This window comes from Lissotriton helveticus, chromosome 2_1 (assembly GCF_964261635.1).
Source record: "Lissotriton helveticus chromosome 2_1, aLisHel1.1, whole genome shotgun sequence".
In the NCBI taxonomy this organism is placed as follows: domain Eukaryota; kingdom Metazoa; phylum Chordata; class Amphibia; order Caudata; family Salamandridae; genus Lissotriton; species Lissotriton helveticus.
Window position 1 is genome coordinate 1,153,360,173 of NC_136059.1, and position 72,089 is coordinate 1,153,432,261.

The window sequence follows — 72,089 nt, forward strand, 5'->3', positions numbered from 1 at the left end:
TTTTGCACTGCAAAAGTTTTGCAACATGTGTTAAGGTGTCGGTAATCCAAAACTAGACGATATGAATTGTCTGGTTTGGAGACCGGAAACAAAGGATTGTTCATTTGTGAGGTGCAAGTTTCAATCACCCCCTGGTATTCTAGCTGATCTAGTATTTCATTTACCTGTTTTTTAGCTTCTTGCTTAATTGGGTACTGCCTTTGTGCAGTAGGTTGCGATTTTAACTGGATTTTGTGAGGAGGAGAATCCTCATCCCATCCTACATGATTTTTATATAAAGCAGGTGCTAAGGCCACTGCCCACTTTCTAGCAAGTGTGTATTTTTTATGAATCGGTATTTGATTCGAGAAGGCAGGCATAATTACTTCTTCGCCATGAGGGCACTCCCTGACAAACTCTGGTGGCCAGTCTTTTTCAGCTAGAAGGATGTCATAGCCTTTGGATAGGTTATCCCAAAATATTCCCCTTATTTTCCTAGTCTTATCTCCCTCTATACGTAATGTTATCTCGTATATCTTGTGGGGCTTGCTAACTCTGGTATCTGCAGTTTCCACTTGAAGATATTCATTCGTGTCCACTGTCTCCAGATGATTCATAAGGACTTTGCGAGCTATGCTCACCTCTGCTGCGCTGTCTAGCATTGTCTGAGCCCACTCTCCGTTTTTCAGTTGTGTCCTCAGTATTCTCGGCATTTTTAACTACCTTGATACTGGCTACCTTCTTTTTTGGAAATTGTGATTTCTTTTTAAGTTGAGCAGGTTCCTTGTCTTTGGACTTGGCGTGCTCTTCTGATCGTCCTCTTCTTTCCGATTTCTGCGAGGAATTCTGAAAAGATTGAGAGGGACGTGTATCAATGTCTTGATATCTATCAGGTTTTTTAATATTATCCCTATTTCTAAGGTTATATCTATTCCCAGAGGGTTCACTCTGGGGTGATCTTTGTCTCGGGTTTGGAGATTTCTCTCTTCGCCTAGGAGACCTTCCTCTGGACTGGAATTTCTTTTCTTTAGGATTGGATTGTTTGTTTCCATCCCAGTTCTTTTTTGGTGAATTATTATTATTAAAACATATTTTTTCTGGACTTGTAGTCAGTTGCGGTTTTACTGGTATTCCACCTAGACTATCTCTGCCTAGTTCTTCATAGGATTTTTCTATGATTCTGGCAATTTCAGCTGGTTGGTCTGCTATATCTGTCTCTTTTAACCTCTGGCGGATCGCCACGTTTGCTGCTTCACCTTTTATGTTGGCTAGTAATATAGCCGAGACCTGCTTGAAGTCTTTCAGTAATTTCATACCAAGAGTTAAAGCAGGTTCTGGACCGTATTCATCTTGAATTTGTTTTAGCACATCTGGTATTACCGAAATGGATGGAACACCGTGCGTTTTTGTGTAGATGGAAGCAAAGACTGTACCCCAAGTGTCACAGTCCTCAATGTGTGGTGCGATTCCCATTGGGAGACATATAGTCAGAATCCTGTGTTTTTCTAATGGGGTGGTGTCAGGAAACACCGCCTCTATTTGGGTGATTTTCTGTGCCAACCAGAATGGTATTTGTTCCCGTTTAGCTGGAACTTTACCTAGGCAGGATTGGATGTTCTGTGGTGTAATTTTATTTGTGTTCCCCTTGTGAGGGGTCAGCTGTGGTAGTTTAATCGCTGGCTGAATTGTTGAAGTCCGCATTACATACTGAACTAATTGTCTGTGAATTTTTAATAGTTGTTTTAGCTGTATTAACAGCTCTGCTGCAGGCATTCTTTCGATGTCTGGATGTGGTGTGTATCCGGCTAGGACCGGCCACGTTGCTCCTGGTCTTCCTAAAGGACCGAGCCTTGTAATGTGATTGTTATGTTTTAGGGCGCCATCAAATAAGAGCAAATGCTCTTGGAATTTGAGTGGTACTTCCACCTCCTCGAAAGGAGTGTACTCATTAGGAGGTTCCTCTACTTTGTAATAGTGGAAGTACTTTGTTACAGCATTTGCTGCTGGAAAATGTATCCATGTATAGTATACCTCTGTCTGCCGATATTCGTGTGCCTCAATTACGAATATGACTGTGCCACCTCTAGGTGTCAGTCCATTTTCTATAAGTTTTAAGGTTATAGATCTCCTTTTGGCGACCTGGATGAGTATTATATCCGGGTCTGCTGTTTGCATGGTAGCATCAGCATCTGCTATTTCAGTGGCTAATCTAATTGCCTCTCTTTCATCATCACTCTCTGCCATTTTACAGACAGGATGGTATTATGTTTGTTTGCAGATCAGGTTTCTTTATGGAAACAGAGATTAGATGCACAATATTCTGGAACTGTTTTATCCTTCAACGTTGACTAGACCAAGAACCATACATAGGAGTTCCCTCCTGCGAGGTTTTGGAGGATATAATAACCTTTCACCCACTCCAGACGTCTTTGGAGTATTTGGGAAAAGGGGTCTGAGTGAGAAAGCACGACTGAGTTACTCTAAATGTCTTACGTTAGTTTTATCGCCCTTTCCAAACGCGTTGGGCGCCATGTAGTGTAGCTCCTATTTTCCCAATAGGCTCTGCGCATTGGAATAGTACCTACAGCAGTAAAGGCCTAGACCAGACGTTAACTAGGTCTACTACTGTCGATACTAGACTTAATTTTTGGGTTTGCCAGCTAAGCTCAGAGTTCGCTAGAAACTTTCTCGAATGTTCAAGAGAGAATTACCTCCCCTGATTAGACAAGAAGGGATTTAGTTTCTGACAACCATAGAACATGACAACTTTGCTCTCCCCTAATCAAGAGTCAATCTCATGAGTCGTGTGAGCACAAGGCAATTATTTTACTCAGTCAGTACGTGCATTCTTAGTCTCATCAGAATGTAGAGAAAAGGAAGAGACGGGCGTGTTCAATAAAAAGGTGTTATTTATTGATCAGTCTCTTTTCTCGTACAAGAGAAATGGATCGATATTATTGCAATACTTATAGTTAAGTAAAGTGCATACATTAAAAGCAATAGTATAAAATAATACTGTAAAAACATTGATATGGTTTCTGAGCCATATGATGTTTTAAAATGATTAAAATATATTTACATACACATATACATTTGACTAAACGTACTCAACTGGTGTTTCTAAATACGCCTACCCCGTGTACCTGACCTAAGTCTAATGCGTGGGCGGGAATAGAAAGTTACAGTTTAAGTTAAGTTTGTTTTTGCCAAGTGAATAACTTAAGAATTCTCTAGGAGGGGTTATTCAGTTCTGTACCTGGAATTTAGGATGAATGAGGAATGGTGTTCCAGGGGTTGGGGGTCCTGTAGATATAGGCAGAGCCCTTTTAAAGATGTTTTATAAGCCACGGTGTTGGAGAAATGTGCCCAGTTCATTTTCCCCACTCCAGATCCCAGCCACATAGGTTAACATGGCAAGAAGTTATTAATTATTAATTCCCACCAGGAAAATCCCAAAAATATCATTCATGGACTCACTAGAATGGTATTGATAAATCCAACAATAGGCTATTGTTGAATGTATTCTAAAATGTACAGACAAGAAGTTATAAGACTTTCTTGTCTGTAAGCCAAAATACAGCCTTCCAGTGATCTGCCTGGTCAGCATTAAGTAGATCAGCCAGGCTGCTTTGATGAGGTGATAAGTAGCCCCTGGGGTGAAAGAGTCATTTTAGGATGAGACAGTTCTGCTGCACAGGAATCCCAGAGCAGGGGGGAGGGGTCGTAAACAATGATCTTCAAATGAAGGAGGAGACAGGCAGAAGAAACAAGCTTCATTTACACCCCTACCCTCTGAACCCAGCCAGATGGTAGCCTTAAGGAAGGAATGTGCAGTTGCCAGGGTGAAGGAGGCTATGGAGATGAGCCATCCTGGAGGTTGGTTTAGCCAGCTCTTGCCTCTCTGCTGAGACTTCAGCCATATTGAATTTTGGAGAAATAGTCTTTTCTGGGAGAGACCATTGTGCCACACTTTGGAGGAAAGGGTCATGCTTTGGGGTATTGTCCTGAACCTCACTGGACAGGAGTGCTCTCCTGTATGACCATCCTGGGTGACCCGGGGAAACACTGAATAAGCATCTGAGAGGGCAGTGTCTCTCATATCTGCTGCTTGAAACTAAAGGAAGAAGATGGGTCAATACTGGAAGTTTAATTTGCACCAACCAGGCCCTACACTCTGACTGACTGTGAATGCTACACAACCTGGAACAACAGCCCTGTGAATCAAACTTGCTTCATAAAGACTAAAGAGTGGACTTTCTGCAAGCTACAGGTTAACAGAGCTCACCTGGACCAGCACCACCAAGAATCACCAGTCTGGAGTACTACCAGTGGATTTGTAAGGGTTTTGTCCAAGGGGATTGTGGGAATTGAAGTGACAACATTTCAAGGACCATCTTGGAGGTTCCATACCCTTGGAGTAAGTTTTGGGCATTTTGGGACCCTCAAAGGAACTTCAGAAAGAAGTTCGAGAAGTTTGGAGCAACTTTGGAAAAAAGTTCTATAAGTGGACCGACTAGACCTTGCCAGGCAAGCCAGCAACCCTCAACTGCGGGCCAGCCTGCACTTCAGGTTTGTCCTGCTGAAAAGCTCTGGAGGCCAAACTTCCAGAGCTTGACCGGGAGCTGGTCAAAATCCAGGCTGCCGAACCCTCACCAAATCTGGCCTGGTGAAGAGCATCGAGGGACCCCGGGATAAAAATCTCCGTAAAAGTTTCTACGTCTGAACGTAGAAAAGGTGACCGGGGCCAACCATGAGTCAAGCCACCTACCTTCAACCGCGAGCCGGATTGGATCTCTGGTTTGTCCCGCTGTAAAACTCCAGAGGTCTGACTTCCATAAGTTTGGCCTGGAAGTCTTTGCAAGACAAACCAGCAAACCCTCGCCGAATCCAGACTGGCTGAGAGCTTCAAGAAACCCTGGGAAGAAAAGTTCCTGAAAAGTTTCTAAGTCAGAAGGTAAAAACTTTGACTAAGACTTACGACGAGGGGTAGCTGCACAGGGCTCCATTGTGATCAGCCTGAAACTTTGACTTTGTCCTGGTCTAGCACAACCAGATGCCCCACTAGGCGCTATAGGTGTATTTGTGCTATACAGTGCAAATTCTTTAAAAATGCATATCTCCAATGCCTTTGTGGTAACATTCTAGATTTTTTTTTTTTGCCTCATTTAACACTGGCTATGAGCAGCACAAACCTGCTGATACCTGTCTAGATCAATACCCTAAAAAGGTCAAATCCTGGATTTTGTCTTTTTGGCACCACTAACTACCCAACGAAAGGGGCTGTGGCTTGGAGCAAATGGTGGCACATGGCAGAGGTGGAGAAGACATGTCTTCAGCTCCCCAAACTGGGGCTCCCAAATCAGTGAAGAGAAGTGCTGTGCCTTGCGAGAGACCTGGGGACACATTAGGATGGCGGGCAGACTTTGCCCGCCCGCCATCCTTGTGGAAAACGGGACCGCCCGCGATCGGAGCGGTGGTCTCCCCATGCACATTATGATGCGCCCGACACACTGGCGGGTGCATCATGCATTTTTAACATTGCGGCGGGCGGTGTTTACACCAGCACCCGCCGCAATGTTAAAAATGCATGTTATGCATTTGCATACACAAAGCAGCAGGCACCGTGTGGTGCCTGCCGCATTGTGTATGCAAATGCAGGGGGGTACCACAGGTACCCCTCATGTCCACCCCCCACCTCGCCTTCACCATGGGCGCCTGCAACGGCCCCCAAAGTAAAGACCGCATGCCGTGGAAAAGCATCGGACCGCCCTCATCGTAATATGGTTGGCGGTGTCTCGCAGACACCGCCACCAGATAAAAGCACTTTTTCCGCCGTTCGCGAAGTCGACCGACGGAAATGCGGAGGACGGACTTTCCGCCCGCCGCGGACCCCCCAGCCATCCTAATGTGGCAGGGGGTCATTTTGTTGAGGATGGCGGGCGGATTGCCCCGGCGGGGGCAATCTGCCCGCCATCCTAATGGGCCCCCAGGTGTCTGAAGAGGTAAAAGGCATTATCTGCATTGAAGACTTCCTGAAGGAAAAGGCCAGGAGTGTGGTGAGTAAACCCTGCTTATATTGCAGACACCACAGGGCTCCCAGATGTGTGATGTGGAGGCCGACAACTCCCTCACCCCTTAGGAACTGAAATATGCATTGGGTAGAGGTGCAAGCTCAAAATAGATGACTCAGGCCTTGTTGATCCAATCGATAACATGAAATAACGCACCTGGGGCATGCACAAAAAGACCCAAACCTAGGACATTGTGGACACACTATAGAGGAGGTTTCTGGTGCAATACATTCACCACACATAAATCCTAATCCAAGGACTTGATACCACCTGGTCAATCTGGGAGAGAAACAAGAAACATTGGCCATTAGATGTGGGCAGTCAGGACTCTGAGGCGTGTATAGACATTGCCTGACAAGTGGTCTGAACCAAGACAGTGCAGCGAGTTTCAGCTATCCTGTGGCATGGTGGTATCAATTAACCAGAGCACCAGGCGTTAAGCACCACAGAATTTGTCCTGGCCCAGGCAGGGTAAAAGGATTGGTCTCAAATATAAAAACACACTTCCCAAGAGCTGTTGTTTGGACACACATAGAACATCTTGAGCAATGAATCTCCACTGATGCGCTGATTGTGCACCAGAAGACTGATTGATCAGTGAGAGTATAATCCCAACCACATATATTAGGTGGAAGTTAGCTAGGGAAAAGCACAAATGGGAACAACAAGGGAGGCTAAGGATATAGTGCCAATGATCAATGCTGCCATGACTGATATAGAGACCCCCATGCACTCTGAGACCCCACAAAATGCACTAAAATGTAGGGTATCGTAGAAAAACAGGACTATATCCCAGCTGCTACTAGCAACACCAGAGACACCCGGAGTCAAAAATCGATACTGTAGCAATCAACCAAAATGTTAGAATGGGTAGGCCACATGGAAAATATACTGAAAGTACAACCATCAACTGAAGACCTACGAAAACAGGTCCTAGATCTCAAAGAAAGGATCTGATACATTGAGTAAAGAGCAAAAGAAACTGAGGAACATGCCCGACGTAACGAGAGTAGGGAAGTGGACATGCCACAAGGCACTGGAGGCTTGGATATGGTGAATTTCATGGAACAATGGCTGGCCACACTGTAGTGCTAGAATTTATTTCAATATGTTATGCACTAGAACTGGCTCATAGAGTGCCAGCGAGGCATCCCTCCAGGGTACACTATTACTCGACTTTACAGAACTGGGAGAGCAGGGGGGCTGGCAGTTATACACAAAATGATATATACATTCTTCATGGAACCTTTCCATACCTCGGCCCACTGTGAAGCATTATACTCTTTTGTTTTTATTTTATATAGTGCAAACTAGACCTGAAGGTATCAGAGCACTTGCAATGAGCACCACTTGCAGTACGGACAGACACATTAATTTTTGTTAGACATGGTGGGATTACGTGATTTGCCCAGAATCACAGGATGTTGAGTGTCCCTGCCGAGACTCAAACCCAGTTCCACAGCTTCGAGGTCAACCGCCCTAGCCATTAGTCCACATCCTCTCCCCTTCTCTTTAAAACTATGGCCTACCAAATCGTTTACAGGGCTACTAATTTGCTCACCAAATACAACTCTATTTAGGCAGACAACATGACTCTTCTGGAGGACTTCAATGTCTATTTGGAAAATGGGATATGCAAGGACCCTCAGGCCTTCAAAGACATGATGACATGCTGTGGTTTTTCCCTAATAGTAAGGGCACCTACTCATGAAGCAGGCCATATTTTGGTTGGCATTTTCTCCAACGACCTTCGTCGTAGGGTCGATAACCTCCTTCTCTCATTCTGTCTGATCATTATGCTGCTCCCTTTGCTCTCATCTGGCCCTTTTCACAGGACTCTGTTCCTGGTGGAAATAAAAGGATCCTTAAATGAAATTGGAAAGGGCTTAATGAAGAATCTTTATCCCATGCCTTGAACAACTATAAGTGGATGGACTATGATGACACTGAATTTGAGGCCATAGAATGATCCTCTTGGCTTACTTCAGCCAATAATTCTTTGGCCCCATTGAAAGAAACCCATATGCAGAGGAAGAAACCCACTTCTCCGTGGTTTTCCGAGAGACTTAGATAAGCCTGTCGTTGTCAAGAATGAGCTTGGTGGAAGTGCTACAACTCTAATGAAAGGGCCAGCCATAAGGCCACATTGGCAGATTATAAAGTGGCCATTAGGCTAGAGAAATCTCTCTATAACAAGCTTGCATCAGCTAATTCATCAAGAGATCTCTTTACGCTAATTAATCTTGTATCTGCACCCTCAGTGTCCTCCATTATAGAGGGTTCCCAGGCCTTTTTCAGTCGCATGGCAAACATTTTTAACACCACAATTCTTGATACTTATAAAGACCTTGACTCTTGAACTCTGAGACTTCCACTCCCGCCCAGCTGGACCTTAAGCTGAGTTAGGTCCATTAGAGACTATGATTACCAGAGAAGGTCCTGTTGCTCTCCTGTCCAGTTTTACTCCTCTTACATACGAACTGACGGAGTCGTATCTCCTCAGCTTAAAATCATGTTCCCCACTTGAACCTTGTTTGCTCAAAGTTATACATCTGGGAGCTAATAGTATTGCTCCCCATCTTACTGCAATTTTGAACAAGGCTATCACTTTTGCCTAATACTACCAAATCTGTAAAAAAGCTTTTGTTAAACCTCTTCTGAAAAAGCCCAATCTGGACCCTTCTGATCTAAAAAACTATCAGCCGATATCCTTGCTGCCTGGGGTGGGGTTTGTTGTTGAAAATTGTTCTTACAAAGTTGATAGGGTTCATCAAGATTGGGCAAGTATGTCTAGCACAAAGTCTGATGGACATCACTAACTGGGAGGTTAAAACAGACCCTCCTGCTCATTAGGATAGAAAGGAAATGGTGAGAATGGAGGGTCCTATAACTAATGTTATAAAGACGAAGATCTTGACACACTACAGGTCTCTTACTTGGAATTTTGGAGGAATGAAAAAGGCTTAAGGAAGGAAGGGTTGGCACTACAGAAGTGGTGCACATGACATATTCTGTTTACAAACTGGATGAAATGGAAAGGGGTTCCTTTTCAGGTAGTTACATCAGAAGTACACAGAGGGGGGGGGCTTGTGATATTATGTGGAAGATTAGGCTATATACATCTAGTACTAGTTAACACATATGGTGCCAACTTAGACCATGCATCATTCTTTTAAGGCTTGACAAAGAGAATACCAGAAGTAGCACACAAACCCAAGGTTGACTCAGGGGACTTAAAATGTGTGTTAGATCTGGAATTAGGTAGGTCTCACTTCTCACCATACTCTGAAGTGGTGAGAACATTTTAATTATACTTGGGTAATTGGCACAATTTTGATAATTTAACGGAACAAAATGTATGCAAGACTGCTAACATTATGCCATTACACCACATGACGTAATTTATGGGAGACATTTTAATAGAAGATGCACCATTTGGGCAATTTTTGAATGTGAGAGGCACTTCAGGTAGATTTTTTTGCATGAGCCGACCGTTCCAGTCAGTGCTTTAAATGGGGGGAAATAGTGCAGGTACTCATTTAAATATGGCGAGTGGGCGGGGCTTGGGGGCAGGGCTTAGGGCAAGACATGCCATACGTATTGACTTCGATACTACTTGCAGCACATACCAAAACACATGAGCAATTGCTTTCAATAAACAAAGCAGGTTTGTTTACTCATTACACACAGCGAAAGCCAAATGCGGCGATATTTTAACATTTCCTTGTTTTGTAATATGTGCAACATCAATACTGTTAATTGCTGTTGCTTGGCACAATTCTATATATTCTAGAGTGACACAGAAAGAGACAAGCAGACATGCACACACAAAGCTTCACCCACCCCCCTGGATAATTGACCTGCACAATATGGAAGAGTGGAAAAGAGCAGCATTGTTACTGTACAAAGCTCTTCTCGATCAGCTTGTTGGAAACTTTAAAGGGTAAATGGGCAGCAGATATGGGTAAACCGACTATAAATAAAGCCTGGGGTATGATCCTCAGTTCAGCCAGTTCAGGTTCTGAAGGTTTCCACCCTTCAGAGGTGTTTGTAATTTCCTGCTTCCATGCCTTGCCTGCAGATTGTCAGGGGTCACGATGGACTAGTGTCAAACCCTTTGTCAGTGTGCTCAGGCAGAGCCTGTGTGATGTGCAAATGTAATAGGTGACAGTTGTCCCCATTAAATCAGAGATGACCCATCCTGCCAACACCTATTGCTCTTTGTCTTCTTAGTGTCTGGGAGCAATACACAATGACCAACTGCCAGCTACACCTAGTCATGTGACCCAGGGACAGGCTGCATGCACCAAATGTTTAGGACAAAACAAATGCCAACTTTCTAAAAGTGAAAACCATAAACAAGAAAACGAGTTACTTACCTGTAACTACGGTTATCCAGTATTGGTATCTTTCATAGATTCACATGCCTGAATCATTCCCCGTCGTCGAGGCGGGAGTCCCACGGTAAATAATATATATAATAGCAGTGCCTAAAATTTCTTGTAGTAGGCTGGAAAAGCCCAAAGGCCTAACTAGGCCTCAAAACTTAGCAGCCTATCTACATCATTATGTAAAAAGACCTGAAATAGTAGCCTCAGCCAATCAGCTGTCCTCACCCTCTAGAACCTTCCCAGCCCAGGCAGTTCTCCTCAGATTTTCCCAGCACAAGTGAGAATTAGTATCCATAGAAAGAACTGCCCTACCGGGGAGGAGGGTGGGTGCATGTGAATCTATGAAAGATACCAATACTGGATAACCGTAGTTACAGGTAAGTAACTCGTTTTCTTATCCAGTATTAGGGTATCTTTCATAGATTCACATGCCTGAATCAGAATAGCAAGCAGTAACATCATGTCTGTCGATAGAGGAAGGTGGGAGACAAAGAAAAAACATATATCTTATCCCCACTCAACCAGGAAGGTAATAGAGTACAAAACCTGTTTAACATAACATATGCATCAAAACCTTCAAAATATGACTGATAGGACAGCATTATAAATATGTAAACTTTAAAGCAGTATAAGAAAGACTATAAGCTATCCAACCTTAGTGAAGAAGATGCTGCAACACTGCATCACCAACAGCTGTGTCATCCTGAACCGCCGACTGCAGACAGTAATGTTCGGTAAAAGTGTGGACACTTTTCCAAGTAGCAGCTCGGCAAATGTTCTCCAGCGTCACTCCAGCGAAAAGGGCCGTAGATGTCGACACTGTTCTTGTGGAATGAGCTTTGACCTTCCTTGATAAAGGTCTGTTGGCCTTGTCATGACAGAAGGTAATTGTAGAAGACAACCACCTGGCAATAGTTGCTTTTGTGACAGCTTGACCGAAGGTGGTTCTTCCATAGGCAACAAAAAGTTGTGTAGATTTACGGATGTCTTTTGTTTTCTGCAGATAAAATTTCAAACACCTTTTCACATCCAGAGAATGTAAAACCCTCTCCGCAGGAGTTTTTGGATCCGGGAAAAAGGTTCTGAGTTTGACCGGTTGATTAATGTGGAATTGAGTTGGCACTTTAGGAATGAATTTTGGATTGGTCCTAAGCGTAACAAAGTCCTTAGAGAATTGCAGAAAAGGGTGAGTAATAGTGAATGCCTGTATTTCACTAACTCTGCGAGCAGAAGTAAGAGCCAACAGGATTGCAACTTTCCAAGTCAAAAACTTCAGTTCCGCTTTATGTATCGGTTCAAAAGGCCTTTTCAGAAGTTGGGAAAGAACAACATTAAGATCCCACTCCGGAGGAGGAGAACGAACTGGAGGGAAAGGCCGGAATAGTCCTTTAAGGAATTGTTTGATCAAAGAGGATGAACATAAGGATGGTTTGTTGGAATTCTTCCTGAATCTGGATATTGCTGCCAGATGCACTTTAATAGAAGAAAAGGCTAGACCTGACTTAGCCAATGACAGTAGGTATGGAAGGATGGCTTCAGGAGGAGCCTGAAGTGGATGAACCTCATTATCTCCACACCATGAACAGAACCTCTTCCACTTGAAACGATATGTTTTGATGGTACTTTGCGCACGTGCTTGCGACAATATCTCCCTGCAGTCCGAGGAGATGTTTAGGTCTTTGAACTCTAGGAAGTCAGGAGCCAAGTGTGCAAGTGCAGCGATTGAGGATCTGGATGATGGATTTGACCTCCCTCTCTTGTCAGCATCGACACTGTCGGTCTGAGCCGAAACTGAGGTTGTTGAGATAGTAGGAGAAGCTCCTGAAACCAAAATTGCCTTGGCCAACGTGGAGCAATGAGGATGAGAGTGCAGTGTTCCCTCTTCATCTTTTGCAGCACCCTGGGAATGAGCGGAATCGGAGGATAAGCGTACGCAAACATTCCGGTCCATCTCATCAGGAGGGCGTTTCCTCTTGACCCCCGTCCTGGGAATCTGCTGGCATAAAACAGGCACTTGCTGATGTGCTGTGTGGCAAACAAATCCAGCGTCGGCTTCCCCCAAAGCCGAAAAATTTTCTCTACTTGATGGTGTTCGAGTTCCCACTCGTGACAGCCCACAAACGTTCTGCTGAGACTGTCTGCTAGAGAGTTGCGAACCCCTTGTACATGCTCTGCCCTGAGGGATATGCCGTGACTTAGGGCCCATTCCCACATCTCCTGAGCTTGCAGTGACAGGGTAAGAGATTTCGTTCCTCCCTGTTTGTTTATGTAGAACATGCTGGTGGTATTGTCCGTACGCACCAGCACGGACGAATTCACAATCCTTGGTAGAAAAGCTTGTAGGGAAAGAAAAATGGCCCTTAGTTCCAAGATGTTGATGTGCATCTGTTGGTACTGATGAGACCATCTTCCCTGGATCCGAAGGTCCTGAAGGTGACCTCCCCAACCCTCCATGGACGCATCCGTAGTCAGGGTAAACTCCGGAATCTCTTGGAGAAAGGTGAGGCCCTGCGACAAGTTGTGTGCCTTTGACCACCAGAGAAGAGCCTGTTTCATTTTGACAGTGACTTTGATGCGGTCGTCGAATGATCCCTCGACCTGCTTCCACTGACGAAGTAACTCTTCCTGCAACGGTCTCATTCTGAGTCTTGCCATAGGAATGAGGTTGATCGCAGATGAACACATCCCCAGAAGGGAAGCATATATCCGAACTGAAAGTGTCTTTTTTGCGGATATCTGTTTTGCCAGTTTTACGAGCTTGTTTTGTCGCTCCTGTGTCAGGTATGCCTTGCACTGGCATGTGTCCAAGACTGCACCCAGAAAAGTCAATTGTTGACGAGGTTGGAGCTGAGATTTCTTTGAATTGAGGGTCAGTCCTAGATTCGAGAAAAGTGAAAGCGTTCTGCTGACCGCTTCCATTGTCGATTTTCTGGTTGGACCTTTTAACAGCCAGTCGTCGAGGTATGGGAACACCTGCATTCCCAGGGACCTCAACATTGCAGCCACTGGAGCCAGGCATTTGGTGAATATTCTGGGGGCCGAACGGGCGCACTTTGAACTGGAAATGGACGCCGGCCACTTGAAACCTTAGGAATTTGCGGTGGTTCGGGTGAATAGGGATGTGGAAATATGCTTCTTGCATATCCAGAGAAGCCAGAAAGTCCCCTTCGTTGAGACAATTCAGAATGTCCTTCAACGTCACCATGCGGAAACTCTGTTTCTTTAGATATTTGTTGAGTTTGCGCAGATCCAATATCGGACGCCACTCTTCCGAATTTTTCTCCACGAGGAAGAAGCGAGAATAAAACCCCATCCCTTTTTGAGAAGGAGGGACTCGTTCTATCGCATTCTTGCGTTGCATCTTTAAGGCTTCTTTGAAGAGTAAGCGCAGACGAGGGGGAGGGGGACCCCTGGGCGGCGTTGTTGGAGGCTTCTGCAAAAACTCCAAAGTGTGTCCCTTGCTGACCAAATCCAGGACCCACTGATCTGAAGTTATCTTCCGCCATTGGTGGTAAAAGGCGGAAATCTTGGCGCCCACGGGAAGGGAAAGGTGAGTGGCTGACATCCGGCAAAGCTCATTGGCGCTTGTTAGAATCTCGCCCTTGATTGCCTGAGCGTCGTTTCCCTCCTTGCCGAGAGAAAGAACCAGAGGCAGGCTGCCTGTAAAAAGATTGGTAATAGGGCTTGTTGTAGTTAGATTGATACTGTCGATTTTGTTGGTTGGAATAATTGCCTCTTGATGAGTAACCACGGCCTCTTGCTCCTCTAAAGGACCCCCTCTTGTATTGCAGGGTTCCAAGAGATTTCGCTGTATCGGTATCAGTTTTAATAGCCAATAAAGCGTCATCAATGTGCTTCCCAAACAATGACTCACCATCGAATGACATGTCCAAGATTTTGGTTTGGACCTCAGGTCTGAAAGTGGTTGCCTTGAGCCAACCTTGACGTCTAAGCACAATTGCTCCAGCCAATTGTCTAAAGTTGGTATTAGAAATGTCCAGGGCGCAATCAATAATTTCTGATGCCGCCCTTTCGCCTTCTTGCACAATTCTGCGCACCTCCATCTGTTGATCCTCCGGGATCAATTCAAGATATTCCGTGAGCTCAGACCACATTTGTCTATCATATCGAGCCAGGATAGCTAATGAATTAGCAGCCTTAATGGATGCTGCTGCATTTGCTGAAAACTTCTTTCCAATTGCATCAAGCCTTCTTCCCTCTTTGTCAGGTGGCGTTGAAATGGGAGCAGAAGGATTTTTGGACTTCTGCTGCGCAGCCTGAGAAATGACCGAATCCGGTCGAGGATGACCGATTAAACAAGCAGGAGTATCAGATGGTGCTCGATACTTTTTGTCTATCCTTGGCAAGACTGCCGGAATGGAAGCTGGAGTTTTCATTATGTTGAGACCTTCCTTCCATATATAATCAATAATAGGTATGGCCCTGACCACTCTCCGATATCCCTCTTTAAAGCCATGTAAAAAGCAGTCCGACTGCTCAACTGTGACAACTAACTCAAATCGATTAGCAGCTCTCTGCATAATATTGTGGAAACCCCCAATATCTTCAGGTGGAGAGTCTGAAGGACGGGGAGGAGGTGGAGAAGGCGTAGGGATGATATAATCCTCCCAAGGATCCACCGGGGTGTTATCCGGTAACTCTCCCTCTTCCCTGCTGTCTTCACCATCATCGGAAGAACTGTCTACAACTTGAGGAAGTGGAGCAGTATGTTGTTGTGGCGACAATGGAGGTCTTGGCGACGGAGGTCTTGGCACAGTAACTGGAACAGGTGACCCAGCGGGCGCACCTTCATTGGATGGAAATCTCTGGCGATAATCTGCCAACATTGCCTGCAAATCCTGTATTAAGGAGGTTGGTAAATGTGTCGTGTCCTCAGACCTAGGAGGTCTAGTATGAGGTGACTGATATGGTGTTGAATAAACGTCATGCATATATTGTTCTTGAACTTCCTCTTCATCATCCTCCTGATATTTAATATTTAATTGAGAAGGGTGACGGGCAATCCCAAAGGGACCATCATCCTCTTCCCCTTCATCTGACTCTTCTTGCATGTATGTCTCCAAAATGTGCGATGGCAAAAGTGGAGAAATATGGGAATAATCCTGCCTTTTATACGTTTTCATTTGAAAATGAGTGAATTGGATCTTTGCTGGAGGGGAACCATGCATTCGATGAGCAGAAGTCCCAGTAAACGGATTCTCCGTCGATGGTCCTGTCAATGTAAAAGATCTTGCCGTCGACGAGGCTGTCAATGGTATCGTCGTCGACGAGTCCTTCGTAGTCGGGACCGTCGATAATGTCTTCGTCGACGACGAGTCCTTCGTCGTCAGAACCGTCGATGATGTCGTCGACAGGTCCCTTGTCGTCGGGACCGTCGATGGTATCTTCGTCGACGAGTCCCTCGTCGCCGGGACCGTCGATGGTGTCTTCGCCGACGAGGCCTTCATCGTCGGGACCGTCGATGGTGTCTTCGTCGACGAGGCCTTCGTCGACGGGTCCGACGTTGGAGTTTTCGTCGACGAGTTCTTCGTCGACGAGACCGTCGATGATGTCTTCGTGGACGACGAGGCCGTTGATGGTGGCTTCGACGACGAGTCCTTTGGCGTCAATGGTTTCGTCGACGACGGCCTTGTGGTCGTCGACGGAGCAGTAGATTTAGTCGACGGGGCCTTCGTTGAGAAGGATTTCGACGACGGTAACTTGGATTTAAACAGCAATGGTGGTACAGACATCAAAGGTGACGTAATAGCTGAAGTGGTAACCATAGAAGTAGAAGAGGAGGTAGAAGTCCAAGTAGTAGTAGGTACAGACACCAGAGAGATAGTCTTAGCCTGGGTTGTACTCACAGTTGAAGAAGCCGGTGCACTCTTAGAGGGTTCTGAAGCTTTCTGAGAGGTTTTTAACTTTTTCTGTCTCTCAGGAGAAGCATTCTCTGTGGATCTAGCTCTCTTGCTAGAAGTAGAGGCTTTGTCCTCCTCATCTGTGGATGAAGACTTCAGCCACAAAAGAACCCTTGCCTCCCTATCCCTGATGGTTTTCTGAGGGAAGGTACGGCAAATTCGACATTCCTTCACCACATGTGAAGGGTGCAGGCAATAAATACAGTCCGAGTGCTTGTCATCCACATGGACTCTCTTCTTGAAGCAGGTCCCACAAGGTTTGAAAAGAGCCTTCTTTTCTGACATTTTAAGGTTTGAAGATCAAAAAACTGAGTAGGCACTCAGGGAGACTCCCTTACACACGAAGTGCGGTGAAAATCTGAGGAGAACTGCCTGGGCTGGGAAGGTTCTAGAGGGTGAGGACAGCTGATTGGCTGAGGCTACTATTTCAGGTCTTTTTACATAATGATGTAGATAGGCTGCTAAGTTTTGAGGCCTAGTTAGGCCTTTGGGCTTTTCCAGCCTACTACAAGAAATTTTAGGCACTGCTATTATATATATTATTTACCGTGGGACTCCCGCCTCGATGACGGGGAATGATTCAGGCATGTGAATCTATGAAAGATACCCTAATACTGGATAAAGATAGTTAGTCCACACTCCTTCCCTTCTATTTTCAACAAATTTAGAACAATTTTATATCATGCTCAAGGCAAATTTTTGCGTGCGTGCTCAAAAAGTGCTCTGTCCCATTAGCACAAGTTGCAAGTCAAACAAAGTACATGGTGCGTCGTCACGCATCAATATCAAGCCACACTGCTTTAAAGTGATTTACTCATTAATCAATAACCAAGCCAGTGATCTTATCAGTAGACATCTTCATCCATTTGATTCGCTCTTCCATTCAAAATTCAGACGGAGGCAAAATGTTTCGAAAACCTTTTAATGCTCCCAGAGTGCTCATCCAGCCTTCTTCCAACAGCTCAGTAAAACATATTTCAAACTGAGTAAACAGATGTATTATCCACCTAATGCATTTCGGTCAACATGCCCTTCATCAGGGGTAACTGGAATATAAAAACGGACCATCAGACACCATATATACGTTATTGAACCTTTCAAAGTTCATTACATATGCTCTGCGTGCAGTAATCAGACACTTGTTGTGCCAAAAGTATGCGTACCTCCTGCCAAGTTATAAAATTAACCGTGCTGTGAATATGTGCCTCAACCCTGTCAAATCAATAAAGCACCAAAAAGTGAATGAAAAACATGGATGAAAAAAAAGTGGATGAAAAAGTGGATAAAAAAACTTGAAGAAACGAGTAACTGAGCCCCGTGCTGGGAACAAACACTGTGTGTGCAAAGACATGCATCGAACACCCACCTTAGTAATATTACAAGCATCTGCTCTACTTTTCCTCTACTTCAACCCTGCAACCATCAGTGAAGCCACTTGTGAGTGAAAAGAGTCATCCTTCTTAGTGCACAATCTCAAACAAATGAGGGAATGTACTTAGTGAGCACCACATGTGCAACCTTTTCAAACCTGCCGTACATCTCTCAAACAATGTAAAAATCATGTGACCCAAATAAATGCTCTTGGACAAACTTAAAGGGATATCGTACTAGAAATGAATCACGCTATCTATACATACAGAATAAACAATGACTAAAAATACTAATCACAAAATAAGTTGAATTAAAGAATTCGATAATAGCAGCATAATGTTTTGTAAATAGAAATACAGAGCATATGATATCAGAAACATGGTGAGTATTAGGCTTAATACAATCAGTTTATCTCAAATGGCCTCCGTGATGGTAATATTTGTGTTTAAACTCGTGGGGTGTGGTCATCCAAAAGGGATAGCCATATATGAAAACCATAAACAAAGATAGGTAGTCCGCACTCCTTCCCTTTTTTTCAACAAATTTAGAACAATTGTATATCATACTCAAGGCAAATCTTTGCGAGCGTGCTTGAAATGTTTTCTTTCCCATTAGCACTTTCTAAAAGTGGCATTTTCAGAATTGTGACTTAAACTCTGATTTTATCATTAAAGGGGGCCTTTAATTACAATTCATTAGACACCAAACTTGATCTGTCCACCTGCTCCCAAATGGAATTTACCACTTATTAAATGTAAAAAGGAACTACATTTTAGTCCAAGGGAGAGGTAGGCCTTGCGGTAATGAAAAACGAATGTAATCATTTTTCACTACCAGGACGTGTAAAACGTAAACGTACATGTCAAACTTTTAAAATACACTGCAACCTGCCTTATGGGCTATTTAGGGCCCACCCTAGGGGTGGCTGTTAGACCTGGCATCTTTTGGCATGTTTCCCCTGACTTTTTGCCTAATGAACTCCTGTTTTTGACTGTGTGCTGAACTTCGTTTTTGCTGGCTTTAGGACTCTGTGCCCTTTTTTACACTGCTGACCAAAGCTAAAGAGCAGATGCTCTGTGTTTACAATATAATGGCATTTGGTTTCTCCATGATTGGCATATTTATTTTATTGATAAGTTCCTAGTACACGGCACCACATCTGCTGAGGGCCTGTAAACCAAATGCTATTAGTGGGCCTGTAGCACTGATTGTGCCACCCACATGAGTAGCCTTCAAACATGAGTCAAGCCTTCCACTGCAGAGCCTGTGTGTGCAGTTTTAAACTGCCATTTCGATCTGATAGTTGACCTGCTTGTCAGGCCTAACCCCTTCTTTTTTAGGTCTCGCCTAAGCCATCGCGTTAGCGATGCTTTGGCGAGATATTAAGTAGGGGCTTTCAAAAGTGCTCCCAAAGTGCAGATCGGGCACAGTGCATGTGCGCCAGGCGTGCGCACCATTTGTCCGCCTGCTGATCACTTTTGCGGCCACTTTGAGGTTCTCAGTGAGCCGCGCGGCCACTGAGAACATCAAAGCGGCCGCGAAAGTGATTACCATTTGCCATCCGCAGCCCTCACTTTACTGCTTTGCTTGTACTTTCCTTTATTTGCTCTGTGCTTAATCTTTCCTCAGGGCCATCGCAAGGCACATGATTAACTTTGGTGAGGGGGCTAAAAACAACATGCAATTACATCATTTTTAGGTTCATTTTTGCAGCATGTTTTCTGTGTGTTTGTATGAGATGCAAGCCAACCCGTACTCTTAATAAATTCACATGTGACAGTTTCTTCGCTGATATAAAAAATACGTTGTGCGTTTTTCGTTCATTTTGTTCGCATTTTAGAACCACTGCGTGTTTCTCCATTTGAGCACTATAGCAAGCCTATCAGAGTTGTTGGGCCTTTGTATGTGCCTCTGACCACGGGCAGCTGAAGTCTTTTTTTTAGGTGCGTCCCAACACATGATTAACTTTGTTGAGGGGGCTAAAAACAACATGCAATTACATCATTTTTAGGTACATTTTGGCAGCTTGTTTTCTGTGTGTTTGTATGAGATGCAAGCCAACCCGTACTCTTAATAAATTCACATGTGACAGTTTCTTCGCTGATATAAAAAATACGTCCTGCGTTTTTTGTTCATTTTGTTCGCGTTTTAGAACCACTGCGTGTATCTCCATTTGAGCACTATAGCAAGCCTATCAGTGTTGTTGGGCCTTTGTATGTGCCTCTGACCACGGGCAGCTGAAGTCTTTTTTTTTTTAGGTGCGTCCCAACAGCTGACATCACAGAACAATCACCGAGCTAGAAATCTAAAGCAAAGCAGCGAGCTCGGGGGAGGGTGAGCTGCTGGCTCCGTCAATCTCGGGCACAGCCAGTGCCCTGTTTTCCCTGGTTGTCAAATTTCATGATTGTTTTTGAAGGAATTCCTCCTCTTTTCTCCTGTTAGCTTCTGTTGTATTTTGCCTTGTGCTTGATAGGTGATTGGGGCTGTGATGTTAAAGGCTTTATCAGCTGCAGCAGTCTGTAGTCCTGAAGGGGAGGGGTGGGGAATCAAGTGTGTGCTTCTAATAAAAGATTACGACAAAGGAACGTGCACCACGTCTACCACCACCTCCACATCCACCTCCACCACGTCCACCACCACCATGTCCACCACGTCCACCACCACCATGTCGTCCACCACCACATCCACCACCACCACATCCACCACCACCACACCCACCACCACGTCCACCACCACATCCACCACCAAATCCACCACCACTTCGTCCACCACCACCATGTCCACCACCACCACACCCACCTCCACCACCACCACGCCCACCACCACAACCACCACATCCACCACCACCCTGTTCACCACCACCACGTCCACCACCACCATGTCCACCACCATCACCACGTCCACAACCACCACGTCCTCCACCACCACCGCGTCCATCACCACCATGTCTACATTCACCACATTCACCACCATCACCACATCCACCACCATGTCCACCACCACCAAGTCTACCACCACCATGTCCACCACTACCACATCCACCACCACCACGTCCACCACCACCACCACACCCACCACCACCACCATGTCCACCACCACCACAACATCCACCACCACCACCGCATCCACCACCACCACCTCCACCACATCCACCACCACTACACCCACCACCACTACGTCCACCACCACCATGTCCACCACCACCACGTCCACCACCACCACAACCACCTCCACCACCACCATGTCCACCACCACCACCATGTCCACCACCACTACCTCCACCACCACATCCACCACCACATCCACCACCACCACTTCCACCACCACCACGTCCACCACCACCACAACCACCTCCACCACCACCACATCCACCACCACCACCATGTCCACCACCACCACCACATCCACCACCACATCCACCACCACCACCATGTCCACCACCACTACGTCTACCACCACCATGTCCACCACTACCACGTCCACCAGCACCACCACGACACCCACCTCCACCACCACCACGTCCATCACCCACAACCAGCATGTCCACCACCACTACCACCACCACAACATCCACCACCACCACATCCACCACCACATCCATCACCACCACCACATCCACCACCACTGCATTCACCATGTCCACCACCACTACATCCACCACCACCACCACACCCACCACCACCACGTCCACCACCACTACCACTACCACCACATCCACCACAACCACATCCACCACCACCACACCCACCACAACCACATCCACCACATCCACCACCACCATTTCCACCACCACCACGTCCACCACCACCACCACGTCCATCACCACCATTTCCACAACCACCATGTCCACCACCACCACCACTACGTCCACCTCCACCACATCCACCACCACCGCGAACAACCACCACCACATCCACCACATCCACCACCATCACCACCATGTCCACCACCAACACCACCACATCCACCACCACACCTACCACCACCTCCACCACCACGTCCACAACCACCACCTCCAACACCACCACATCCACCACCACTACGTCTACCACAACCATGTCCACCACCACCACGTCCACCACCACAACACCCACCTCAACCACCACCTCATCCACCACCACCATGTCCACCACCACCACACCCACCACCACCACGTCCGCCACCACCACATCCACCACCACCACGTCCACCACCACCATGTCCACCACCACCATGTCAACCATATCCACCACCACTTCCACCATCACCGTGTCCACCATGGCCACCACCACGTCCACCACGAGGTCACCTCACTCTATCTATCGCCCTCACTCTATCTATCTATAGCCCTTAGACTATCTATCTATCGCCCTCACACTATCTATCTATCGCCCTCACTCTATCTGTCGCCCTCACTCTATCTATCTGTCGTCCTCACTCTATCTATCTATCGCCCTCACTCTATCTATCTATCTATCTATCTATCTATCGCCCTCACTCTATCTATCTATCTATCTATCTATCTATCTATCTATCTATCTATCTATCTATCTATCTATCTATCTATCGCCCTCACTCTATCTATCTATCTATCTATCTATCTATCTATCTATCTATCTATCGCCCTCATTCTATCTATCTATTGCCCTCACTCTGTCTATCTATTGCCCTCACTCTGTCTATCTATCTATCTATCACCCTCACCCTATCTATCTATCTATCGCCCTCGATCTATCTATCTATCTATCGCCCTCACTCTATCTATCTATCCCCCTCACTCTATCTATCTATCACCCTCACTCTATCTATCTGTCTATCTATCTATCGCCCTCACTCTATCTATCGCCCTCACTCTCTCTATCTATTTATCTATCTATCTATTTATCTATCCATCGCCCTCACTCTATCTATCTATCGCCCTCACTCTATCTATCTATTGCCCTCACTCTATCTATTACCCTCACTCTATCTATCTATTGACCTCACTCTATCTATCTAGCGCCCTCACTCTATCTATCTATCACCCTCACTCTATCTATCTATCTATCTATCTATCTATCTATCTATCTATCTATCGCCCTCTATCTATCTATCTATCTATCTATCTATCTATCTATCACCCTCACTCACTCTATCTATCTATCGCCCTCACTTTATCTATCCATCGCCCTCACTCTATCTATCTATCGCCCTCACTCTATCTATCTATTGCCCTAACTCTATCTATCGCCCTCACTCTATCTATCACCCTCACTCTATCTATCTATCGCCCTCACTCTATCTATCTATCGCCCTCACTCTATCTATATATCACCCTCACTCTATTGATCTATCTATCTATCTATCTATCTATCTATCTATCTATCTATCTATCTATCTATCTATCTATCGCAATCACTTTATCTATCCATCGCCCTCACTCTATCTATATATCGCCCTCACTCTATCTATCTATTGCCCTCACTCTATCTATCTATCGCCCTCACTCTATCTATCCATCACCCGTACTCTATCTATCTATCTATCTATCTATCTATCTATCTATCTATCGTCCTCACTCTATCTATCTATCTATCTATCGCCCTCACTCTATCCATCTATCGCCCTCACTCTATCTATCTATCTATCTATCGCTCTCACTCTATCTATCTATCGCCCTAACTCTATCTATCTATCTATCACCCCTCACACTATCTATCTATTGTCCTCTATCTATCTATCTATCGCCCTCTATCTATCACTCTATCTATCGCCCTCACTCTATCTATCTGTCTATCTATTTATCGCCCTCACTCTATCTGTCTATCTATCGCACTCACTCTATCTATCGCCATCTCTCTATCTATCTATCGCCCTCACTCTATCTATATATCACCCTCACTCTATTGATCTATCTATCTATCTATCTATCTATCTATCTATCTATCGCAATCACTTTATCTATCCATCGCCCTCACTCTATCTATATATCGCCCTCACTCTATCTATCTATTGCCCTCACTCTATCTATCTATCGCCCTCACTCTATCTATCCATCACCCGTACTCTATCTATCTATCTATCTATCTATCGCCCTCACTCTATCTATCTATCTATCTATCGCCCTCACTCTATCCATCTATCGCCCTCACTCTATCTATCTATCTATCTATCGCTCTCACTCTATCTATCTATCGCCCTAACTCTATCTATCTATCTATCACCCCTCACACTATCTATCTATTGTCCTCTATCTATCTATCTATCGCCCTCTATCTATCTATCTATCTATCTATCTATCTATCTATCTATCGCCCTCACTCTATCTATCTGTCTATCTATTTATTGCCCTCACTCTATCTGTCTATCTATCGCACTCACTCTATCTATCGCCATCTCTCTATCTATCTATCGCCCTTCCTCTATCTATCGCCATCTCTCTATCTATCTATCGCCCTCACTCTATCTATCTGTCTATCTATCTATCGCCCTCACTCTATCTATCGCCCTCCCTCTATCTATCGCCCTCCCTCTATCTATCGCCCTCCCTCTATCTATCTATCGCACTCACTCTATCTATCTATCGCATCACCACAGCATCACTCAGCATCACCACAGCATCAATCTGTGCAACCATTCAACATCAACTGGTTCAAATATGTTCTCTCAATATTTCAAGCTTTATTACAAATGTCACAAAAAGATATTAATATTTCACTTCTGTTCTTGGATATTCATCACAATAAAATACACTGAACATAATCTTCACAAAAGTTATTTACAAATGTTTAAACTATTGCCATTATAAATTACAATAGGTTTTATTTATGTATTAATTATTTTAAAAAATATAAAAGCCATTGTTATTTGTAATATCAATACATCTAAGTCACGTAAATACAACACATATTGCATTACAAATGCTATAGGTGTCACATTTGCGAAAGTTAAAACTATTGGCATTGTAAATGACAAAGGTATTAATTTTGCTATTTTTAAAACCAACACATAAATAAAAAAATTGTCATTTACAATACCAATAGCTCAAACTTTCCTAATGTGAGACCAATTGCATTGCAAATGCTTGTATTACACAGAGGTCACCCCTAGAGTAGGCTCTGGACAGGCCATGGGCAGGGTGTAGTGTACTTAAAAAGGCAGGAGATGTACTTCTAAGTGTTACATGTCCTGGTAGTGAATAATTATTAAATTTGCGTTTCACTACTGCAAGGCCTATCTCTCCCATAAGTTAACATTGGAGCTGGCTTGTAACATTTTACAAATGTAACTTCCAATTGGGTAAAGATATGAAGAGTAAGTTTGGTGTCTCTGGACTCACAATTAAAAAATACATCTTCTAGAGAAATTGGTTTTTAAATTGCAGGTCTCAAAATGCCACATTTAGAGAGTGACATTGTCATTTGTTTTACATTGCAGCTACCGCTAATGAAGGGCAATTAACAGGCCGAAATGCATTGGGTAATTTTAAACTTGGCTGCCATGGTACGCTTATTTCCCACGTCTTGTCGAAAAGGCCCGGATAGGCATTTCTGAAAATTTTAAAAAATATGCGAGATGTAAAGTCCTGAATTGAACTAACTAACGTGAGTAAATGATGGATTATATCATGGACAACATTTTTGAATAAAATTGAATACGGAATAAACTAGAGTTCCACAGAAATCGTTTTTGCTGTGCGTGGCCCATGTGGAATGTTACGTATGCTTCAGCAGCTTGGTACATTTAGAAAGTTGGCATTTTCTTACTTTAACCATTCTGTGCTACTGCCTGTCCCTGGAATATACGTCTGGGTTGGGTGACAGCTGGACGTTATGCCTTCCCTCCAGGCAGTCTCACACAAAGGGAGCTGAGGTGTGTCACTCACATCCTAATGGCCTATTCCCAGGCTGATGGGTCTTCCTGAGCTAAAGTGAGAGGCAGGAGTTGACACTTGCACCTGAATAGGGCTGTGCAGTCCCCAAAAAAAGGTTTAGATACCCCCCTGTAGTGAGTCTGGAGCCAGGGAGGGAAAGGGCAGGGTCTTGTGCACTACAAAGACCTTTCTTTGAAGTCTCCCTACTTCAAAGTGTTAAATATTGGAGGGATTTTTTAGCATGAGCTGAAAGCCATTTTGTATTTCTGGCAGCCATCTTGTTTGCCATGTGCTGCCACGTGCTCGCCATGTGCTCTGTCCTCCCTCAGTGTTGACTGCTCTTGTAATCTGCCTAGAAACAAACTATATTTAGCATCTTTCACCTTCGCACATGCTCAGTTGAGCTTGCAGCTATCCTTGCAACTGTGTCTAGTCTGTAAATGTCAGGATGTGTTCACCAGAATTAGCAACTGTTAGATCATCCCACTTTGTTGAGCAAGCAGATCTTGCATGCCCATCTTAGTCATTTTTGCATGCTTACATGTGCCAGGACTGCCCCTTGGTCTTAAGCTGACTATGTAACCCTAAGCATATATAAGGGCCCTGTTTTCTGTACTCCTCAGACTGCCTCATTCATTTGCTAAGGCTTCTGTGTGACGTAATCTCCCTCATTTGAGGTTAATAAAGATGTTACTTTTATATTTCAGCTTCTGTGCCAATTTCTTCTTTGCTGGTTAAAAGGAACAAGTATCAGTGGGACCCCTGAGAAGGTTTTCTATTTTCTACAAAAGGCTAAAATGGGTATAAGTACTGGACTTCTGACACCATATACTCAGACTGGGCAGAGTTTGCTGAGTTTCGCTATGTGTAACTTCGCGAAGTGACCAAAAAACTCTGCCGCGCTATGCGGAGGTTTGCAAGCAGTGGAGTGTGTTAGGCTGCGCCATTTGCGCTGAATTTTAGTGCCGGGTGTTTGGCCTGCGCTGGAAAATCAGAGCGAATGGCACCATGCAGAGCGCAAGAAAGCACTGCTTCTTTCTGCTGCTCTACTAGATGTTCTACTTAAGCGGCAGCTTCTTCAACGCGAATGGAAGGTTTCTCAACATGAGCGGTCTCAACCGTCCACGACCGCACTCATTGAGAGATCCTGCTAGAATTTTTGGTCTAGCATTGGATTTTCCTTGCTTGTGCATGCCAACTGAAAGTTGGCGAGCAAGAAAAAAACTTTTAAAACTCTGCGTGCTTTGCAGATTGCGGAGTGCGGAAAACTCTGCAAACTCCTTTAATGGAGCAGAGTTCACTGCTCATGCCTATTCATAGCCCTTCTGGAACTGAGGACATTCTACCAGGAAGAAGAGCTGATGTGCTGCTAGGAGGGACTACCACTTTGCGACTTGCTGTGTTGGCCTGCTGTTTCTTTCCTGGGAGTGAAAGGACTGGATTTGACTAGCTTGACCGAACGAAGGAAGACAGCATACGTGACTCACGGACCTGGGAGAACGTATAGACCAACGGCACCACGAACAACTTACACGCTGTACCGCTCCAGTCAATCAGCTAGATCTTTGCGAGTGCACCGCTGCCGGTGTCTGCATAGAGCGGTTTTTCATCTTACCCGCCACCAAACGGACGAATTGTATTCCGTCAAGTCTGGCCGTCCCCCTGCTTGTCCACACGTCATACCTAACCCTCTGAGTAGGTGGGGCTGTTTGGAGTTAAGTCGCTGCCGGGGTCTGCATAGAGCGGTTTTTCATCTTACCCGCCACCAAACGGACGTATTGCATTCCGTTAAGTCTGGCCGTCCCCCTGCTTGTCTACACGTTATACCAAACCCTCTGAGTAGGTGGGGCTTTTTGAAGTTAAGTCGGGTCGGCAATACGAGCGTTCTACAGCGTCCCCAGCTTCCTGATATATCATAGAGTGGAAAGAGCATATTTTAAATATTATCATATGAACACATGCCACCAGTCACGAGTCATATTCGAGATATTAAGTGCCTTGATATCCCTGTGATTGGAGAACTTCGTTGTGTAATTCGCCCTTAGAAAATTAAAATCTAATATATATCAATGCCATTTTGTGACATATTATAAGAATATCGATGGTACAGTCCTGAAGAAGACATAACTTACGTGTCGAAACGCGTCGACAGGAAACCATCAGTTTTTAGAATGTTTATTGAAATTTTAACCTTGACAAATCATGTACAGTTACAATGAAGTTTGCACTGACTCTGAACATTGTAATGCACTTTTATCATATGAATTTCTTATGAATATTTGAAAGAAATTAAAACCAATTTTATTGGAGAAAGCAGTTTGTCGAATGTTGTTGTAGATAATTCTATCTACATGTGTACTTGCTAGTTACGTTTGTGCATGCCTGGGAATTTTTGCTTACATATATACTGGATTTGACTATCTACATCCTGCATCTCTAAAGGTTCTCCAAGGGCTTGTTCGGCTTCCCTCCTGTTTCTGATTCCTCTGGGGTATCAAAGAATTCAACTGCATCTTGCTACCAGCACTTGGAATCCTCTGCTGTGAGTCCTGCTCTGCCAAGTAGTGCCAAATCCAGTCCTGGGCCTATTAAAGTGAGTGTTTGCTGCTGCAACCCAAGAGACTAACGCATCAACACAGACGCGTCGATCAGGACTGTTGTATTCCCATGTGAAATCGCTGTATCACTGCTGCCTGCACCAATGCCATGGCCACCACTTGCCGACTGCGAGACGCAACAATCTCAACTTACAACGCAGCCCTGACTGTGCTGACGCAGCGCCTCTGTCTCACCGCTGCTGCACAAGTCTCAGACACTGCATCGCCGACAGCTGCGGCACACCGTCCCAGACTCCTATGCATTCACGGCCCTGGTGGCTTTGCTCCAAGGTATCACCTACAGCCCAAAGGTTCAACATCGATGCATCGGCCTGATACACAGTGCTTTTGACATTGGCGCATCAATGGCATTGCCCGACTTCGGAAATGACTCATCACCTTCGACAGCAACACATCCCCTCCTTTGCTCAATGCATTGTCCCCAAGCTTTGATGCATCCAAAGTACTGTCAGGGGGTCTGAGTGACTCTTGTATCCGGCCCCTGCTCAATTGCAGTTGGACTGAACTTTTGGATTTGCCCCGGGCAAGCGCGACCAGGTAGCCCCAGTTAGAGCTATTTGAGTTCTAAGCTCTGCATTTTTATTTAATCTTGCAGAATTCATAACTTAAGTTGTGAATGTTGGATTTTTATCGATTTGGTATTTTTTCACTCAGATAAATAATGGCTATTTTTTTAACTGGTGTTGAGTACTTGTGTACACTGTGTTACTGTGGGTGTGTCTGCACAAATACTTTCCACATTGCCTCTTTAGTTTAGCCTGACTGCTCTGTGCAAAGCTATCAGAGTGTGAGCACAGGTAAACTTTTAGTGTATTTTACACTTATCCTGACTAGGATTGTGGTTCCTGCTTGGAATGGGTGCATACCTCTTTCAACCAGAAACCCAATTTCTAACAGTGACTTATCTATTTTAAACGGGAAGATTTAGGCCTAGCAATAGGTTAATCTTGCCAGGTCGAACAGGCAGTTTAAAACTACACACACAGGATAAAATTGCAGGCCTGAGACATGATTTACAAGCCTACTTACGTGGGTGGCACAATCAGTGTTGCAGGCCCACTAGTAGCTTTTATCGGACAAGCCCTGTGTACAAGGGGGATTAGGGACTTTCATGTAAATTAAATGGGTCAATTGGGTACAAGTCAATTCTACCAGGTTTAGGGGAGAGTACAATAAGCATTTTAGCACCAGTTAGCAGTGGTGATGTGCACAGAGTCCTATGGCCAACCAAAATAAGATCAGCAAAAACAGGAGGGGTAAAGGCAAAAAGGGTGGGAGAAGACCACTCTAAGGCTGACAGCTCTAACAACTGGACAGCGACTCTCCATCTTGAGCTTTGCCACTAGTTGAGGCCCACAACAACATGCCTCAGTTATTTGCTTAGTTTAAGGGTAGCAGTACCTGACTGCCAACCTTCTTGCTAAGTTTGGGGCAGGTTTTGGAGATCCCGAACACTTCAATAAGTGCTGCTTAACTCTATCCATGATACAGGAAGCAAGTGAGGAATTTCTGAGGAGGTACCCCTGTATGATGTAAAGCTGTTCGGAAGAGGAGAGAATAGCCCAGCACCCTGCTGTCTCCTAAAGCTGTGTAGAAGGATTCAAGAACCACCTCTACCCTGTATCTTCAAGAGAACACACATAGGTAAAACCAGCAGACATGAACCCTTAAAGAAAGTGTGACTGCAGGGTCCTCCCACCACTCTAACCCTATGGGGCATTAAGAAATATTAAATTACTATATAAGGATGAGGGAAGATTCCCATATATGGTTTGTATAGGCATGCTCAGTATATCACAGGTGCAAGAATCATGAAAGACGGGGCCACACAAATAGACTACTGTCTTTGAAAAAAAGTCATTAGGGATCTTAGAAAACAGTCCTGAAGAAAGCCAGACAACCTTTTTAGGCAACTCCTATTGGCTAAAACATGCCAATCCTAGATGACTGGGTGCATTGCATACCCTTTGGGCATTCCCCACTGCTTTTAACCTTGCCCAAAATACCCTGAATAAAGAAGTGTACAGCAAGTATGGTGGTAATCTACGGGCAATTTGTATCTGAGATCCTGTTGCACCCACTGATACAAGAGTTCTGCCAATCAGTGTTGAGCCCACCCAAACACACGAGGTGTATTGGGTCAGGACCCGAGGATGAAGCATGCCCCCAGTGGTACTGGTCAGTGAGAGTCCTTTTATAAAACCAATTAGGTTCTCCCCGACTCCCCTATTAAAAAGAGGGTCTGAAGAGCCACAGTAAGAAGAGTTATGTACGTTTATTATATTGCTTGCTATGCTGGAAGCTGAGGCAACTATTAAATTGTGCTTCTGACTCCACATTTTACCTTCATATGGGATCCAATCATCCCAGACACAGCCATTGATCCGTAGAATCAGCAGGAAGATGAGATGCTGCTGGGTGTATCCTGACTGGGTATGTGAAACAAAAACACAAAAGAGGAAGACCCATTCCCATCCAACGGCTCTACAAACTGTTTGCAGTGACAAAACCGGAGGAAGAGGGAGCACGAAGAGACTAGGGGTTGCCTTTCCAAAAGTTCAAGTTCAAAATTACTTTATTCGGATAAGACCGTATCCATAAAAGCACAATCACATTATAACAAATTAAAAATGCACAACTTCGTTTTCAGAATAAAACAATTTCAATACCATTCGCAACAGGTAAAAAATATGTTAAAAACGCATACAGCAAGTTTCTAAAAGGAGCCCACACATTTCAAATTGACCATTTAGAAACAAAAACACATTCTTCATAAGTTACACATCGTTTTGCGAGCCCGTATAGCAGTTCTCAAAAAAGTGGCAACACGAAAAGCGAATTCATCATCTTCCAGTTTAAGTATGTTCCTTTATGCATCTTCTAAATGAATAGGAAAAGTTTTTTTAAACGGTAGTAAGAGCCATTTTGCGTATTTTGTATAAAACTAAAATGTAAAATTGTTTGACCAATCTGACCGTCGCACAGACATGGCAAAGAGTCTAGGTTTGCATTGTACCCAAGGGAAAAACAGAGCAGAAATGTTACAGTACCAGCCCTTAAACAGAAAAGGAGTCCCCTCTCCCAGTGACATATAGGCATCATAAGATAACTAGGCGGCAAGTACGAGGTGTACTCGATGGTTATAAAGTTTGAAACGGTTGGCTTCTTGGACTCCCTCTCCAGTCGTGCCTTGCTATAAAGTGTTTGTAATGCCATCCTAAGGGCTTTTTTATGTACAGTCTCAGTTTCGTTTGGACTTAAAAAGAGCTGCCCATAATTAAAACTACTTTGACTCTGGCTCACAGCAGCATGCCACGGAATATCCATTCCCTTCTCACAATTGAGGCAGTCTCCTATTATCTCTCTTGTGAGGGACGCTGCTGGAGTTTTCCATATAGCTAGCCAAAATAAAGCAGGGCTAGCCCTTGTAAAATCCTCAATGTAGTGTAGTTTCAATTCACTATGGCAAACTTGCTGAGAAGTGGAAATCTGTTTTCCTCACACTGGAATCTATAGCTTTTTGCAGTACCGCTAACCTCTGCACCATAAGTAGCTGTAGATACGCACTGGGATTGAAAAAAAATAAAATCGCTAGAATGGCCCCTGTCCTCTTTGGGAGGGGAAGGCTAAGAATTAAATTGGTAGGCTTTGAGAACTTGTTCTTACAAAACACCACATGTTCAGACCAGGTGCCATTCGCAGCAAAGACCAACCCAAGATATGGAAAAGTGCTAATGTATTGTAACTTTTGGTGACCCACAGATATAGAATTTAGGGAATGATTTCTCGGCCCACAAGACATTCTAAATTTTTTTTTACATTGGTGCACAAGTCCAGACTGCCCATAAAATCAACAAACCCCCGCACTAGGGTGCATAGGGCATTGGGTGTGCGGCCCATTAAGACTGTGTCATCAGCGTATAGTTACACAGGGAGTATGTTGCCATTAACTCTAGGAACATCATTAGTGAGCGTGGTCAATGATTTATGCAAATCATTAATATAAATAATAAAAAGGAGAGGGGCCAGGACGCATCCCTGCCTGACCCCTCTAAAAACTTTGTCATTGGAAACCTCGCCTCCACTGGTGATCCTAACCCAGGGCTTCAGATCTCTATGTAAATAGGCCAAATAATGCCCTAATGCCTTGTCTAAACCATATTCTAAAAGAATGGACCATAAACGTGACCGGTTAACAAAATCAAAAGCAGAGGTCAGGTCCATAAAGGCCAGGTATATTGGGGATCGCAGTGCTATGGTATATTTCCCAAATTTAAAATTAAGATTTAGGCATTGTTCATTTGTACCTACTTTGCTCCTTAACCCCAGTTGACATGATTCTAAAATGCGGTTTTCCTCAGTCCATATTTTGATTATACAAAACTCTGCCTAAGATTTTCAGGGTGTTGTCTATCAAGGAAATCGGTCTATTACAGCTGGGTTGGGAGCGATTGCCCTTTTTAAAAATCGGGACAATAATACGTGTTGACCGTGAGCTTGGTAGTAGAGCATTGGTTAGATTATTAAAAACATTTAACAAAAGGGGCGCCATAACACTTCTAAGGAAGTTCGTCCCCATCATTCAGCTACAGGGGCCTGGTTCATTCCAAAGAGAATGCTGTGAAATGTTCCATGACATTCCATCAATCAATAAAGAACATGACCGGGTCACTTCTCATCTCTATTTTATCAGTTGCTCACACACAGAATTATCCAAGATGGATTCCTTTCAAGGTGGATTCCTTTCAATTAAGGTGAAGCACAACACACATACTCCACTCTCACGCTACGTCACACTTTCAACAAAAACATGCACTCTCCATGTATATTCTGTAAAAATGGAGCGAAGCACCTTCTTGAGGGATCTGGACTGACATTTTAGCGAGAGGCCAGTATGCATCATTCACTTGAAGGCAACAGACAAAATGCGCCTGGTCCTTCCATTATAAGTATGGCCTCCAGTATTATGGTATTTATTTTTTATAACATTTCCATCCGTATTTCTCCATATTTATTTTTTGCCCATCTTATTGCTTTTTATCCAAATTTCTTTTCCATTTTGAGAGTGGACAAAGTCGTAAAATTGTACATTTCCACATTTATTTAACTGATAAACATGCACTTTTACTTTGATGCCTGTCGTGTTTTCGCAAATTAGGCAGCCAAATATAACAAAACACTACACCCACAGGTAACTATTAGCATTATACTACAATTAACTATTAACATATGCATGCATTTAAGGAAATCTCATCCTGCTTTTTAGCTCCCCATGCTGTCTATCTGCTCAGCTGTTGGCCTGGCTTGCATGATAGACAGCATGGAGTGTCACTCACAAGAAACCCAATTTTCTGTATTTTTCCTTTTTTTTTTAAATATACACAGACAGGAAACACATTGTTCTGCCTGTTTTTATCTGTAAAAATCATAAAACATGGAAAACTGCTTCGATCACGGACGTTTCTGACTGCTGCTGGCCACCCTGCCTATTCTTGTTATTTCTTTCCACGTTCATCACACCCAGATGACTATCAAGGCACTATCTTTATTTGTGTCCCTGAGTTCTTGTTGATAGTGCAATACGATCACACAACATATACAGATCTCTGAGCCCTGAAGAAGTCTCAACAGCGACGAAACGTGCTGGCTAAAAGAATCATTGGCTAAAAGAATCATTGTGATCATTGGATTTTAAACGTCTGAATATATTAATCAATAAAGAACAACTATTTCGACTAGAAAAATTTAGACCTGCTTCTTCTACTATTCGTCATGGGTGTTTGCTGCTTTAATGTACTGCAATGAGACTTCTAATTGATGGGTGCTAATTCCAATTCTTGTTTCTGATTGTATTTGGGTTGTACGGTACCCAATAGGAAGTGGAGAGGGGCGCATTCCTGTTTTTTTAGCACCATCGCTATAGTATTAAGGCACTATAGGTAATAGGTGCAGGACTTTTGCCTTAACCCGCTTTGTGTTTTGTTGTAAAACATGGAAAACTGATAGCTTTGATTATAATTAAATGATGGCATCACTGCCAGTTCCTCTGAGCCGTGTAAGAGGACAGTAGTCACTCTCAAACGGAACAGTGCACTTTGTTCGCCCTTCCTGAACTCTGAGACACACTTTGTGGTCTCAAACCATTACAAGGGAGCCCTTGGTGAGCATGTTTGACTGTTGCATTCAGAGAGATGAAAAACAACATCCTGCAGACAGATACCATGCCTTTCCTAGCAACATAACAGAGTTGGGGGCGATCACTCTCTACAACCAGACAGGGGGAATTTCCGCCCTAACAGCTATCCTGGGGGTCACATCCAAATGGATATGTTTGACGCTCAATTTTGGGTTCAACAGTAAGGTGGCCCCAGGACACCAGAGGCTAAGGGCCCCACTTATTGCAGTTTAAACACACGCATTGACATCACCCAGAAGCCAATATTTGAAGTGGTAGGTTGGGTGGATCAATCATATTGTTTAAATGTTGCATTCACGCAGAAAACAATAAAGGACAATTTGGGGATGTGCTTTAAATGTGTATATTTAGGCAAAGAAATGTGACAGCGGGTTGCCGGGTAAACACAGGAATAGGGTTCATAACTTCGACCATCTAGAGCCGCTGAGCCTCTGACACTCTCTGACCGGCCCTTGCGCATGTACTCCATTAGTCTTCTTTTCCAGGAATATGAAACTTAGTTTTCATGAAGGAAGAAAGAAAGAAAGAAAGAAAGAAAGAAAGAAAGAAAGAAAGAAAGAAAGAAAGAAAGAAAGAAAATAAATCTTTATAAAGGTGTTTTGAAAAGGCACAGGAGACAAGTGTGTAATAAGCTACATCGTGTTGTGCCACACGTCGGATCGTCTGATGCCCCTTCTCTCGCAGAGGGGTGAGAAAAGGCAGCAGGCAGATGTGGTGGCTACGAGAGGTCTTCATTCCTTCAACGAGAAGTTCAGATAGATTGTCGTACTCACTTGAACCATTACACAAACCCGGAGCAAGCATTTGATTATAAGGAACGTATCAGTACAAGGTAAAAACATTGAAACACATTTGGGAGAGTCAGGAGATAGCTGCGAGGTCTGGTCATTCAGCTTTAATGTGCAGGAACTGGAACCACAAATGGACCGGAAACAGCGATAAGTGAAAAACAATTATGTCTTCTTTTCACACCAACCACATGGAAGGGAGACCAACAATATAAATTAAACAGAAATATGTATCATCTTGGAGATAGTCGGGGGGCAGAGAGTTGTTTGCGTAAAATAACTTGAAATGATTAAAAAAAGTGGATTAACAAAAAATTAGTGTGAATGAAAATGTTAACCAAATTAAACTGAAGCAAAAAAATCCAACCAAGGTGACGCTAAAATAAAGACAGACAATGAATGGGTACGAGCAAAAGGGAACTTCACACACAAGAAAAATGTGAGCAAAGTACACATAAAAAGGGTTTTGAAAAGTAAGGAAAATGCAAAAATAAAATGCTAGTCTCACGAATAAAAAAAGGGGACTTTGTTGAACCCTACACAATTAAAAAGAGAACAAAGAAAATTCAACATAACAATCACAGCTAAATTCTATCATAATATTGAGAACCAAAAATCAAATATATCAGGGACCTAACCACAGTAAAGGAAAAGCTCTCCGCCCACCAACCCTGAATAGCAGCCGACATCAGATCAGTCGGCCTATAAAATACATCGCAAGAAATACAGTACAAAAAAATGTACAGTACGCGTACAAAAACAAACCGCCTTTCCACACCCCCTGCGCGAACATGAATGTTTATGTATGTATGTATTAATGCAGCTCACCTACAGTTTTGCTTGGCCAATGGCCCCACGCCCTTGTTATACCGCAGTCTGCCATCAGGGTTTGCTCCAGCGCAGCCGCACAGACCACCCTGGGGTTGTGTCGTCCACCTCGAGTCGGTGTCGGGAGAGCAGGGCCTGCCCCTGACACCGGGTCCATGTTCTTCCCGACCCCCCCCCCCCCCCCCTGTGACCGGTTTAACATTTTATCCGAGCCGCTCCGTCGGATGCACTCATGCTTAGGCGGCATTATGAATAAACCTGGAAACACAGTTTATGTGGGTACGTGTAATATATGCCCTAGTAGAGTAAAACATTTTATTTCGTTTAATGTGACAGCCTGGTGGCATCTAGTCACGAAGCAGGACTCTTTGAAACCGTGTTCTCCTTTGATATTTCATATTTCTCAGATCTTCGCCTAACTCCTCCTACTCGTCCAGGGTGTGGGTTACGAAGCTCGCCGACCCCAACCGGTGCCAGGCCTCTGGGGACACCAGAGCTTCATTTTAGTGGGAACATTTACCTTTATATTTGCAACAAAATACTTTGCATAATGATTTTTTTCCAGAAATAGTTAATAGCTTGTTTAAAAGTCAAAAGGCCTGTCGGGGAATTTATTTATAAACCGAAAAACAAAAGACCTACATACGCAGCATTTTATTAACATATTTTCAAAATGTTTACAATTCGAAGAACTTTAACGTTTATTTAATGGAAAAATATTATTAACTGACAAATTAAAAAAGCAAGCATAAGAAGGAACTTAATTGTTATCCAATGAGTTACAAAATAGTACATAAATGCGAGAATTGCTTCATAAAGGTAACTGAGTGAAAACGAAGCCGGAGTCATCTTTACTCCGCTGATTTTACATGAGGGGCTGAAGAGAAGGGCTGGAGCCGCGGGTCCTTCTGCCCGTAGCCCCTTTCAGTCTGGGTCTGGCTAGTGCTGGGCTCGGTAGCTCTCATCTGGACGCTTTACTGTAGTCTGTGTGCGGACTGAAGCCAAGGGTGCACCGAAACGGAGTTGAATGCAAGGCACTCGCTGATACAGTGTTTTCCTTCTGCAAGATATAAAAAGTGTACTGCAGGAGACATTGCCTGGGCCTTTGTGGGAACCTACCAAAGCCCCACACCCGTCGGTCAACCAGTCCAAGAAACAAAGGGTGCTCACCTGCCTGCACAATGTGAAAAGAAGGCGAGAAACATAGAAACGTCCAGTCCAAAGAAGAGAACACCTGGCCAGACGTCGTCTTTACCTGCACAGAAAGTCTTGGGTGCATCCAACGTTGCTCGGCGGAGACACATTTACTTCCATGGGAGACTTCACATGGGGTGCAAAGAGCCAACCCAACACATCAGCCAACCTGCACTATTCACGGAAAATAAAGTCATCGTTAACGGTACAACAAAATGGGCAAAAACCTGGAAGAAAAATGACTGGAAATGAAGCCCAGCTAAAACGGTAATTATGAAGGAAGACTTCCAGGAAGTCGATGCTGGTCCAGGATATGATGTCACTTGGATGCATATTCAAGGACACACATGGTTTGCAGGAAATGACGAGGCTGGTCGACTTGCAAGAGAAGGAGCCTGCAAAAAACAGAGGACCGGTACCTTTCTACATTATCAATGTAACGCAATGTAAGCCCAGCCACCTGCTTTGAAAGATGGCTTAAGTAATATTGTAAATCATAATGTAAAATAAGCTGAGTAAAGATGATTCTTGCTTTGTTTTTAGTTACCCTTATGGTGGAAATGTCGTATTTACGTCATATTTTGTAACTCAGTGGATAACAATTAAGAACCTTCTTATGCATGCTTTTTAAATGTGTCAGTAAATAATTGTAAGCCCGGGCACACCTGCTTTGAAAGACGGCTTAAGTAATATTATAAATCATAATGTAAAATAAGCGGAGTAAAGATGATTCTTGCTTTGTTTTTAGTTACCCTTATGGTGGAAATGTCGTATTTACGCCATATTTTGTAACTTAGTGGATAACAATTAAGAACCTTCTTCTGCATGCTTTATAAATTTGTCAGTAAATAATATTTTTAAACTAAGTAAAAATTAAAACTCTTCGAATTCTAAACATTTTTAAAAATGCACAATACGTTAATATAATGTTGCGGATGTAAGTCTTTTGTGTTCTGTATATCAATAATTTCCCAGACAGGCCTTTTGAGTTTTTATGCAGCTATTGACTATTTCTAAAAAAAAAAAAATGTGAGAAGTATCTTGTTGGGAGGTAAATTACAATGTGTATGGAGTATCGTTTAAAGCTGACAGTTATTGTAAACTAAAGCGCTATGTCACACTGCTGCAGTACTTGGACACGCAGCCCACACACAGGCGCACTAATTCAAAACAACACGTGCAGCCAGTACGACTGCCCACAGAGGTGCACACGCTGGGTATCACGTTTAAAATTAAATTTTGTGAACAGGCGACACAAAAAAAACACACACACAGAACAAAATGTCACGGTAAATTGTGCTAATGTGTCTTAAAATTGTCAAAGGAAAGTGCCCTCCCAGGAGACAATATCCCGACTTTGAATGAAGATTTTCCAAGGACACATTCTACCCAGGTGCCTCGTGTGAATGAATCCGAAAGTAGAATGTCGCACGTTCACCACACTCACACACGTACCGGATATTGTGAGAAAAGGAAAAGGACGCGTCAAATAAGTCAGACCACGAAACTCTCGGGTTTGCTAAAAATGTTTCTAGCACTTCTAATATTTCATCAAACAGTCGAAACAAGAAACGAACCAACTTTCAATATTACTTCAATATTAAAATAATGTCGTTTGTTGTGTGACTTGACTGTGACCTAAAGGTGTCGGTGTTTTAAGTGCCGTGTATCGGGTTTTATAAAACACGAATCGAACTCTTCAGCGGGTCTGGAGCCCTCGCCTCCAGGGGGCGCACCCCGGGAGAGTCCGGTGCCTGCAGTGCCGCCTCCGGGCCTCCTCCGCTCGCCAGTGGCTCCCCGGGTCCAGGCGCCTGCTGCTGCTGCTGTCCGCTCCCAGGTCCGACGCTCCGCTCCCGGGGGTCTCTCCCTCCCTCCTCCAGCATACGGAGGGTGTTAAAGCCGAGTTCTTGCAACAACACTAACAAACCAGAGCGCGTTCTGTGCACTAGCTTATCTGTGTCCGAAGGGGTGAGATTGAGAATCGTGACTCAGAAACAAAATATAGCAAAACGTGAGGAGAAAACGTCAGTGTAGAATACTCTGAGCAACTCCAGACCACTCACCAGAGTACGGCGCTGTCAGATAATGCAAGTGGAGTGTGCTGACGGAAGGTGAGGATGGGGTACATGGTAACGGAGTTGTACACACGAATACGGACAGTGCAGCACACTCACTGATACTGTCCATAGAGTATGCTAATAGGTAATGCAGACGTACACACAGATGCTTGCCACACACAGATGCTTGCTGTGCACTCACGCACAGATACTGCCAGTGCAGAAGGAAAGTGAGACCTCAAGACAATAGGATGTATATGTGTGCATGCGTTTATATGCACCGAGCACTTTTTTGACCCCTCGCACGGACAGCAGGTGAACGTGATTTTTTGGCCCGTCGACTTATTTATTGATATGCTATCAAGAGGATTGGGAGAGGACGTGGCGTAACTGCCAGCGGTGCCGATTTCGGAATTTGGGACCCAGGTAATCTAACAGGCACACACAGTTCGAGTGCAGTACTCACAGATAATGCTAGTGCAGGTCACTCACACACAATGGAAGTGCAGTGCACTCACACAGAGTACTAATGCAATGTACTCGTAAAAAAGCTAATGTGGCATATTCACGGCCCGGGTAATGCCTCCAGGATAAACCCAGCCCAGTGTGCATACAGATAATGCTAGTGCAGTGTACTCACACATAATTGAAGTGCAGTGCACTCACACAGAGTACTAATGCAGTCTCCTCATAATTAAAGGTAATCCCGCATATTCACGGGTAATGCATTGTAGTGATATGCCTTTAATAGATTTTGGAATGTGTAATGTTCTATGTTCTTTTTACGTGTAATATAGAATGCTATGTTTGGGTCAGTTGATGTACAGCTGTGGATTGGTTGTCACCCCTCTGCTTTCCTGTCCCGAAGTTGTCAATAAATTACTAGAATACTTTACTTGGAAGCGTATTCATTACATGCATCCAGGATAAACCCAGCCCGGTGTACTCGCATGCTCGGGCCCTGTTTTCACACACGATGCAAGTGCTGTATTGAAGAGAATGTTTGCTCATACGTTTTTTCAAATGGGTATAATGGAAGCAATAAAAAACATTTGTAATGCCAATGAATTCAAAAAGTAACACTTGACTTTAATGAGGGTCGACTCGCCACCAAGACATAAATAGAGTTTGTGTGGGATACGGGCGCACACATGCACGGCCCGAAAACTGCGCAGACACTATGCGGATAGTGAGCAGCACAGCACCAGCATAGCGCGAGGTACACAAACAAGCAGGGTGAAGTGCGCAGTAACTGAACACACGCCGCGCGCAAGAAGCAAACTGCTGCTGACGTCTGTTCCTCGACAGAGAGGCCATCGGACCGGAGGGGACTGAGGGGCCCGCATCACCCGATGAGCCGTGAGCTCTCAGTGGGTGAGCGCGGACCCCACCGCCGGAGACGGGCTGGAAACGCCGAGGTAACAAGACAACAGCAGGGCGGATTTCCCCCTCTCATAAACACCCGGAAAGGGGCAACCCTCCCGTACGAGGGAGCTTTATAATTTCACTTTAGGTTTTAATAATTCAAAGGCCTGGGGTCATAAATTTAAATAGGGAAAGCCTATTTAAAGGCACCACAAAGTCAACCTTTCAAGTTTTACCAAAGTGAAATACATCTCAAGGCTCTGGATGCGACAATATCCTCTGTCCCTGTCTCGCGGCCTCCCTGCCTCCATGCATCTCTCTCTCTCACTCTCTCTTCTGGCCTTCCTAGTTTGATAGATATATAGAAACTCTTTACACGGCCCTCAAACACACGTGTTCCAAGATTCAAAGGACGGTCCCCTCCGTGTCCCTCTAGGCCGCGACGGAAATATTTATTGTTTAACTTTCAGCAAAGAGCGCACAGGGGCCAGGCCCCCTTCGCGTCGCTGGCGTCTCCTGCCTTTGGGTATCCGCTCTCTCTGTGCAGCAAGCGCCGGAAACAGCACCAGCAAAAGGCGGTGTTATTGCGGATGGTTCCTTTTTATGCGCTTCAGCGCGCGGAAAGGCACTTCCCTTTGTGCCAGTATACGTCCAGGCTGTGCTTGGAGCCAGGTCTTTATTGCACCCGTTTCTGCAAGCTTCTTATGCACAGACGGGAACTGCTCGGTTCCATTCCTGGCACAGGTTTCTTCGTCACCGCGATAAGTGCTTCTATGGTCGGGCCTCGGGCCACACCATCATTTTGCAGAGGTTTACTGTTTTCAAGTTCAATAATAAAAAAAAATGGTACTTTATATATTAAAACAATATTTCCAGTCCGCACCCCCCCCCCCCCCCCGCCCCCCGCCCCCCGCGTCTTCATGTCACAAATGGAAACATATATAACCGAAGTTTAGGAGGAAAAAGCGCAATAAAAAGCGGGACAATACACCACGGGCCTTATTTATGAAGGCCTTGCGCCTCCGGTGCGTCACTTTTAATATGGGAAAAAGTGACGCACCGAGCGCAAGGCCTTCATAAATAAGGCCCCACATTTGTATCGCGTTTTCCCAACTTCTACGCTAGTCCTGCGCATTTAAACCCGTTTCTGCACTGGTGCGAAAATGGTTTAAATCTGAGGAACAGTGCGATGCCAACGAACTTTTCCGTCAAGTTTCCCGGTTTTTACCCCACTACACCCACGTATAAATAAGGCTGTGGATGCTACATTTTACCAGGCTCCGAGGCGTCCACAGAGAGAATCTACCGATGGGGCAACAAAAGGCGCCTTTGGGTGGGTCGACTGCAGATGGGGCATCACAAGGTGTATTTGGGTGGGTCATATGGAGAGAAGGTAAGAGCGATAGCAACTGAAACTGACAGGAACAACATTTAATCTTGAGCAAGGGTTGAGTGAGTGGAGTGTTACACACAGCAGTGTCTGTGAGGCCTCCAGCATCTACGTTCTAAACTGCCGACCACTCTCGCCCTTTCTCCAGTCGCTTTATCTGCACCTATTCGCCCCTTCCACCCTATTCCACCTCATATGCCTTCCTTCCGGATAGATTCCAAAGAGGTGCCTAGTTGAGGGAGTTATTGCCCTCCCTGCCTTCCACCTGCACTACTCTGCGGTCAGTAAGTGAATGAATACCACTTCAAACACTGAAATACTTGGATTTGAACAACTCACACTTAATTGAAAAGAATACGACATAATCATCCTCACAATAGTTATCGTTAAATACAAGTAAAAGTACACACACACACACACTACTACAAATACCAATATAACAACTATCGACAAAGGCTGCAGTGATACTCGAAACAGACACAAGGTTGTGGTCAACTATCAAAGACGGCAATGTATGCCGTAGACAGTGGGCACCAGAGGCGCGCCATGGAGCACCATGAAGTAAAGATGCCGCTGTATGCATTTGCACTGCATTTGCACTGCACTAGAGGTAGGTGAGCCACTGAAAGCTCGACTCTCGCTCGAGCCTGAGGGCTGGCTCTGGCTCAGCTCGAGGTCCTGTTGGCACCTCGAGCCCATAACGAGCCGAACTTTGACGCGGCTTCTGCCTGCTTCCTTCCCCACGCTCTGCGCGTGGCGTTAGGACCAGCCCTGTGGACTTAGGACCTGGAAACAAGGTCCCAATCTCGGCGTCGCTCAACATCTTGAGTTTTCCGAGGAAGTCCCTTCACTGTCCCAGCCCTTCAAACAATGAATGGAGGCCCTGTGCCCGTGCGGTGTAACGGATGCCTATGGAAAGCGCTCCGACTCCTTCGGGTCCAGTCGGCGCTATATACAAACTGCCAAAGGTGCACAAAGCGATAAAAACAAAGCCTCGACATAAGGAATGCTGCTCTTTAATAGTCTGGAAAATGTACAGGGGCTATAGGACAATGGCCTTGCGTTTAATTAACTAATGGTTCCTGTTTTCTATCACTTTTGATAACGTTATCACTGTAGTATTATATATAAGGTCATATATTAATGCCTAAGCTTCAACTTGCTTAAAAAAATCCTTTTGTAATTTTTTTTTTAAAAGACTCCACCATATTTTAAGTCATGTTAGGTCTATGGCTCCCCTTCTGCCATGGGAGAAGGTATCCCCTCTTTCTAAAAGGGGTAAGCCGTGCACGAGCCGAGCCAATGGTCTGGCGCGGACCTTAGAGCCTGTGCAATATATTTGCGATGTAAATGATTTACATTGCAAATATATTCAGGGCTCGGCTGGTACAAGGGCTCTAATATCCGAGCCAGACCCTTGGCTCGGCTCTGGTTTCCCCGTTAATTTGTTGGCTTAATTTTTAATGATTTGCACAGGATCATTATTGGATGATGATGTTATTTGCTGCTACAGTTGAATATTTCGCTTTCTTGTTTTTTAAAGTTTTGTCTTGAAAAGGGAAGCAATCAAAATTGAATATGGATTACTGGGGTTTCTTCGATGATGTCTTTTTTTAATAGATTGTGTATCCGTGAAGTTATGTATCTAAAGCTCTGCTCAATAAAATAAAAAATAAATATATATATATTGTTGGCTTGTCCACCTCCACAGTACACTGACTTCTAGTCTTCAGATTATTGTATAAGTAAAGGCCACGCATGTTTTAAAACAATTGGCGCGTCTGTCATCGGAAAGGATGCGGCCCACCCTAAACAAAACTTAATAAATCAAAAATAAATGTTGGCACAGGGCAGCCTTGGCTGCTGGACTGTGTTCGACGCGTCCCCAAGGCAATGGAGAGGGCATCCCTCAGAAAGCAGTTGGGGTAGGGCTGGGGCAGAGTCCGGCGCTGCCTGTCAAGGCACTAATAATGTCCGTGCCCTGGTGACTGGAAGTGTAACACTGATGAACTAGCCGAGGTCATAAGACACATTAGTAAACTGCTCTCCCTTTTAGAAAGAAGGGGCTCCTTTCCCCACAGCAGAAGGGGACTCCCTCCCGGAGGTCACGTGCAGGGAAACAGTTCACTGATTCTTTTCCTCACCCCGCCCCCCCCCCCCCCCCCCACACACACACACACACGCACTTCTGCCTTGCCTGAGGGGCACATTTCCGATTTACATTAAATTGATACACATAACTCCACTGCTGTAAACCAGCACGGCCCAGCGGGGGCGCCCGAGGCTCCTGGGAGCGCCGCCCGCAGCAGAGGTCAGACAGCAGTCCCCTTTCTTTCCCTGAGGGAACCTGAAGCTGAGAGACTCCGCCGCAGCTCTTAACCCTTTCTCCGACCATGCTAGATCTCGAGCAGGGATGGGGATTTGGAGGGCGGGTTTAATCCTCACCAATGCCCAGCCCCCTCTGTTCAGGGACGTACCGTACACATCCCTGGCGGGTGGCCAGTGGTTAATTTGTAAAGAGATAAGTGCCAGGGCCCTCGTCAGGAGGGCACGCCAGCGTGCCCCATCTATTGCCACTCCCAAATGACAGTACATACACAATTACTAGCCATCTCACCCCTACAAGTGTGACAATTCATGCTGTTCGAGGCCCCACAATGGCCTGGGAGGCAGGTATTCGCTGTTTCAATGTGTATTTGATCAATAAACAATTCTTGTTGTGCTCATCTCTATATTGCACACACAATGCCACCATGTGGCAGCTGTCATAAGTGCGGGGTTGACAATTAAGTGGTGGTGCTGACCACCGGCAACCACCAGCTCAAATTTAGCACTGCGGCACTGCCCTCGCTCCCCCAGCGGCACACTTTCCAGAAAATAGGGGCATTTGAGTTAGGGTCAGACGTCCGTGTGAGTGGGCCTACCTCAAGGGCAGGGAGGGGTCAGCACAGTAACGGTCTGGGGAACAGGCCACCCAGGGATAGAGACACTTTGCCAGAAGCCCACTCACACATGTGGGGTACCATTTCTATCTGGAGCAGATTGGGAAAAGTTGTATGATAGGGTTTTGCAATTGGCCTCGCATTCCAGTGTGTTTTGCAGGTGTTCTTAAGAGTGTAAATATGAGAAATTTGTCATATTTTGAGACAAAGGGCACAATGTAGAGTTTGGCTGTTGGGTGCGCTGCCACACACGGACAATATCCCGTCTGCTTTATTACTAGTGCAATTATTTCTTAAGCACTGCTAATAAGGTGGATACGATATTGGCCACCTTTGTGACAGAGTACCCATCCACCAAACTCTAAAACAGGGCTGTAGTTTGACATTTGCAGGGCATTCTGAGTAGGACACAAGTCACACATTGCTGAATTACCCATGGGCCTCTAATCTTCAAATATTCATGAGGTTGACCCTGTACTCTATGTGCCAGTGGACCCCGGCCCATATACTAAAGCAATTCTTATGGAATTTCGAAAATTAAGGGCTCACTTTTACTAGGGTGGGTGGCCCTGTAGCCCACAAGTGTAGTGGCGACTCTCACTTTCACTCAGTCTGCTTGAGGACAAGGCTCCCAGCCTGGAAATCCTCACCAGCCAGGGGAGATGGATTTGTCAAAAGTGCTCCTGGCAACATGGCTGGAGCACTACTGTCAAAACTATAACGCAGAATGGCCACCATGTCATGGCAGACAGTTGGCATGTTATTTTTGTATTTCAGAAGCAATCCCCTAAAGACGAGGGCTGTCTTGGAAATACCAAAACGCTTCAAAGTAACGATTCGTGGGTACTGCATGTCCAAGAGTTTTGGTGTACTGAGGGACATACAAAACAGGATACTCAAATTGGAGCAAGATCTGAGAGGGATGGAGAGACGAATGGGGCAGGGAGAGGTGGGGCAGGTGCTAAAGGATTTTTGTGAGACCATAACTGAATATGAGGATGCAGAGCATAGGGAGGCGTAATTCCGGGGACGGTATTGAACGGCCCGTAGATACGGGGAGGGTGAGAGACCAGGGAGGGCGCTGGCTGCAGTGACGAAGGGCCCTCGGTTCAGCACGCATGTCTTGAAATACAGGAGCCGGGTAACCTGCCACATCGAGATTCGCAGAGCATATTAGGGGCGTACACTGCACACTACACTGCATTATATAAATCCCAAAGGCATGGGGTCATTGACCTGGAGGAATTCATGGGGGAAGTGTCGCTTGGTTGGCTTGGGGATACCCAGCGGGAATTTTTATGCATTCCATTTGAGCTCGACAAAATTAGCGAGGCTATCATGCAGCTTCAGAATGGGAAAGCACCGGGACCAGACGGCCTTTTGAATTTTATAAGGCCTATATTGATATCATGGCACCGGTCTTGAAGAAGGTGTATGAGGAATCATTAGAGATGGGCATACTCCCCTCCTCGATGAGAGAAGCAATAGTCACATCACTGCTAAAGCCTGGAAAACCACCTGAGTCCTGTGATTCATATAGGCCGTTGTCATTGATGATCTGTGACATAAACATTTTGGCGAAGGTCTTAGCAAATCGGCTCTCCCTATTACTAGACCAGCAAGTACTGTCTAACCAATTGGGCTTTGTGCCCGGTAGGGCCACCTCCCACAATCTTAGGACCCTATTTTCATTAATCCAGAATGTAGCACCTGACTTCCCGCTCGCCGCAGTTTTCTTAGACGCCACTAAGGCGTTTGACTCGGTAGAGTGGGATTATTTATTTGGAGTGCTGCGGAGGATGGGTTCCCCCAAGATGTACATGTCTTGGCTTGAACTACTGAATTGCCGACCCACTGCTAAGGTTTTAATTAATGGTCAATTGTCTGAGCCCCTTGTGATCTCACGAGGCACTAGTCAGGGGTGCCCGCTGTCCCCGCTTCTTTTCGCCATAGCGGTGGGGCCTCTGGCTTGTAGACTGCGGCAGCTACACCAGGACAAGGCATTCCGTTGCTGCCTCCTCCCAATATTGGTATCGTTATATGCAGACGTTATCATGCTTTATGTTAGAGTCCCACAGCACAATATCAATCCGATCTTACGTGACTTCATAAGGTTTGGTCGCCTATCTGGAATAGGCATCAACTGGGGGAAATCTCAGGTTTTACCTCTTACATCGGTGGTAACGCAATTCCCCCTTGATTTCCCGATAGAATGGTGCGAGTCAGAGCTACGATATCTTGGAATACAAGTGACCAGAGACATTGAGGAAACCATAAGAGCAAATTATGGCACGGATATCACACGCCTCCACGCTAATGTCACACGTTGGATGTCGTTGCATCTCTCTCTTGCCGGAAGAGCCTCCCTTATTAAGATCGTTGTATTTCCCCATTTCCTCTACCTGTTCCTTAACATCCCCCATGCACCGGGACGCTTCTTTTTAAAAATGCTACAATCTGAGCTGATGAGGCTGTTGTGGGGGGGGGAGACAGGCGATACTCAGCTGGGTGATGCTGACGAGGCCATATGAGGCCATATGAGCAAGGTGGTTTTGATGTTCCAGATTTGAGATATATTTTTTTAGAGCGCAGTCGCATTATGCCTATTAGTGGATGCACCCACCTCGCTATATGCCGTGGATAGCTACAGAAGATTGGCTTGCGGATCCAGTGCTATTGACTGGAGTGATGCACGGGCCTAGCAGCAAGCGGGCGACGTCACCCACCACCGTCTCCGGCACGGTGGATGCGTGGCATTAGATAACCGCTCTTCTGGTTCTGCCAGTCCTCTACTCCCCGCAGCTTCCACTATCGTATCATCCTGACTTGTCGCTGTGACAAGAAAGGGGATTTCAGGGGCTCTGCAAACGTGCAAATATAGTTAGTTGGGGAGATCTCTTCCATGATGGGACTTTCTGTTCAATGGAGCATCTTCTTCAAGGAGTGCAAACTACACCCTTAGATATATTCCTCTATGTCTGTCTCAGGCAGGGAATGCAGTCTATCCTCCCTGACTTCCCACATGAGCCAATATGCCTCCTCCCACTACACTAAATGTTGGGGTCCACAGATGGGAAACATCTTGTATCAGGTCTCTATAAAAGCATCCGGGTGAACAGACCAGGACTCCAAAATAGGTCCCGTACACATTGGGATGAGGAATTACGGCGAGAAATTACTGACGACCAATGGCAATATTGCTGTATGCAAACAACACAGACCTCGGCCAGCTGCAGGCTGCGAATTATCCATTATACATTTCTGCACAGGCTGTATTACACACCGGTGAAGAAATTCCGATTCAAGTTGGCTGATACAGACAGATGTGATCGGTGCAAGCAGTCAGGGGGCGGGATTCCTTCACCTACCATGGGAGTATCCAGCTATACATGATTACTGGGAACAGGTACTAACGTTGTTAGACAGCATGACTGGGGGCGTTCTGGAGAAGGACCCGCTACTAACTTTGATGGGACATACGGCACAGATACCTGCCTCGTACAGGAAATTTGTAGCTCTATTACTACTGCTAGAGAGTAGCTTGTAGATGGGGTAGAGGCTGCGCCCCGAAATTTAAGGAATGGATGGCTGATCTGATTTATTTTCAGGAGCAAAACACTACGTTTGCTGAGCTATTGCCTTTAGACTCTAAGCCCAAAGATATCTAGGGGCCCCTTAAGGAATACCTTGTATCACACAGTGCAGCAGAGCCCAGTGCTGAGTCTTCTGTTAACACATGAAATTCCTCTCACCAAAGTCGAGTAGACCACGCGTTCTGGACTGGGCATACCAAAGGAGCCTCCGACATTTCCAACATAACGAAGTGTTCTATGATGTGAATCCACTGATGTTTATGGTATACATTGTTGCTGCCTACTTTTTGAATGACATGATGTATTCAGTCATTTGAGGGGGGAGAATAGTGTGGGGCCGTACTGATTCACTGTGACACTGTTGAGAGCAATATAGTGTGTTATGTCATTTTTACAAAACTTAAAATAAAGTTTATAAAAAAAAAAAAAATACCAAAACGCAATGGCCCTGACATGGAGATAGTTTTCCTTCTGGACGTGAGGCCATGAATTATTTTCCTGTTTGAGTTCTCCATGACTCTCTTGGTGGTCCTGTTAGGAACAATATGATGTGGATGGTCCGTCTTAAACTGGAAGAGCCTTGCGATGTATTGACCCAAAGCCCTGTGCCATATGGGCATATAAATAAAACACTTGTATGACAAAAACCTGCATGCATTTACCCTGCATGCCTTTACAACGCAGTCACTACCCCAATTGCGACGCTACCATGCCTTACTTTACCACGTAAGCCATTACAACAACTTGCCTTAAGGGCGAGCTGGACTTTGGAAAAGTATAAACTCCTAGTCCAACTCCAGTCTACGCAACAGTAGGGAAGGTGTTGAATTAAAAATCCAACACCAGTCAAATAACACGCCCTCTACTGCAAGTCGTTGTAACGACTTGCGGGTTAAAGCAACGTGTGGTAACGCACAAGTTACTACTTGTGTAACGTCCCTGACGTTTGACCATCAAGCTGTTGTGTTATCTGCCACCTGTTTTGGCCTCATTAGAATGTTGAGGAAGATTTTTCCCTTGCTACCATTTGAGGCCAAACAAATTGTTGTTCAGGGACTGATTCTTTCCAGATTGGATTTTGGAAATGCACTTTATCTTGGTGCCCCAGACTTCACACTGAAGAAGCTACAGGTGATCCAAAACTGTGCAGCCCGGACCCTGCTTCCAATCCCCCGCAGGATCTCTGTTAAATCTGGATTAACAAAACTGCACTGGCTCCCTGTTAAGGATAGGATTAGTTTCAAAGCTCTCTGTGTTGCCCATCAGTCATTTTGGGAAACTGGCCCAGCGATCAGTCGTCCCCTAATTACCACTTACTTCCCTAGCAGACAGCTACGGTCTTCCAACGCCTTACGTGCTGTCGTGCCTAAGGTTAAACGGTCCAGATCAGGAGGTCGTTCCTTTTCTCTAAATGCGGTTAGGGTTTGGAACAGTCTACCCTTACATCTAAGATCCAACTTTGATCTTACCTCGTTTAGGAAGCACCTGAAAACTTTTTTGTTCAATAAATAGATCTGCTTTGTTTCCTGGCCACTAGCTCAGCTGTCTATACACTGTTAGTTTTAGCGCTTGGACGCCCCCGGGCAGCTATTTGCGCTTTATAAAACACATTTTCATTTCATTTCATTTCATTTCATATCTGTAAGAGACATTAGTTAGTGATAGATTCCTTACCTTAGAATATCCCCAGGCGTCAGACTGGATCCAGAATTTTTTTGCGTAGCAGTACCCATGCACGTCGGTAGGCGTTGTCCGCTGCTCCGCGTCCGTCGTCGGCGTCGTGGGCACCGTGATGACATCATCGGAGTACTTAGACGCCGCCCCCCCGCGCTGACGTCAGTTCTTATACACAGCTTTTCCGCGCCAGAAACGCAGAGCCATGATAAAAACCAACACTGGTGCCAATGAAACTAGGGCCCTGAAAGGCGATGACCTTAACCCTAGATATCGGTCCGCAGAACGGGGAGGATGGGTGGGTCAGTAAGGAATCTATCACTAACTAATGTCTCTTACAGATATATCGTTACACAAGTAGTAACTTGTGCATCTGAAAGAGACACGTTAGTGATAGATTCCTTACCTTAGAATAGATACCCCAGCAATACCAACCCCGGTGGTGGGTCTGCGAACCAATAATCACACCAGAAAGTCCTGGAGGACGGAAAGGCTATAGAAGCCATCCCTCCGGACTTGGCTGTCCAGGTAGTAGTGTCTTGCGAACGTGTGCAGCGAGGCCCACGTAGCTGCCTGACATATGTCCTGCAAGGGGACTCCCAGGCCCAGGGCAGTAGTAGTCGCCGTAGCCCGAGTGGAATGGGCCCTCAGCCCAACAGGAGGTTCCTTTTTAGCCAAAGAGTAGCATGCCTGGATGCACAACACGATCCACCGAGAGATGGTCCGTTTGTGCACCGCCCGTCCCTTCTTAGCGCCCACGTAACCAACAAAGAGTTGGTCATCCACCCGGAACTGGCGTGTGTGATCCAGATAGTATGAGAGCGCACGTTTTGGGTCCAGACAGTGGAGCCTCTCTTCCTCTTTCAAGGGATGGGGAGGCGGAAAGAAGGTGGGCAAGGTGATGGACTGCCCGATGTGGAAGGCTGTGACTACCTTGGGCAGGAAAGAGGGTCTTGTCCGCAACACAACCTTGTCCGGATGGACAGAAAGGAAAGGAGGTTTAGAGGAAAGAGCCTGGAGCTTACTCACTCTCCTGGCAGAGGTGATGGCAACCAGGAAAGCCGTCTTAAGTGTAAGAAGACGGAGAGGACAGTTACGAAGCGGCTCAAAAGGAGCACACATCAGGTAAGTTAGAACCAGGTTCAAGTCCCACTGGGGCATCACGAAAAAAACAGGGGGAAACATATGAGTTATGCCCTTTAAGAATTTGTTAACAATTGGGGACTTGAACAAAGAAGGCTGATCAGGAAGCCTCAAGAAGGCGGAAAGGGCAGAAAGGTAGCCCTTGATAGTGCCCAGAGCAGAGCCCTGCTGGGCAAGAGAAAGAAGGAAGAGGAGAACCTCAGAAAGGGGGGTAGAGAGTGGATCCACAGCCTTTGCTGTGCACCATGCCACAAATCTGTTCCACCTGCAGGTGTATACCGACTTTGTGGAGGGACGCCTGGCTGCCAGAATCACATTACAAACTTCAGGAGGCAAGTCAAATGGCCTCAACTGTCACCGCTCAATCTCCAAGCATGGAGGTGGAGACTGGACAGGTTCGGGTGGAGGACCATCCCCTGCTGCTGCGACAGAAGGTCCTCTTGAAGAGGCAGACGAATCGGGGTATCGACAGACATGCTGAGCAGCTCTGGATACCAATATCTTCGTGCCCAGTCCGGAGCCACAAGGATAACCTGGGCCCGGTCGCGCCTGATCTACTTCAGCACTCTGGGCAGAAGTGGTATAGGCAGAAAGGCGTACAATAGACCGCAACTCCACTTGCGACGAAAAGCGCCTCCGAGGGAGTGCCGCCTTGGAAATTCCAACGCGCAGAACTGATGACATTGCGCGTTCTCTTCTGTGGCTAATAGATCTAACCAAGGCTCTCCCCACTGCTGAAAGAGGCCTTGCGCCACGTCCGAGTTCAGACGCCATTCGTGATCCATCATGCACTGACGGCTGAGTTTGTCCGCCCTGGCGTTCAGGGAACCTGAAAGGTGTTGAACCACCAGGGTCAAGCCCTGATGTTCCAGCCACTGCCAGAGGCGCAGAGCCTCCTGGTATAGGGTCCACGACCCCACCCGCCCTGTTTGTTGCAGTACCACATGGCGGTGGTGTTGTCCGTGAACACCTGCACTACACTCCCTCAGACAGAAGGGAGGAATGCCTTCAGTGCAAGTCGGATCGCCCTCAGCTCCAGAAGGTTGATGTGGAGCCGGGACTCCGCCGGAGACCAGAGTCCTCTGATCTCCGCCTCTCCCATGTGGCCCAGCCCTGGAGGGACGCATCCATCACAACTATGTGCTGCGGTTGGGGTAGGGAGAGGGATCTGACTCTGACTCAATCGCGGTCTGTGAGACACCACTGCAACCGTCTTGCAGTGCCCTCCGAGATCAAGACATGGTCGGACAAGTTGCCCTGATGCTGAGCCCACTGAAACTTCAGGTCCCACTGCAGAGCCCGCATCCGCCACCGGGCGTGATGCACCAGAAGGATGCAGGAGGCCATCAGCCCCAGAAGCCGCAGCGTCAACCTGACCGAGACTCGGGAGGATAAACCCGAAACTGCGCCGAGTCTAGAACCGCTCCGATGAAGAGGAGCTTCTGAGAGGGACACAGGTGTGACTTCGGCACATTGATGGAGAACCCCAGCAGGTGCAGGAGGTCGGCCGTAGTCTGGAGGTGGCTGATGACTGTCTAGGGCGAGCCCGCCTTCAACAACCAGACGTCGAGGTAGGGGAAGACTGAAACCCCTAACCTGCGCAGATGAGCTGTGACCACCGCCATCACTTTCGTGAACACCCGTGGGGCGCTGGTAAGGCCGAAGGGGAGCACAGTAAACTGGAAGTGCTTGTGGCCTACCGTGAACCGCAGGTAACGCCGGTGGGCCGGCAGGACGGGGATGTGGAAATAGGCGTCCTGCAAGTCCAAGGCTACCATCCAGTCTCCTGGGTCCAGGGCAGCTAAGACCTGAGCCAAAGTCAGCATCTTGAACTTCTCTTTCCGGAGGAAGCCGTTGACGTTCCGTAGGTCCAAGATAGGGTGTAGGCCCCCTTTGCCCTTCTTGGGTACCAGAAAGTAGTGGGAGTAACAACCACACCCTACCTCTGGCCCAGGAACGCGCTCGATGGCCCCCTTGGCCAAGAGGGCCGTAACTTCCTCTTGCAGAAGTTTCAAGTGATCCCCCGACATGCGGTGGTACTGAGGTGGCATGGCTGGAGGGGACGCCTCGAAGCGGAGGGAGTAGCCCCTTCTGACGATTTGCAGCTCCCACCTGTCCGATGTGACAGTGCACCAGTGTTGGTGGTGATGGCGGACCCTGCCCCCCACTGGCGTCACATGGGTCTGAAAACTCGGACTAGGAAGGTTTTGAGGCGGATGCTGCAGGTGCGGGTGTGGACTGGCCTCGCCGTTGTCCCCGACCGCCACCACGGCGGTTTCCACGTCCGCTACCGCGCTGAATGGTAGTTTGCGGTCCGTGACTGGCAGAACGTGTGGGGGCGCCCCTTCCTTCGCCACGAAAGGGGCGAAAAGCAGCCGTTTGCTCACGCGGGGCCAAGAGGCCCAAGGACTTGGCCGTAGCCCTGGAGTCCTTAAAGTGCTCGAGCGCATGGTCTGCTTTGTCGCCGAAGAGGCGACGGCCATCGAACGGCATGTCCATAAGTGTGTTTTGGACATCAGCCGAGAAGTTGGCAGATCTCAACCAGGCATGGCGACGAATCAATGTATTGAAGTATTATATTTAATACACATTGGTAATACACAGTCATGTGAGAATAGAACAGACCTGTAAGAAAATGTAACTGCTAATAAGTTACTTATATTGGAGTGGATGCAGCCATAATTGTAATGGTGATTAAGTTCACGGAAGACTGTAAAAAAATGTAATAACTACAAGCATAATACAAATTATAATTGACTTGCCTTTTGAATATCTAATGAGAATTTAATTATCCTGGAAATAGATCTGTAAACTTGATATCTAGGTTATAAGCTATTCAATGTGTGATTAACATGCATATGGTGAATTTGCAAAAAATTAAATATATTTGTTTCGGGCTTTATTTGTTTCGGGCTTTTGAGAAAAAAAAGAAAACAACATGTCTTTTTCATCAGAGAGAAGACGAGAGTTCAAAGGATAAACCAAGTATGAACTGAGATATTAGTGACATCTAAGATGCTAAAACAGTAAGCGGCATAATTACTAAAGAAGTGGCACAGCGCAGCATTAGCCTCCTGGGCTTAATGCCGTTATTCGCCAATCCTTAAATGCAGGACTGATCCATATTTACAACAATATGGTTCAGCCCTGTGTTTCCCCTGCCCTGGTGCTAAATTTAGCTGCCTAGCGCCAAAGCAGGCACCCTTGCACCATAGTGAAAGGGTGCCTGCGTTGCAGTGGAAGATTGTTTATGTACATTAAGGTGTCCCTTCCTGCACATAAACAATCTTTAAATGGCATTTTGTAACTTCTATGTGTGCTGCTTAATGCAGCACACATAGAAGTTGAAAAACGCAATGACTGTTTAAGTGCAGGAAGGCATACCTTTCTGCACATAAACAATCAATGGTGTTTTGCTGTTTCCCTATGTGCTGCACAACACAGCACACATGGAAATAGCAAAAACTTGGAGAAATTAAACATTTCTCCTCATTGCGCAAGGGTAAGACCAGGTTTTCCCTGGTCTCAATTTTGTCGCAGCCCCATATTTACGCCCCACTTGAAGTTATGGGGCTGCATCAAAATCAATGGGTGTTACGGGGGAACGCCCACTGCAATACCCCTTGCCCTCCCTTTTCACGCTAAGTATAGTGTGAAAGGGTGCCTTATTTACAAAGCAGTGTTAAGCCATGGCTTAACGCTGCCTTGTAAATAAGGCAAAGCCCCTATTGCCCCCACAACGTCGTGAAAAGTGACGTGGTGGTGGCGATAGGGCTTGTAAATATGTCCCTAACAATTTGATTCCAGAAGCATAGGATGGAATATTTGTTTTTGGCGTGTCACTGTACAGCTCTTGTGAGATCAAAATTAATTTATGACTCCTTCTCACTGATATTTTAAAATTTCCACCAAAGTAGGTGTCTGAAATGAAGACATCCTGAAATAAAATCAATAGAGATATAGTGACCCATAACAGATAACGGTGGAATTTTATTATTAATGGAACAATTTCTTTTTTTTTTACAATGGATTAACATGATATTATAGGCTCTCAACACAAAGAAATGTGTAAACTTTACATACAACATGTCCAGTGCTAGTAGTGAAATAACATGCAGCTACAAGTGAAATGAACAAGTAAAATATTATGGCGTGAGTCTTTGTAAATAACTAGATTAAACTTCTGCAGTGGTGAATTGTACCAATGCTAATAAATTGATTTAAATAAATCAAAATGGAGACAAAATTAATAAATGAAATTGTCAGTAAGTCGTTGATGGAACATATAACTGTTAATAATCAACATACAGCAGGAGCTCTATTATTTGTGTTGGACCTCTACCCTTGGGAGTGGAAAAGAAAATTATAAAGTAGAAAATGCATTGACGTCTACAACATATTTATGAAGTCATCCTTCCTGTCAAATGATTTTCAATCAATCAATCAATCAGAACATTTGTAAAGAGCACTACTCACCCGTGCGGGTCTCAAGGCGCTGGGAGAGGGGGGGAGGGATGCTGCTACTGCTCGAATAGCCAGGTCTTGAGTAGTCTCCTGAAGGTTAGTGGGTCCTGGGTCTGTGGTAGGAGGGTGGGGAGGGTGTTCCAGGTCTTGGTGGCAATGTGGGAGAACGACCTGCCGCAGGATGTTGCTCTTTGGATGCGGGGTACGGTGTTGAGGGCTAGGTCGGCGGAGCGGAACTGGCGGGTGGGGGTGTGAAAGGTGAGTCGTCTGTTGAGGTATGCTGGTCCGGTGTTGTGGAGCGCCTTGTGTGCCTGGGTGAGGAGCTTGAAGGTAATCCTCTTGTTGACGGGAAGCCAGTGCAGGTCTCTCAGATGGGGTGTGATGTGGCTGTGACAGGGGAAGTTGAGGATCAAGCGTGCAGGGGTGTTCTGTATGCGTTGTAGTTGTTTCAGGAGTTTGGCCGAGGCTCCTACGTAGAGGGCATTTCCGTAGTCCAACCTGCTGCTGACGAGGGCCTGGGTAGCAGTACATTTTCAATAAATTCTGAAAAAGAATAAGAATAATTAGACAGACTGATATTTTGTAAATATATATATTTTTCTCAAAACAGATTTTATTTGTATTTTCAGCCATATACAGCCAGTGGGGCCTGATCCACACAGGTACAGATTGATGCATATGAATTATTGTCTATGTTAGTATAAATCAGGAACAAAACAGTGGCCAACAAAACAACTAGGGGGCCAATTTCGATGTCGTTAGGAAAGCATTCCGAACAACTCAGGTTAGGAATGCTTTGCGTACAAATCACGCTCCGGGTGTCCGACAGACCTATTACCATGTGTCCGTATTGTTATGGACTCGGTTTGGTGGGACTCCCATTGAATTAAATGGGAGCCTGCATACCCAACGTGAACACAGGCTCTCATTGAAAAAAGGGGTGCTTGGGGAAAAGCGTACACCCTGTGGCAGGCAAGGGGGGACCCATGGGTATCCCCTGCAACCGATTCGGAGGGCCCCGGTTAAAGGGAGGCCTGCTACAGTCCCACAAAGTCTGATTCTTACAGCTGTTTTGTCTCGGCAAAATCGAGTCCGTATGGCTGTCAAAATCGGTCATCGTACTTGCTTGGTGGGAAGCTGTCCCCATTGAGCTGCACGATTCGGCTCTGAACGAGTCAGAGAGACTGATTCGGGATCCGAACCGATTCCGTCAGCCCAGATGGCTTCCTCGGTAAGGAGGACCATTCGGACAGAAACATAGGCTACAAATTGGATTTGAAGTATTTGACTCCTGTTTGGAGCCCTTCCGAACGACATCGAAATCGCCCTCTAAGTGTGCAATGTCGATATCAGGCTCCCCCATAGCCACCCTCCCACGCTTAGATGTCTTCTGACACATGTAGATCAAATAGCAGTGTAGTAGCCCAGTATTCCTATCTGGGTGCTCCAACAGAATGCCACAGTATAAATATATATATATATATTTTTAATAGCGACAACGCACTGAAACTAAACATATCGAGCTAATCCAGATGGAGAAAATGACTGCAATTTGATAACTATTTATCGATAAAAACTGATGGTCCAGAGGAAGGCTTAATTAAATGAGACAAGCAGCTAAAACGTTTGATATCAAGATGAATTAATATGTGTAAATTGGAACACAAAGGCATATTAGGATGCAATATTCCCAGTGAAATATATATTACCACTTTACTGCACAGATCCAAACAGACAGTGTACTCACAATATTTATGTTCATTGTTATAACCTTTTTTATGCTCAAGAAGTGAGTTTTTAGTTACAGTCGAGACATTGTTTTCACAAAACAAGTCTTTAAAATGTGTTGGTACCCTTGGTTAGCCCAAATATTCTGAGGTTGCTTCGCCTGTTGCAGTCTTCTAAATTGATGATGTCTCTCTTGAGGGAGGAAATAATCTGATCCAACATTTTCCCGTTGGCTGTAGTGTGGTCTTCTACGTTGCTTATTCTGATTGCCACATGATTGAGACTGATGTAAAAGTACTTCAAATCTCTCCTAATGCCGACCACTTCCACCTGAAGGAGATCTGTATTCGTTTTGGTGCTCTGAGCAAGATCATGAACTGCGCTAAGTTTTTTCAGGATGGCTTCCACTGTTGTGGCGTCTTCAAATTTATCTCTGATAGGACACTATGGTAATGGGGATCTTGCTTGGAGCGTTTTAGCTTCCCTTTCGGGTTCTTATCCTTTGTTTCTTTAAGATCTGCAATGCCGTTTTGGTGTGTATGGCACCTCGTACAGATGGGTCAGAAGACAGAGTGTGGAATGTCAGTACCAGTACTTAGGTCACAAATGATGATTCGTAGGTAGAGAGGCCTGAGCCATGAATATTACAGCAGCGTGATCTGGTAACCTCCTCATGTCAGAAAAGCGAGCGAAGTTCCTGGTAACTACATTCTGGGCAAGTGTTATACCGGTCAAGATGTTAGAGAATGAGGCAGTTGGAGGAAGAGGCACGGGGAAGCTGCACCTACATCTCGAGGTGATGTGGCCAGTGATTAACAAGCACTTATCGTCATAAGCCGCAGATCCCCCCAATAAATTAGGCAGTCAGGTGGGTAGGATCAGGTACTTCACCATTGGCAGCTGGATGGTGCAGGGCACAGTGTATGTAGGCCAAAAAAGTATGAGAGAAGCCAGAAGGGAAATTCAAAGCAGGTCCTTAACAGGAGAGCGATAATGTGCTGTGCAGCTTATGCTACTTGTCCCTGGGGGCTCCCAAAGATAAGGCAGTGGCATTGGAATATGGGTCAAATATGAGACAGGTGAATGGGCCTGTGGCGCCTTGGACCCACTTGAAGACATGACCGCCAGACTTGTGGCTGCTTGCTGAGTGAGGCCTCCAGCTGGGAAATGTAGGTTGGTGTGGGAGGCACAACTAAATGTGTGCAGGAGAGGGTGTCAGGAGGACCCGACCAAGCCCCCAGTGACTCCCTCAGTGACTCACCCGACCTTGATTCCCTGGGATCTTGAGACCTCTGATACAGTGCTGGCATAGGGGGAGGCAGACACACACAAGTGGCGCCATTTTGAAAGCTGTCTGATTTCGAGTCGGGAGCCAAGGAAGCCTGAACGATGGGCTTGATGGTCTGTCAGCCCACAGCAAAGCTTCCAGAGAGGCTATATGAAGCTCCCAGGTCAGTATGGATGAAGAAGTGTCAGCATTTTGGGCAGTTTCTCACAGAGCTAAAAGGAGAGCCGCCATCCCACACAACATCCAAACCATGCCCCGGTATCTCTGAAAATCCTAATTTCAAATCCTAATTTATGAAGTCTGATTTTAAATTACAATTCTAAAAATGCTACTTTTACAAAGTTGGCTTTTTTTTGCCTTAGCCATTTGGTGTCTGCAACTTGTGTCTGGTCACATGACTGAGTGTATTGACAATTGGACTTTGGGTATTCCTCCTAGACAAACCAAAACCAAAGGGGATGATGGACAGAGTGTTGAACATTGCAAGCACTCACCCCCAGTCAACTGATCTGGGTGTAATCCATCATCATTCTTTAGCTCACTCCGCCACCCCAGTTTAGATATGGCCATATGCAAATCAGTCAGACCCTGTGCCTCATGGGAACAGTCCAGCCTGAACTGCCAAGCCATGTCTTCCCAGGACCGCAAACAAGCATCCTGGGATCGGTTTCTGGCTAATCAGCCGCCATCTGCCAGGCTAGCGTGAATCCAGTGGCAAAGTGAGCAAGGGACCCACATCTGGGCATACCCTGCCAACTTAGGGCGAACAAAGAAAAACCATTGGGTGAGCCATCACTGACAGTATGGGAGGGAGGACCTGGGCTCAGCCTCACTTACACCTGAACAGGCTGTGTCATGTCTCCACGCAAAGGGCTACATACCCCCTGTAGTTAGACTTAGCCAGGACTGGAAAGTCAGTGCATCAGTGCACTTCAAAGACACTGTCTAGAAGCTTTTCCCACCTTCCAGAATTAAGGCACCAGGGTATGAAAAGGGGACCTCAGACACCAACCCGTCAGTACGCTTTTGGACCTGTGTATACTCTCCCAGGAAAAAGGACTGCTGTGCTTCTGACGGACTGCCACTCTGTTGGACTGCACTTTGCTGGACTCCTGGTTTGGTGGGTTGACCTGCTGCTCTCTTATCTGTGTGAGAAGGACTGGACCTGGATCTCTTCAACCAAGAACCCAGTACCCAGAGTGACTTGAAGGGCTAGTTGGCTGCATTTCAGATCTGAAGCTATTTCCCTCCTTTGAGGCGCATCCCAAATGTCAAATGAAAACCCCCAGAAGACCTGTTATGAAGGTCTTGACACGCCAGCATGATCTGACACTGTGATATCCACAAAAGACCAACAGTAATTGAGGCAAGTCGGGCTAGAGGGACAAAAGAAGGGTGCAGGCCTGGGTGTTAGCTACATCTGCTTACTAATGAGTAAGCCTTTTTGAAGGTAATCAAGTCCTGTGCCATGCCTTCAAGCCATCCTGTCAAGGGCACAACAGCACCTCCTCACACCTTAGGGCCTTTGTCCTTGCCCTGGGAGAAAGTTCACACCACACTCATGTCCATTAAAATGCTAATTACTGGCAGGCAGAAAGGAGAGAGCAATATGCATATTTAGCATCCAAGGACTTCAGGCAGGGCAAAGGTGACCTTTTAAAAGTCCTCTTATAAAAATATTTTCAAATCTGATCTCACCAGTGAATTGGTACTTGTAATAAATATTTGAAAATGTCCAAAAATTAAATGTGTAGCTGTTTCCAAGGCAGAGATAACACTTATTACATTTAACAATGTATTCCAATGCTTTCCTATTAAACATCCAAAAATAGATTTTATGTGCTATAAAGACAGGTTCAACATTAATGTTTGCACGTCTTACTTTTAAATACCATGCACACAGCCTTAATGGGCAGTAAGACTTACTTAGGGGTGAATTCAAAATATTTAAAAGGGGATTTTAGACCTGTCAAAGTTCGGATTTGCAGTTTAACTGCTTCAGCGCTACCGCGTTTACCTGCTGTGCGCTGAAAAAGTAGTAAATGGCTTGTTTGTGACAAAGCCAGCTCGTCATGAGCGCAGGGCAGGTAACGCCCATGACGAGCTGGCTTTGTCATTAGCGTCGAAGTGGTTAAACCTGCACAGCCAGGCTACTGTGGCAGACTTGCATTCATGTTTAGTCACTGTAGTAGATGACACAATGGATGCTGCACTCCACTTATGACTTTTACATTACAGGCCCAGGGGACACAATGGTAGAATATATTAGAAACTTAAAGGTAAGTTAAATATGCCAATAAGGTGAACACAAATTTCGTCACGTTAAAGGGAAGACCACAATGTACTTTACCAGTAGTTAGCACGTACTGTAAAGTACATGGAGTTCTATAGCCAGCAAAAATAGGGTCCAGCAAAAAGCCCAAAATATCAGGGTGACCCTGCGGAAAGGGCAACATTCAACAGTTTGACCAATCTGCACCAAATATGGCACACTTTTACAAGTTTCTTACTTTGGTGCAGAGCCATCAAAAAGAGCCAAAGTTATCAATGATCTAAAACTCAAATATTGGGTTGTCAACCTTAACTATAGAGGTGCAACTGCTATGGAGAAGTTAGTCTGCACTGTTTTTGTTGCAGCTTCCAAGGCGTGTTTCTTGGGATGTTGCTTAATAGTGAAAAGGCATGAAAGCATATACAGCCAGTGGCAGAGATCTGCACAATATATTCCAACTTTTTGGTGAATATTGCCATTACATCTGGATAATGGATTTTAGTTTGCTCTTGGCAAAAAAAATCATAACTAATACATGTGGGGATATTTGCCTCCATCTGCACATACTTTTGCAACGTTTCCCTTTTCGCCACCATTCCCAGTAACATGCCAGGAAAGCAGTGGTAGCTGCAGCTTTGAGGTGTACTTTTGGGAAAGTCACATAACGTTTTCAGAAGACCCCAATTCCTGCTGTGCAGCATTCTCTATAGCAGAGAAGTTCATCCAGGGGGAACAGGATCACCAAAACAAGGACAATATTTTCCTTGTGGAGAAGCTCCTTCTACACCCCCAGCAAAACTGTGAATAATCACTTTTCCTTCCCACCCTGGACAGCAGTGATGCCACAACAGCACTAAAATGATTGGGGTTTATACATTCTGAGATCTCTGTACGCATAGCAGATATCATGGGGATCTCTTAATACAAAGTGCATCATATAATAAATAAATATGACGTAGTGCTTATAGCTAGTACCATTGTAATTATGCAGCCGGAAAGGGCCAAATTATGCATCAGGGCTAGCTAAATTAGTCTGCATTAAAAGACAAATTATGCAACCTAATTAGGCACATTTTGTGGTATTATTATTTCATTATTTTGTCATTGTTACACTTTTTAACACAGTCTGCCCTTGGGTTGCACCTCATAAGTACCAGTTTAACACCTGAAAAAAAAAATACCAATAAGCAATAGAAAGGTGACCAGTTAGCCTATGCAAAGGGCCTACTGCACAATAACACGTGTTGCTACATTTTTAGTCACTGTTGAACCGTTTAAACTAGGCACAATGTTTTGGTTAAACTCTGCAGATTATGGAGCAGATGATGGATTATGTGCAATTGCAGCAAATCTATAATCATGGCCGACGGTCTGGTGTGACAGGTCAGTGTGTGGGACTGTTTCTTGGTTGTTGGTGGGCCTGTTTTATAGTCTGCAGCCCTGTTTTTGCTGTTTATTTCCTCGACATTAAAACAAACATTACCTGCAGCAAGCTCAAGTCCATGCAACCTTCCATTCCTCACACAGCATGTCTTTACAAGTTCAAAATTGCTCCAATTTGCAACAGTGGCCCTTTTTTAGCTATGTAATTCACTAGTCTGGTGCCCTTTTAAATTGGTGCCTGGGTCTATTTTCTGTCCCTGTCCAACCCTAATCATGCGAAAAACACTGCGGCTGCACAATCGCATAATGTCAGTGGCTCTGCTTGTAGCTGGCAGTTATTAAAAGGTGACAAGTCTCTTGTCCAGTCACATTGCTACATTGCTTTGTCAGAGAGCACACTTCCGTCGGAAGGCCTAAAGATAAAAATGGAAAGGTACTGCCCTTACAACTGGACACATCTGTGTTGAAATGCATTTGCAGAATTCATGCAAATGCAAGGTAACACCTTTACTATCTAATGAGATGGCACAAATAGCAAATGTGAAGTGAAATACTCGCTAAAGAGTATCCATGTGCAGGGCCGGCTCTAGGGCGTGCGATCGGTGCCACTGCACCTGGTGCGGACTTCAGGGGGGTGCTGTGTTGTCACATATATAGTAGATTTAGATGCAACTGCTGCCTCGTTTCTTGCCTCCGGTAAGTTTCAGGCAACAATAAAAATGTCAAGAAAACTGTGGTGAGTAATGGACCTCCTGGGTATTAATTGAGTTTTGTTTAGTGGAAGTTTTGACTCATAAAGTAGTTCAGAATGGTTAATATACCTGCTGCAAAGCATGTGCACCATGCAGATCACAGAAGTGCATAAATGTAAATAGTTCAGTGGGTTACTACTTTTGTCAGATACATTATTTTGTTACTTGCAAATTATAAATTAAAATCCTACTATAGAACAGTGAGATATTAACTGTCATCAAAAAGCTGCATGAAAACTGCAAGGTATCGGTTAAAGTGTTGATTTCACGCCCAGTCTTTCATTATCCTAATGTTGCAAAAAGGGTTCATTTGGGTAGAAATCAATTGTTATTAGTAAAGGCAACCCCCAACCATGGTGGTACATTTTAAATTCTGAGGTTGTGTTTCTCCAGATCAAGCACTCTTAAACTATACCCAGTATGAATGAACTATACCCAGTATGTGACATTTCATAAAAACTGATTTACACAGGTGTGATTCGTTGTCTCTGTGTGATGAGTAGTGCTATGACACCCTACACTGTTACAAGGAGCTCTATAAAACAAAAGAAAAACATGTGAGAGAGTGGTTATGGAGACTTGAGGGGCACCATTAAAGAGTAGTAAGTGAGGGAATTCATGGAGAAGGGTGTCGTTGGGAGTGCCAACAAACATGCCCACACTGGGGGCCACCAGTGCTAAAGCCGGGCCTGTCCATGTGGCCGAGCAGTGTCAAATGAAACTTTCATCCAGTGGAAGGAGAGAAGAATCCGCTTTTAACTAACGGTGCGGCTTTACTCGTTTAAGGAACTGCTCTTCTGAGTGAAGATTGTCTCAGGATACATTTTACCCTGGGTGCCTTGTATGAACTCCTCTGAAAGTAATGTATCGCTGTTGTGAGTAAAGGCAAACGATCCAGTGTTTGCAATAGTTATAATATGTTTAGGCTTTTAAAAAAAAAAAAATGATTATCTGCTCAGTTCTGCCAAGGTAGAGACTTTCCTACAGGACGACTTCTGTTGCAGGAGACTACCAAGCTTTATTTACTCTTACTTCACAGCCTGCTCAATCCCTTTCAGAGCCATGGTCATTCGAAAAAACATATATTCCTCCATAGGCATGCCTGTTATGAGATCAGAAATGTATCAGTCTTGTTGCCTTCTACTGTTTCTCAGAACTAAAATGTCCGAAGATCACTGATTTCGACCCTAAAACCCTTGGAAACCTAAATGCCGAGGACACAGAGAAGAGACGACGAAAAGCATGAGGCCTGTAACAGGTCCCAAGTGCCACAAGTTTCCTGGCTATGCCCATGAGGTTCTCCCCAGTCTTCTGGTCTCCTTCTCTCCTCACTGCTCTGCTCTTCTTTCAGGGTATTTGGTAAGTGCCCCACTCCACAACCCCAACCCACAATGTCAAGAGCCTTAATGTGTTTTAGCCACTTTGTATGTTTACATTGTTAGTCTATGTTTTCATTGAAAAAACTAAACTCCAAGCTCCAGAATGCAATGCAGCCATGGCTCAAAAATCCAATGGCTAGAAATGGTAACCCTTGGTTTCTAGTCACATGGAAACGATGTGACGGCCCTCAATTTTCCCTCCCGCTACATTTTACTCATACTCTTTTTTTATGTCCTGCTGCATTCGTATTCTTCTGTCTCCCGTTGGTAGCTTTTCTGTCCCCAGTGCTTTGTGCTCCTGCTCCTCTCCATTTCCCCCACACCCCTCCCTGTGTGCTCATGTATTTTAGGTCTTGCCTAGGCAGCACTTGCACTGTTACTTCAAGACATGCTGTACTCGGGTACAGACTTAAAGCTCCACCCATCTTTTCAATTGGCTCCTCTTAGGGTCCTCTGTAAATGGTGGCTTCTGATTCATGAAAAGGCTAAGTAGTCTCTCCTAAGTACCACCTTTTCTCTTGTTGTAACCTCCCATGAGGACTGCCCCTGTAACATATGTTGTTACTCTGTACATTTTATTTACAGTCTGTGAGCATTATTTTCTTAAATGACTTTCTCTTATTGAAGGCACAACACACTCTCCCACAACCGCTTGTTTTTTGAGGAGCGCGGCACGGCGCACATTATTGTATGTTGGCGGTCGTGCCTTTCTTTTCTTCTGTGCGGTTCGCCCAACTTTATCTTAATGCGGTGCACTCCCTAATATATATTTTTTAAAGTAGCACGGCACGCCACACTTTGTATTATGCTTTTTATAAGCAGCGCTTTATGTTATTTTTTTTTCCACCAGTGCGGAACGCTTCAGCTTCAACAATGGCAGACACGCCTTTCTTTTCTTTCTTCACACTGCACATGACCTAATATATTTTTTTAAAGCAGCGCAGCACGCCGCTGCCGCGCTGATCTTGTTTTATGTTTAGCAGCGTGGCATGACACACTTCAGCTTAAAAAATGGCAGCCATGCCTTTTTTCTGCACGGCTCTCCCAACTCGATCTCAGTCCTTCACTCCCTCATCCCCACTCCTCTCCCATGTCAGAGCCCCCCATCCCTGAGTCTCTCCCCATCTGACCGCAACCCCATCCCGCTCCCCTACACTAACTTTACTCACTTAAATATGCACGGGCTCTGCACTTCATGTGTTAGCATAGCACCAGCTTATATTATTATTATTTTTTATTAGCATGGCTCCCGCTTCACAGGCCAGATACAGGGACTAAGTTAGGATTACTTAACAAGAGTACCTTAAATCCTTCTTGTGGAACAGTGTGAGATCCCACGTTAAGGATGAGTCGCACATCGGTGGTTCCAAGGAACTGCGTGGCTGCGATGCAAGGTCCTGTTTTGTCATCAAGGATACCAATGATGAGTGACTTGTGATACAAAGTCTTGCATCGAAGGTGCATCGCACACCATCTGATTTGGAAGAAGTTGCGGGGCTTGCAATGTGGAGTCCTGCATCGTCATCAAGGATACCGTCGGCAAGAGACTTGTGATGCAAAGGCCTGTGCCAAGGGGCGTAGCACACAAGCTGGTTCTAAGGAAATTGCGGACTGCTATGTGAAGTGCTGCGTCAGGGATGCATCGCGCAGCTGACATTCCAAAGCGGAGCTGTGAGGAGATGGATCGCACTGCATTGGTTCTGTCCACAGGACCGCTGCTGGGCTAGCAAATCACCTTTATGACAACTTCTAAGGGTCTAAGAATGGGGAGGTCCCGCGTGGGGGATGGGGCTCACAGCTGACAGGGTCCATGTCCTTTGTTCAAGGTTGATGGAGTCTGTTCTGTCCTTGAACCTCTGATCAGGGGGCCAGTTAACTGGCCCTTTGAGTCACTCTGGTGTTCCTGGGTTCGAGATGCAGGTTCAGCCCTTGACTCGGGCAGGAGAGCAGCAGGGTAACTGAGTGGCAGTCGTCCTTGTAGAGCAGCACAGCAGTCCTTCTGAGTTTTCCACAGGTCCAGAAGTGTACTGAAGAGTTGAGTCTGAGGATCCAGTATTTTTACCTGGTGCCAGCTATGAAGTAGGAGAAGGTTCTGGTGGTTTCCAACCCCAGAGGCTTTGGAATTTTCTGATTCTCTGCCCTGGTCCCAGCTTGTCTGGGGTCACAAAAAAAACCTTTGTTACTGTATTCAGGCAAAGCCTTTATGATGTGCAAGATGGTAGTCAGAGATGGCCCATCCTGCCAACACCTATGACCCATTACTTCATTATCTGGGGACAATACCCAAAGACCAACTGGGGCTACACTCAGTCGTGTGACTTAGGATGCAGGCTGCAGACCCCAAGTGGTTGGGACAAGAAAATACCAACTTTTTAAAAGTGGGATTTTCAGAAGTGTGATTTAAAATCTGACTTTTCTTTAGACACAAACTCAACATTTCCACTGGCTCCCTATTGAAAGTTATCACTTATCAAATGTAATAACTTAACCCAATGTTATCCTATATGAGACGTAGGTTTACACAGGTGAAAAATGAATTTGAGAGTTTTTCACTACCAGGACATGTAAAAGTTAAAAGTGAATGCCCAACTTTTTAAATACACTGCATCCAGTCCTATGGGCTGTTTAGGGCATCCCCAGGGTTAACTTACTTGTATTAAAAAAAGAAAGTTTAGGCCTGGCAAAAGGTTTATTTTGACAAATCAAACTGGCAGTTTAAATCTACACACACAGCTGCAATGGCAAGCCTAAGACATGTTTAAAGGACTACTAAAGTGAGTAGCACAATCAGTGCTGCAGTCCAACTAGTAGCATTGAATTTAAAGGCTTTTGGTACATATTGTAGACATTCAACAGGGACTTACAAGTAAACTAAATGTGCCGATTGAGTGTAAGCCATTTTCACCATGTTTAAAATAGAGAGCATGCACTTTTTAGCACAGAGTCCTAAGGCCATGAAACTTTAGCACAGAGTCCTGAGGCCAACACAAACAAGATCAGCAAAAATTGAGGCAGAAGGAAAAATTTGGTAAATATTATGTAATGTGCTCCGACCATCTTTATTAGGTAGAATAAAAGGCAGATCTACTCAATAATTGGCTGCCTCATGGGTTGAATATTGTGGGTCTTATCCATTGTACATGTATAAAGCTGCTACTTGGGCTACACCATCTACCTTGTTTCTCATTACAGCCTGGATGTGGGAAATGCTGATCCATGAATTTTGGTTCCAGAGTATTGGTGGCTGCTGTACTCTTAAGCATTTGTATCTCTGGATATTTGCATTAAAAAGGTTTGTTTACATTATTTTGAAGTATTTTTTTTGACTCATGGAAAACGTTCATGCTTATTAGCTCTGGCATATCCTCATAGAGTATGTATTAGTACTAGAAAATGTGTTGAGGATGAAATGATTCAATTACTTACAGGTAATTCTCATTTCTCCCAAAACTTATTTTCTCTTACTGTTCCAATTTTCACAGTCTAAGTTCACTTATATCGCTTGGGGATTGACAGGGATTGTGATGGGCAACAATGCTCTTTATTACCATATTGGTAGGATGGGTGAAACGGAAGGATAGACTGTTCTGGTTTTACGTTTTTTGATTGGCTTCAGGTAAATCACATGGTGCCTTGGTAGAGGTTGGACACACTATAGACTAAGTGTCGGTATTAGAAAACGTTTTTGGAGTAATTAAAATTAAACTGTAAGTACCTGATTAGTTATAATGGGGAGTAGCACAACTTCACATCAGGACAGTTAAGTATGTATTGGTAAAGTACCAATATGCTACTATACTTGTATAGCTTTGGAAAGGGTCCTCTAAACATTTGATAGGATTCTATCAGCACTCATTGCTGTGATGACACAACTTGAAAAAGCCACTGCCAATGCCTTTTGGAAGTGGGTTCTGTGGACAAGGTCCTTGCACAGGGCTATTGCTAGTAACAGTGCAGCAGATGCAGTGAAACATTTAATTTACAGGTCCATATGGACTACTGGCACTTTCACAACTGTGATTTACTCTGGTTTTTCAGAAACATTTGTGGGAACACCATTTGTTGACAGTTACTATGAATGAACAGAAGTATCACAATCACTGATGAAGTCCCAAGTGGGGATGAAACGCGTTGGCTGGGCTGTCATTGTCTGTTTTTATATGAAGAACAAAGATTGATCATGTAGTTTTAATCAACGGCATCCAAGTCTCCTTAGCTGACGTTTCATGCTGGATGACTACACCTCAACTTTATGGACATTTGCGGACACGGTTTATTTAATATGTGATTGTCAAAATTAGATTGGATTTTTTAGTGCTTTCCCTCTCTGAGATTATTCTTATGAGTGCAAAACTAATATTCAAATCGACCAGTGGAAAATATTCTCTTTGAATTCATTAGTCAGAGTAAATGTCCCTGCTAACTGTTGGGATGGTGCAGATGATGGTGGCAAGTACCAAGTAACACAAACCTCGAAATGTATTCCTGGTGATTGTGCCTGACCCTCAGTAGGTACAGAAATGAGCACAGACGCATGTGGCTACGCCAGGCATGAAGAGCTTGAGATTAGACCCTCTTGTTTTTAATCATGCGGCGGAGACCTTTAATATTATGGCAGCGTGGGCCATTAATGTTTATTGAGCCCACTCTCTCACACACTTTGACATTAGGCCTGGCAGTGGTACAAAGCTAGGAGGAGGAGTCCAATTACTAGACATACGTCCCCATCACAGAGGAGTTTCAGTGAAGTAACTAGCTCTTGAGGTAAGGGACCTTGATTACGGACACCAGATGGACGACTGATAATCAAAGGATGCTCCCCAATGCTAGATGGGCAAACTCCGTGATGGAGCATGCCACAAAATGTGGGTGAGGATTCTACCATTTGTGCAATGAACAGGGTACTGGATACTACACTTCAATAGGCAACTGATAATATGGTGTAAGGAACAGGCATTCCAGAGTTTTCAAAGGTATACAGGTGCATGGGCACCTCCTCATGTATCCCCAGTTGATGATTGGGGCTACTGAGTGGACAAAAGGGGCTAGTAACACATGAATCATCATATCTGACTTTATTTTGGGTACCTCTTTGGTACTGGGATGTTATGGTCAGAATTTAGGGTAGTGGGCCAAAACCATAGGCTCACAAGTGACAAGAGGCAGTCGAACATTTTCAGTGCCCAAGTGTTGCTGTGTTCACAAGAAGCAAAGGGTTGAGGTTTTTGGCTAAGACAAAAACTTTAACTAATGAATTATTTCACCAGTTGGTACCTAGGGGCCTAGCCGGAGACACATTCAGAGATGGGGTTACTAAGGGAACCCATAGACAAAGAGACCTTCATTTCCTGTAGTGGAGGCAAAGAAACACATTACCTTGGGTCTAGATGTAGGCCTCAAGATCTTGAGCACAAGGACAATGACTGGTGGCTGTAGAAAGGGGGCAGGCATTTATGTATGCAATAAAAACAAAACAAATGGGGCCATGGGTCAAAGGTAGATTCCAAAAATACAGATGGTGTGTGCGATGGTACATGAGTCGCAGATGTGTTCTATGAGTGTGGAGTTCAACAAAATAAATCTCACAGTGAAGGAAGGTATTGAGCTTGCCAGAATAAGGGATTTATTTATAGAGGCCGACGATTGTCTGCCAGGGGCATAGATCTGGCCTCCGCAACCCAGGGAGAGAATCAACTTCCCTATTTAGGAGATCCCTGCCTTCCTGCTAGGGATCTTTGTGCTATGACGGAAGCTGCCACTGCAGCAACTCCCTTCACAGCTCTTAAAGTTAGCTGAGTGGGTGTTCTGTTTAAATTGCCTGCTCTTCAAACTTGTTTGTATTGAGAAAATACTCTCAAAGAAGCAGTTAATTTTCCCTATACAAGAAAACACAAATGTCTTGACATGGAGAGAGTTTTCTACCTGCGCATGTGGCCCATCCTACATTTTCCCTTGCTGTGCCCACCATGCCTTGCACTATTGATGTGGAAACTTCAATCAATCAATCAACCATAGATTTGTTAAGTGCAGCTACTCACCCGAGTGAGTCTCAAGGCGCTGGGGAGGGGAGGGGGGAGTGCGGGTCCAGGATGTTCAAGGAGATCCATTAAAGAGCCAGGTCTTGAGTTCAATAAGGCAGGAAGATCAACATTGTGATCTTACAGCCCCATGACAGATGGGCCACCAAGCCAAAGGTTTACAGTAGCCGAGTTAACTGAGGCTTTGCTTGTTGTACACACAGTATGCTTCTCCCAGTGGCGGCTGGCATACATTGTAGGTGGCGAGACGGGGGTGAGAGGGTCTTTACAAAAAATTCAAATACACTTACCTGCTGACGCATCTCTCCAACGTCATCTCTCCTCCGTCGGGCCGATGTCACCGAACAGGAAGCAAATCTAGGCTCCCCTGAACAAATCACAATCCTACAAAGCAGGGTTCTGATTGGTCTGAGCGCCGTGGTTCGGAGATCAGATGGGGACAGGGGGACTGGGTATGTTCTCCACCCAGGCTGTAATGCAGCCTGGGTAGAGAACATGCTAAGTACGCATGACTGTTTGCCCAGCCCAAGAGAGCCGTTCAAAGGGTCATGCGCACTTCAGTGTGCTCACCACTCCTCCCCTGCCCTGATCTGTCAGCTGAACAGCCCCAGCCTGCCAAGCTGCAGAACCAGAACAAAATAAAATGATAATAACAGCAAGTTATTATTATTTTATTTTTCCTTCCTTTCACTCCTTCAGAGCAGAGGGACGATACTCCTCCGCCTTAGTGAAGGAGCTGCCACTGGCTTCTCCAAAATCTAACTGCAAGGAGTACCACACGTTTGGTGTGGTATGAGCAATGCCAATTTACAATGGTGTTCCTGCTCTGCCAATCTCTAAATGAGAAAAAGACTAATTCAGACTAAGTGACCCAATCTCGATCTATTGTCACTCTCCTCTCCCTCTAGATCGATAGACTGTTCCATCAGCCATTCTTTATGTTTGATGCAGTGTCCCCGGTTTCTAGGTAAGGGTGGTATGGAGGTGCTGTACTGGTCGCTACACTTTGAAGGAGGGGTTTGTATGATCCCCAAACAGATAGATCAATTTCTTCGGGTCAAACTCTTCCTGCAAGTTTTCAGCGCAGAGGACACAGGTAGATGCATCGCCAAATGTACTGAAAACGCCAGCACAAGCCCCACATTTCTTACTTTAAGATATACCAAGGGTTCCCCTATTTATATCGTTTTTGGCTGGACAGGACAGGAATCTATCTAAAATTTACAAGCAGACTTTGCTGAAATTCTGAGCAATCAGCCTAACAAAAGCCAGGGCTGCTTAAAAGACTTTCACTTCAGACACGCACAGAAGGAACAGTATGAGGCTTACTTTTTTGTATTATTATTGACTGACCGAGACAATTGCATAACAGCCCACCAATCAAAGGATGTGCAAGAGGTTATGAAGGCAGAGTGGCCTTTCCGAAGTTTATG